At 42.8% G+C, this 72089-nt stretch overlaps 2 protein-coding genes across 3 annotated transcripts in view; one reads left to right on the forward strand and one right to left on the reverse strand.

Moving 5' to 3' along the window:
• Positions 1–23374: 23374 nt before the first annotated feature.
• Positions 23375–58128, forward strand: OTUD4 (OTU deubiquitinase 4; the record flags this gene model as incomplete). Of its 2 annotated transcripts, none has more annotated exons than XM_084245973.1 (21): positions 23375–23533; positions 28676–28759; positions 31160–31225; positions 36294–36376; positions 37045–37117; positions 38137–38218; positions 39954–40086; positions 42071–42128; positions 42667–42784; positions 42868–42932; positions 44246–44340; positions 45623–45723; positions 45853–46039; positions 49301–49463; positions 51232–51355; positions 51640–51695; positions 52488–52568; positions 54152–54290; positions 54840–55100; positions 56020–56060; positions 56941–58128. In XM_084245973.1, 21 exons carry the CDS (start codon positions 23375–23377, stop codon positions 58126–58128), a joined length of 3357 nt encoding a protein of 1118 aa, XP_084102099.1. The 2 variants fall into 2 exon arrangements, with proteins under 2 accessions (XP_084102099.1, XP_084102100.1); XM_084245974.1 differs by having other exon boundaries at positions 31160–31210; positions 36330–36376.
• Positions 58129–65594: 7466 nt separating this feature from the next.
• ABCE1 (ATP binding cassette subfamily E member 1) overlaps positions 65595–72089 on the reverse strand; it is a gene marked incomplete at both ends in the record, with an annotated part of 14730 nt that continues 8235 nt past the window's right edge. Inside the window, 8 exons of the mRNA XM_084244761.1 lie at positions 65595–65642; positions 67149–67260; positions 67899–68021; positions 68142–68284; positions 68363–68473; positions 69218–69276; positions 69376–69435; positions 70456–70677. Coding sequence (XP_084100887.1) covers positions 65595–65642; positions 67149–67260; positions 67899–68021; positions 68142–68284; positions 68363–68473; positions 69218–69276; positions 69376–69435; positions 70456–70677 — 878 coding nt within the window. The remainder of the gene's footprint in view (positions 65643–67148; positions 67261–67898; positions 68022–68141; positions 68285–68362; positions 68474–69217; positions 69277–69375; positions 69436–70455; positions 70678–72089) is intronic.

Here is a 72089-nt window from a genome sequence, read left to right on the forward strand (position 1 = left end):
TTTTTGTATATGATGAAATACTAAGGCTGTTTTCATTCTGGACACAAGCATAAATGAGTTCTTAGCTTAATACATTTCTATATTGATTCCATAAAATACATAAATTCAATGAAACTTTTATCCCCCAATTTCACATAAACAAAATAAAATACGAATAGCTAATCAGAGGGATTGGATGTGACCAACATTACAGTAAGTCAAATATTTTAAAATTGCAAGTAGTTTAAAATCTTTTTTTTTTTTTTTAATTTTATAGAGGCATGTTTATTTATTTCTTTTTATTTTATTTGTTTGTTTGTTTTGTTTATACATGCACTGGGTACAGTCAGAAGTGCGGGAGGGTGAGAGAATTCACCAGAGCCAGAGCGGGGAGCAGAGCAGGCAGAAGGATCGAAGTACACTGCTGAGGGGAGCAGCGGGCGGCAGGAGAGGTCTGCACGCCATGTGGGACCCTCCTCCGGAGCCGGGGAGCAGCCGGGGATCGAACCGGCATCGCAGAGGCTGCGGGCAGCTTCGCAACCCAGCGCTCAACCGCTGCGCCACCGGGGAGGCCCTAGTTTAAAATCTTTTTAAAATTCAATGTTGGTTAGCCAAAAGGTGGAAGTACCCAAGTGTCCATTACCATAAATAAATGAAATATGGTATATACTTGAATGTTAATTCAGTGTTAAAAAGGAAGGAAATTCTGACACCTGCTACAACACGGGTGAACTGCATTATGCTAAGTGAAACAAGCCAGTCAAAAAAGGACACATATTGTATGTTCCACTCCTATGACATATCTAATTAAATTCACAGGGCTAGACAGTAGGCTGGAGGTAAGGAGGAGCTGGGGAGAGTGGAGAGAGGGTGTTGGAGTGTTTAATGGGTATAGATGGTCAGTTTTGCAAAAGTTCTGGAAATGGATGGTGGAAATGGCTGCACAACAATGTGAATAGACTTAGATACACTGAGCCATATGCTTAAAAATGCTTATAGTGATCAATTTTATGTTATACCTGTTATGTAATGTTATGTTGTTTTACCACAATAAAAAAAAATCAGTGCTGGCGTCAGAGGGATGAGATGTGTTCATACACTGCTGATAGAAGAAAAAAAAATGCAGTATTTCTGGAAAATAATGTATAACTCTGGAGCAAGAATATCTTAAATGTTTACCTCTCAGAAAGGATAGGCCTCGAGGTGATTATGTTAAGTGAAATAATTCAAAAAATGAAAGACAGATGTTGGATGATTTTGTTCATCTGTGGGATATAAACAGCCAAAACATATTCTGCAAAACACAGCAAAAAAAAAATCTTGGACCTAGTGAAAAATATGCTGGTTATCAGAAGGATCATCCAGGAGGAAGGAGGAAGTGGGAGGGGCATGGGAGGGAAGAGTTGGTGGAGGGTGAGTGGAACATGTGCACATATGAAGAAGAGAAATGTAACCCCCAAATTAAAAGAATAAAGAAGATATTTCAAGATAATTAAACTAAAAAATTCCAATCAAAAAATTAATCACCATAAGGAAGCGTCTATCTTTTGATTTATAAATTCTATATGCAGTACTCTATCCAAAATATATGTAACAGCAGTGCATTCAAAGAATTATGTACAAGGATAATCATCAAAGACTTATTTAAACAGAGAAAAATAAAAAACAACTCACAAATCCTGTAACAGGGAAATAGATAAATTATAAAGGATCCACATAGGTTGGTGTGTTGCAATTATAACCATGCTTAAGGAGAATGCCTAAGGACATGCAGAAATAAATGGAGAAAATCATAGTAATGTTTTGAAATATCGGTTGCTTTCTTCAATTCAACAAGTTTTTATTAAGTACTGTCTAGATATTACAAATATAGTCATGAAGAAAAAAAGACAAAAATCCCTACCCTCATAGAATTTCCCATCTAGTAAGGAAGGGAAAAAACTAAGGAAAATATACAATAAGTTAAATTATGATAGGCGCTATGGAAAAAAATAAAACAGAAAAAAATTATAGAAAGCATTGGAGTGGAGTTAACAGAGTGATAAAGGAAGGTGATCCTGGAAGAGATAAAAAAAGAATTGGGAATGAGCCAGCTATGCGGATGTCTGGGTGAAAAGTGAGGGGTATTCCTGACCAGTGCAAAGGCCCTGAGGCAAGAGATGGGCTGAGCTTCAGGAAGAACAGGAAGAAGACCAGCTGCCTGGAGCAGATGAGCAAAAGGGAAAACAGGAGATCAGAATGGTGGAGGGGGCAGGGCCTTCCTGTAAATCATGGAAAGTATTTTGGCTTTTGTTTTACAAAAATGCCCATCAACCCTGGAAACAAATAATAAATTTGTATTATTTTACTTCTTACAGATTAAAGATGTGCTTGGTAACTTTATATATTAGCCTACGTTTTCAGATTCTGTGAACACTCTGAAAATATCCACGAGATCATTTGGAGGGACAACTGGATGACACCTCCCACATGTCTCATCCTTCCACAATCAGCCAAGAAGTTCCAGGTGAAGGCAAAGGAATTAGACAGTAAGGAGAAATTGCACGCACTTTTGCAAGTCTCTGCGTGAAAAGCCCTCAATGAAATCATCCCATTGGTCAAGTCAAGCCACATACCTGAGACCAGTATAAAGTCCTGAGACCAATTATAAGGGTACAGCTATATGAGGGGGTGAAGAGAGGGAGCCAATAAAGAGCGCAACTTCTCCTCAGGGGAGAGCCACTGTGCCTTCCGGACCCCATGCTGGAGAGCCAGTCCCCTAGAAAACATACTTTTTTTTTTGAAGATTTATTTATTTATGCATACAGGAGCTGGGGTACAGGCCTGAGATGCAGGGGGTGAGAGGAGGCCAGATCCTGAGAAAATAAGAAAAAGTTTTCAGCCAGAAAAAAATGTTTACTTAGAAGCAGAGAAAAATAGCCATCACATACACATGAGAGTAGATAACTATAAATGTGTACTATCAGAATCTAGAAATTAGTAAACAGGTTATTATAGGTTATTATAAAATGTTCTGAAACTCTAGAACATCTTTACATAGGTGTTTTTTTTAATTGTCTAACTGGGAATGAAGGTTGTAATCAGAGGTTCAGAGAATACATCAACCCTGACCTGAATTCAATATAAGAAAAATACTCCAGACCAAATCGAACAATACATACATCACCACAGAGGCCTCTGGAGGGGTGTCACATAAAATGCCCACACAGAACACACAGAGTTGCATTCAGAAGATTGATGGAAACAGAAGTCTCTAGAATACAGATCCTCCCATTGTCCAGACATTCTGGAGCGACTTCTGACTGAATCGGTGCGCGAGAGAGAGACCCCATCCCTTGGGCTATGAGACTTTTTATTGCATTTTTAGGGAAGCATCAGCCCCTCTGCCCCACCTCTGGGTACCAGAGACCACCCCACTGCTGGGTATGTTCAGGGTGTGGGCTGCAACCGCAATATTACAGGACAGAAACTTGACTCTAGTCTATCCTCTGGGCTCAGCCTTGTCCCTCATGTCCTGACAGGAAACAGGGAGTGAAGTCCAGGCCTTGAATGATATGATGGCGGGGGGTGGGGTGAGTTAGTTATAGGAATTAGCACCTTAACATTCACAGTTGAGGGGGTGCCAACCCATTCCCTGATGTGAAGGGGGGTCTGTCCAACATTTGACATTGGCCAGTGCCTATATGCCCTTGGCTGTATTCGGTTTCCATGGAATGGTGCAGAAAGTCAACTCTTTTTCTCAAAGACCATCCTGAAAGAGTCAGTCTTGGACAGGTGGACCCTAGTCTTTTAGTGCCTAGCCCAAAATTCTGATCTCCCAGTTTGGCCTCTAGACTTCATGCTTCACTTTGTCAACAATCTGTTTCAATCCTTGCCTTTGTAGGGGACACCAGAGGTGATTAGGAATGACCTAACGTGAACCCCAGAGTGCACGTAAGGTGGACTCAAAATAGACAGAAGAGACCATTTGTGAGAACAGCCAAGAGTACACATTATCCAGCCTGGATCTGAAGCAAGGTAAGCGTCTATGACTGCAGTTCAGCGCCTGGAGAAAAGGCTAAATAAGACCTGGCCCTCAAGTCCTTTCCGGTGACAAGGTAGCATGCATTTGCTAGAGAGAGGAAGAGCCGTCCTGCAGGGCTCAGTTACTAATCTAGCTTTCCTGTCTCTCATCTGTCATTGCCTGCTGGCTCATAGCTAGAGTGAAACTCCATTATGCCCCAGGGAGAGAACTGCAGTCTCCTCCTGAGCCGGGAGGAGATAGTTACATGCTCTATGCGAAGACAGAGTCCATAGTCTCAAGTTCTCCACAATAAATGTTGTCATCATCTAATCAAGCAAAGCATAAGAATCTTGACCAATCAGGAATAATTGGTTGAGGAAAAGAGAATTGTGGAATGAGTGGTGAAGAAGTATATATAAAAAAGGTATATAAATATTTCAGTTGTGTACATATATATATATATACACAGCAGATTTCTTTTTCTTTCAAGTTTTTTTTTTCCTTTCTCTTTCCCACTATGTTGAAAGAGAGTTGGTATGCTCAATCGTACAGCTGAGTTCACAAGTCACCAGAATTGTGTGTCACCTGGAGAAGCTGGAGATGGATACATGGGCAAATAGGACTCTGGGTGTCCCCTTGCTGAGATGTTTGGCATCTTTGTGTGCAGTATGAGTAGTTGCTTCAGGTAGGCAGAATCACGGAGGGCTTTCACGATGGTCTGAAGGTCAGAATTAGCAAGAAGGCTAGACTCTTGATTTTAGGCCTTTGGGTGTTATTATCAACACAATAAGAAGATTTATGAAAACAGAAGTTTCTAGAATACAGATCCTCCCATTGTCCAGGCATTCTGGAGCAACTTCTGACTGAATCGGTGCGTGAGAGAGGGACCCCATCCCTTGGGCTATGAGACTTTTTATTGCATTTTTAGGGAAGCATCAGCCCCTCTGCCCCACCTCTGGATACCAGCAGACCACCCCACCATTGGGTATGATCAGGATGTGGACCCTAGCTATGTTTCATCAAGGTCTGCTCTGTAACAAAAGGAAGAATAATAGCTATCTCATGGAGTTGTGAAAATTAAATGAGACAATATATGTGAAGAGCTGAGTATACTGCCTGGTACATAGCACATGTTAGCCTGTGACCTGTACCCCAGTGACCCAGTTCCATGCTTGGTAAGGCACCCACTATTAGCACCTTCCAGGGAGCCCATCCAAAGCTATGTCAGACATATACAAACAAGAAAGTGTGAATAGGGTCACTTCCTTTTACACAGATCGGAGTGCTAGTGTACTAAATGCACTGCTTTTTGCTGCATTTGCTACTTTGGCTTCACAGTGTATATGATTCCATACCAATATGGCATCACTTCCTGCACTTGAAGCTTTGTCTCCAGGCTTTTGAGAAAGACACCATAATTTGTTTTCTCTAATGGCAAAGCATGGCAGGGGGTGGGGTAAGGAAAGGCACAGCACTTACATTTTATTTTAACCAGTGCCCTGTTCAGTGAAACTTAGGTAGTTTCCAGGTTTCTGCTACTACAAATAACACATTACAATAAATAACCTCGTGTGTGCATTATTTAGCATATATGCATAAGCTATATGTATCTGTAGGATAAATTCTGTGTATCTGTAGGATAAATTTCCAGAAGAAGACTTGCTGGGTCAAAGAGTAGGTGTAATTATAATTAAGGTGATTATTTGCAAATTGCTCCCCATAGAGGTTATGCCACTTTACATACCAATTAACAGGGTGTCTGGACATTTAAAACTCCATTTTCAGAGCTAGTAACAGACCAAAGGTTCAGCTGGCTCCACAGTCCCTGAGTCCATCTTCACATACTTTGAACTTCTTGTCCTTCTTTTAGCGATACGCTCCAGGAAGAAACTATATCTCAGAGCGATTTCTTTTTGTCTCCATGGTGACACTTACCTACTTAGAAACCTCAAGTTATTGTTCCTAGGTTACAACAGGGAAAACTCTGCATTTAAAACATTCTGCCCACTCCATGTTTTAAATAGGGAAGAGATAAGAAAAATCCACATAGGAAAACAGCGGCACACACGCTGCTTCATAAGCCTGGGAATTGTTCAATTTGGGCATTTTCTTAGTGTGTATTTAGGGGCATCATTTCCTGCTCTCTGAAGCTTTGCCTTCGGGTTTTTGAGAAAGAAACCCCAGTTTGTTTTCTTTACTGGCAGAACATGAAGGGGGGGCAGAGTAGAGGAGGGGCAGTTATGGGCTTGCGCTTAATCCTCAGCCTGTCCAAGCAGGGACTTTTGTTATTTTCTGGCATGACGCTGGATGACTTCAATGCATTTAAATTTCTTTCTGGGTATCAAGAACAGTGTTTTCCTAGGACAAAAATGTGTCTTCTGGTCTAGTTTTCTTTTTCATTTCAACAGTCATCAGAAAAAAAGAATTCAACTGAGCTGTTGGCAAACCTCACAGGATAGAATAAATACATATCCTTAGTGTTACTAGTTGCAGGGAGGGAGATATCCCTTTTCAGATGCCCTACAAACACGCCAGAGAAGGGTATGACTGTGTTCTTGACACCAGGAATCCATGCATAAAAATCCGCCCATTTGCAGAAAAGATTTGATTAACTATGAAAACATGTGTTTGCAACACTGAGCCGTTCACTTAAAAATGGGCCTATCTGAGATTAACTGTCTTTCACACATGGGTCAAAGCACAGGAGGGTACAGGAAGGCCTCACTTAATGTCAACAATAGGTTCTTGGAAACTGAGACTAAGTGAAGCAAAATGCGTAATGAAACCAGTGTTATCTTAGGCTTAATAGATAACACGAGGGGTAAGTTCCTACAGAATGTTTTTGATCATAAAAACATCACCAAATTTATAAAGACCCAACATGCTTCTAATATTCATGTGACGTTTGTGTTCATTTATTCATTCATTCACTCATTTTCCAATCTACTTATTACAGGTCAGGATCATGGTGGCCAGAGCCTTGCCCAGCAGCCCAGGGCACAGGTGGGGCCCCACTCCGGACAGGCCACCCTTCCACCGCAGACACGGCACACCCCCGCCCACATGTGCTCATGTTGGAACCATTGAGGCATGTCAATGAGCCTCACATGCACATCTTTGGGAAGTGGGGCGAAATCAGGGTCCCCAGAGAAAACCCAGGCAGCCGTGGGGACACTAGCAAGCTCTGCACAGACAGTGGCCCCCAGGAGGAGCTGATTTTTTTTTCTCATCAACATTATAATGAAATGAATCTAAACGAAATTGGAGACTTGCTCCTGTTTAAAACAAAAAGCTTAAGCATTCCCTAGAACCTCCTATCAGAAAGTTGATTATAAATTTAAGTTCAACATTAAGTGAGGTCTGATTTAATTTGTCCATCTTTATGATGTTTTCCAGAGTGCAGATTTTTTTTTAAGATTTATCTATTTTAACATACAAGAGTGGGGTACAGGCCAGAGATGCGGGGGGTTAGAGGATTCACAGAGACAGAGCGGGGAACAGAACAGGCAGACTGACTGAAACATACTGCTGAGGGGAGCAGCGGGCAAGGCAGGAGAGGTCTGTGCACCATGTGGGTTGCTCCCTGGCCAGCCGGGGATCGAACTCATGCTGCAGAGGCTGCGGATTGCTTCACAGTGCGGTGCTTAACCCCTTGCACCACCAGGGAGGCCTCAGAGTGTAGAATTTTATCCTTGCTGCTTCTGTATGGTACAAAATAAGTCTCTGAATTCTGGATAACTTGCAATTTCAGTTATAAGACAGAAAACTATAAACAAAACAGTCTAATATGTGATGGTAACTCAGATAAGTAATTTTCCATACTTGGGGACAAAAACTATAATATGACAAATGTTTTGCTTGTCAACACTCTATTTTGACATCTTAAACAGAGCTACTGAAGCATTTTCTGACTGCAAATAGTCAATAGGGTCCCGCCAATCTTTTGAAGCTTCTCTTCAGGAACAGATGCACAGTTGAAATGTGAACTACAGCAAATGAATTGCAGTTATGTTATTTGCATCAATAATAGTCCTTTAAGAAAATGAACAATAAAAACTGCAGCAAGAACGTTTTTATGGATAATTGCTCAATGTGGCTCAGGATCAAGATAATTAGGCAGTTCAACTAATAAAAAAGTCTTTAAGAGTAAAAGTAATTTTGGCTTAAGACCTAAATTCTGATAACTCTGCTCCCAAAGATGTGACAATGATAGAGGAAATGCCGATCTGTATCTCTTAATCAGTATAGAATCTTAAGCTGATATAAAAATGGAAATGTTCTTTTCTCTATCAGATAAAATTTAAATGAAAATATCAAGACAATTTGGTCAGGGACTATTAAGACAAGACCACACTCCTGGTTTACTTGTATATCTGTTTTATAAGGTTTTTTTTGAAGATTTATTTATGTATACAAGAATTGGGGTATGGGCCAGAGGTGTGGGGGGTGAGAGGATTCACCAGAGACAGAGTGGGGAGCAGAACAGGTGGGTCTACTGAAATCCACTGCTGAGGGGAGCAGCTGGCGAGGCAGGGGAGGTCTGTGCCATGTGGGTTGCTCCCTTGCCGGGGATCGAACTCGTGGTGCAGTGGCTGCAGATAGCTTCATAGGTTGTGTCTTAACCCTTTGTACCACCAGGGAGGCCCCTTTAGGGTTTTTTTTTTAGAGAATAAAACTAGATTTAAATGGTCACTGTTTTTATTTGTAGGTAGAGTCCAGGACTTCTCTCTCAACAGCAAATCAAGCCACAACACAGGCAAATCAACTCAGGGGCCACATTCCTGACACCCCACTGTGTGCACCCCATACCACAGGCAAGTGGAATGCCTGTGGAAGGATGCCCATCTTGAGTTGTTGCAGAAGTTTTAAAGAAAAAGTAAGTGGTATTTAAGATGTCCACTCTTGCTGGGAATATAGACTGGTCCATCCCTGTGGAAAACAATACGGAGATTTCTCAAAATATTAAAAACTGATCCACCGTATGACCAGCAATCCCACCTCTAGGCATACACCTGAAGAATGCAAAACACTCCTTGGAAGAGATTAGAGAAATCTGAGGAACAGGTCGTGGGGACCTCCAACCTATGGCCAGTTGGTCAGAAGCAAGGGTTGCGGCCTGGGCTTGTGGCCAGCCTCTGAAGTGGGGGGTGGTTGGAAGACTAAGTCTTCCTGTGGGATCTGATATCTCTCCAGCAAGGTAACATCAGGATTGAGGTGAAGTCAGCTGCACCATGCTATAGTTTGAGGTGGCTCGTTGGGGAAGGGAAGGCTCAGCAGCCACACACCCATTGGGCATTAGCTCACAGGACATTAGGTATTTTAATAGGAGAGATTTTATACAGAGAATTGTTTGCTCCAGTGTGGCAGGTCTGAACTAACCCAAAGGAAACAGCAGAAGCCACAGATACAACTAGGTCTGGAGAAACCAGAGGGAAGATATGGGGACCATCATATACCTCTGTGGAGAAAGGACCCCTCCGGAGCAGGGGATCGGGCTTGGGAGAAATGCATGTTAACTAGCTCTCTCTGAGGAGGCCATGAATTTAGGGGTGCTGAAAGAGATTGGGCCAACATAAGAACAGCAAAAAATCAACAAAGAAATTTCTTCCTCCTCCTGACTTCGAATATTGCTCCAGTGCCTCCTAGTGGCAGAATCTAACAACAGCTGACAGGAGTCTGAGAAATGTAATTTGCAAAGTCCAAGTTCCAGCGCGAAGTAGAGACATAATAAAAGGGAAGATTTGGGACTGACGGTCCATAGGTGCATATTCAGCTCAATAAGCTAGCTAAAAGGCACACTTTTCCAATTGTTTCCTTCTTTTTGGTGTTGTCTTTTCGTATTTTCATAAGAGAAAAAGTGGGCATGTTGCAGAGAGAAGGAAATACGGCTTTTTCTTAGTTTAGCATCCTTCCTATATGCTAGTTGCCTGGGGCGCTTCTTAGCAAGAGTTACGTCATTGAGTGAAATCTTTGAACCCAGCCAGTCGTCAGCTGAGAGGCTGGGTACCTGCCAGCGCCCTAGCCACGGCAGCCAGACTGCAAAGGGCCTGGAGCCTCCTTTTGTGGCGGGCTGGCCAGTAGGCCCTCACTGTCAGGCTCAGTGACTCCACTTCTCTGCATAAGTTCCCACTTTTATGACTTTCCCCCGTGTTTATATCACAGACCCAGTCTCCGTCAAACCTCTCCCCCATGCCTTCTGCCCTATACCATTTTTAGATAGTTACACAGATTCTTCCATCTTTTTCTTTTATTCAAAGATTTATTTATTTATGCATACAAGAACTGGGGTACAGGCCAGAGATGCAGGGGGGTGAGAGGATTTACCAGAGACAGAGTGGGGAGCAAAACATGCGAATTGACTAAAATACACTGCTGAGGGGAGCAGTGGGCGAGACAGGAGAGGGCTGCTGTGCCATGTGGGTTGCTCCCTGGCCAGGGATCGAACTCATGCTGCAGTGGCTGGGGATAGCTTCATAGTGTGGCGACTTAATCCCTTGCGCAGATCTTGATGGCCCATTACAGCCCAGGCTTAGGTTACTAGTGTCTGTGACACTAGTGATCAGTCTTGACACAGGTAAGGGGAAAAGCATTCTGTTCCCAGGAGTGGCAAGGAAGTGCATTCTTCTCTTGATTGTGTTTATTACCAAGGAAATGGAAAGAAAACATATTAGAACAAGTAGAAAGTTCATATCCTGCTTCATTTTTCACATTCCACTGGTATTTTTTGCCTTGTCATTCTACTCTCTATTTTCACATCTAGGATTATCTAGGAATAAATATGTTATTATTAAAGCTATGGATATTTATCTTAGAAGAATAATATCAAGTGGAATTACATTGTGAAACTAAACTGTCTAAACATTTTCCTTTTTACTAATAGAGGAAAATGCAACCAACATTAATTGAATTGTTGAAAGCATAGCAGATTTGGGTACAAGAAAAATTTACTCACTTTATAAAACTACATCTTGTGGACCTGAAGGCTAATAATAAAATGTACTCATTTTTTGCTCTTCAGTTTAATACTTATACTTCATTCTATTTTTTTTTTAATGACAGCTCTTTCAGGTGCAATTCACATAGTATAGAACTCACCATTTTAAAGTACATAAATTTGTGGGTTTTGGGAATAGAGCTATGCAACAATTATCCTCATCTAATTATAGAATATTTCATCTCCCCTCAAAATCATCACTATTAACTATCACTCCTTATTCCATCCACCCCCAAAGCCCCTAGCAACCATAAATATACTTTCTGTCACTGTGGATTTACCTGTTCAGAACATTTCATGTAAATGGAATCCGACCTGTGGACTTTAGTGACATGCTTTTAGGCTCTCTTCATTGCGAATAAATGCTTTCAAGGTTCATTCACTTGGCAGCGTGTAGCAGAACCTCTCTCATTTTTAATCCTGAATGATAACACATTAAGAGGATGATACCCTATCCCATATGGTAGCTACCTATTCACCAGTTGATAGACATTTGGATTGTTTCTACTTCTATGACTACCATGAATAATGTTGTTGTGGACAAGTTGTTGCGTGGACATATGTTTTTTAAATTTTCTTAAATATGTAGCTTAGGGTAGAATGGCTGAATCATATGGCAACTCTGTTTAATGTTTTGAGAATCTGACATATTGTTTTTCTAAAGTGGCTTCATCATCTTACAATCTCTTCACAAAGTGAGGATTCCTATTTCCCCACATCCTCACCAAATCTTGCTATTGTCTGTCCTTTTGACCTTAACCATCCCAGAGGATAGGAAGTGGTATCTCTGGCTTTGATTTACATGTCCAGGATGAAGAATGAGCATCTTTTCTTGTACTAGTTGACCATTTGTTTATCTTTTTGGAGAAACTAGAGATTGTGTTGAATCTGTTGATCAACTTGTGGAATATTTTACCATTTAAAATCTTGACAGTATTAAGTCTTCTGATCCATAAACATATGATGTCTTTCCACATATTTACATCTTTAATTTCTCAACATTTTGTAGTTTTCAGTACACAAGTCTTAAACTTCTTTTGCTGATTTATTCCAAAGATTGCACTCTTTTTTGATGCCATTGTAAACAGAATTGTTTTCTTAATGTCATTTTTAGATTGTTCACTGCTAGTGTGTAAAAATATAATTGATTTTTGCACTGTTTTTATATCCTGCAACCTTGCTGCACTTGTTAATTCTTCTTGATTCTAATCGATCCCATTTTATTTTGTTGGTGTGTATGTATTCTGGCATGTATCTCCTACATGTATTTCCTTCATGTTTAGAAAAGCTGCAGCCGTATTGTCAACTTTTGTTTAAAGTTCTGCTCCTCTTATAGTACTGCTATATTGCATTACCTGTGAATTAGGTCACTGCAAAGATTTGCTGAAAAAAAAAAACCATCAAATATAAGTATACTCACACATGTAGATTAACAAACAAATCGATGAGATTAACAAAAGTATTGAGGCAGTTTTCAAAATTATCATGTTTATGAAGAAGGATTTTTGTGTGCATCAGTTTGTGGGTGTCCATTGCCACATGGTGAAAAAGAGGCACAGGGCATAATCTCAGACTGGAGATGACAGGAAGACATGATAGATAATTATGCAGAGGTGGAGATTAGACAATCTCCACTGCAGCAGTGGCATCAAAATCAGGGAAATCTAGACTTATTTGGTGGCTCAAACTGGAAAAAAAATCTATAAAAATTAAAATTTTGGGTTGTTCTGTATTTATTTATTTTAAAGATTTATTTATTGATTTATTGATTTATATAAGCACTGGGTACAGTCTGAAGCGTGGGAGGGTGAGAGAATTCACTAGAGCTAGAGGGGAGAGCAGAACAGACAAACTGACAAAGTACTCTGCTGAGGGGACCAGCGGGTGGCATGAGAGGTCTGCGCGCCATGTGGGACCCTCATAAGGCAGCCAGGGATCGAACAGGCGCTGCAGAAGCTGCAGGCAGCTTCGCAGCCTAGTGCTCAACCGCTGCGCCACCGGGGAGGCCCTCTGTATTATTTTTTAACTAAGACTTTAGATTTCTCTTACTGAGATGACCTTTGAGGCTAAGCTGCTGGCTGTTTTTATCCCTCCTTAGTATCATTGGTGCCAATAGAATGAAACCGAGTGGCACAGCAGATGGAGACTATTTTTTGATCAAAGCCTGGAGAAGGGTGAACTCTTGCTCGAAAGACACCTATCCCCCCAGCAAGGGGATGCAGAGTCCCTGACAGGGAAGAGCTACATGCCCTGGGGCAGGGGCCAAGTGGTCACGCACAAGTGACTTTTTCTTGCACTAGCACCTTTGCTCAGGTCTCTTTTTGCACATGACACCCCGTGTGAGTCATCTTGGCGTGGCTGTTCTGTCCGGTCCTGAGGTTACTAGCATTCCGCAATGGCTCCTGTAAGTACCTTAGTGTACAGGGCATGATCACTGTAGCCTTCTCCTTGCCTGCTGACAAATCAACCAAAATCCAGACACAATATTTGAAGCAATGGTTTCAGGACACTGCACGTTAGACAACAAGGGATAATGATCAATGGGAGATGGGAAGGAGATGATATGACTGCTGTGACCACCCTGGGTTAATGTCTTGGGAGAGGTTTCAGCCCATGACACCGGGGAGGAGGACCCAGGCAGTCCAGGGAATCTGTGAGTTAAGGAGACGGGGCAGAGAGACTGGGGCGCCCAAGGCTGCTACAATTCACTGGACAACGACAAGAGGCTTGCACAGAGAAGGAACCCCGGTAGAACTGCAGCGTTCCGTCTTACTGAGCAAGTATGGGAGGAAACTACCAAAGCTCAAGGAAAAGACTATCTGGAAAGATCATCAAGAATAATGACTGGTGTAGACCCGGGCCAAGAATAGTGCAGCTTCCCATCAGCCAAACTGGAAAAGCTCATAATTCAGGAGGCATTGGGCAGGATACTCAGAAAGGTCTTTTATTATTATTTTTTTTAATACTCCGGGGTCTTTCATTGTTTACTTTTCACACCTATCATGCTATGAACGCATAGAGGATGGGATCCAGCAGCTTCTCTCCGTGGGTTCTCCCACACTGAGCTGCTCTGGGGTACTGGGGGGTGGGGGACAGGCTGGCACTTGAGTGGAACCCCAGACCTTTCTCTTTGGCTTTCTTTGTTTCCTGATCATTCCTTTCACACGTTTCAGAAAGCGATCTTGGCTCTTGGAGTGCTAAATATGCTCAATAAGAACTTTAATTCTCTGGGCAAGAATCCTGCCCTTGTTTGTTTACAACAATGTCAAGTGCATGCCGGGTGACAGTATGGATTCTTCCAGCGTTGCCGTGGAAACATGTCTGGGGTGTTCCTCTTTGTACAGTGCTCATGCCCTTGACATGGATACCACCACCATTGGTGTAGATTCACATGTCCGTGGCCCCAGGAGCACCTCCATGTTTTCTAAAAGGCCCGAAGAACGCACGGCGGAGCCTCTCCTCCCTCCCTTTCTGTTGGTGGTTTTGGCCACTTACTGGAAGATGGAGGTTCCAACCAGAAGGCCTCAGGAAGGTGTGCCTGGTAGTGGAGATAAATTATTACTAGGCTAAATGCTACTCTGGTCCCACCCAACAAAAGCAAAACTTTGAAAAGTTGAATAAATATTTAACCAAAGAGATATAAATAATATAAAATAATGCTCAAGGATGCTCAGCATCATTTGTCATTGCAAATGAATAAGCATAATGAGATGCCGCTTGCATCCCTATTGGAATGGTGTGAACATGTTGTAACTTATTCTGGAGACCCTCACCCCAGGATGCAAAAGAGCAAAGTCATCTTTACAGACTTAATGTCTGACAGGCGCCATCCTGTGGCCGATGCAGGAATCTGCTTCCTGAGGGTAAAGCCAGTCTTCTCAACCCCACTGAGGACCAAGCAGCAGATAAAGATTTAACAGTGGGTACTCAGCCTTTGATCTCCGCAGGGCGCTTTTCAGAAAGGAAATGACTGCACTCCTCTTGCATCAGCATATCTTTCGGTCCAGACAGTTTAGAACTACAACCCCCACCCACCCATCAAAAATAATTGCATTCTTAAAAAAAAAAAAAGACATATCTAAAACTAAAAAAATTTAATTAAATTAAAAAGAATAATTGCATTCTTAATGCCAACGAGTCACTGTTTCTAAATATATAAACACAATCCAAACCTGGGTTTATTGGAACAGCAATCACAGAGTAAAATCTGTCAGACTGTTTCCCCGGTTCCTATCATCACTTTGATTATCGAATAAGCTCTTTGTGTAACTATCATTGAGGTTTTTTATTAATTTTTTTATTTTTTTACATCATTGTTCATTTTTAAACCATATTTGCTTCCCCCCCACCCCCTCAGGTGTAGTCCCCATAGAGTTTCCTTCCCCAATGCACCTGTGCACCATCACCTCAGTCCCCTGTGCGCCTCCCTCTCCCGCCTCCTCCCCTGCAGGATGTCCCTGATTTATAATTGTCCATTTTTGCTTTGTTGTGTTTTGTTCTGTTATTACTTTTTTACACTAATGTCTTATTGGGTTCCCCTATATTCCTGCTATAAGTGAAACCATCCGATATTTTTCTTTTTCCTTCTGGCTTATTTCACTGAGCATAATTCCTTCTAGCTCCATCCACGATGCTGTGAATGGCATGAGTTTATCTTTTCTGAGTAATATTCCAGTGTGTACATGTACCACATCTTCTTGATCCAGTCATCTATTTTTGGGCATTTGGGTTGTTTCCAGGTTTTACCTATTGTAAATAGTGCTGCAATACTATCACTGAGATTTTAACAATGTCAGAGATTTTAGTCAGAGAGTTAGCCAGTCAACAATAGCTAAAACAATATTTGATCACACCCAGTGTTGATGAGGACGCTGGAGGAACCATAACTTCCATGCGCTGCTGATGGCAGTGAAAATGATAGAACCCACTTAGAAACGGTTTGGCTGTCTGATGCAGAGAGCAATTCTCAAGTGTTTCCCCCCCCCCCCCCCACATCAAGAAGCAGCTAGCTCCCTACAATTCGATTCTGACATGATCTACCTGGAGGTTAAGGGTTTGTTGCTACGAGACTCTTCCCCACTAACCTTCTCCCTTGAGACACAATTACAAGACCAGTTGTCACCTGTGCTTCTAACTGACCAACTACAAATTGCAGGTTCCCATGAACCCCTCTCCGGGTTCTGTTAGTTTGCTAGAGGGGCTCATGGAACTTAGAGAAACATTTTCCTCACTAGATTATGCTCATTATAAAAGGATTTAACTCATGGGCCTCCCCTGGTGGTGCAGGCGGTTGAGCACAGTGCTCTGAGGCTATCACAGCCTCTGCAGCACGGGTTCAATCCTGGCCGGCCAGAGAGCTACCCACATGGCATAGCAGACCTCTCCTGTCTCACCCACTGCTCTCCTCAGCAGTGCATTTCAGTCAGTCTGTCTGTTCTGTTCCCCGCTCACCTTCCCACACATCTGGCCTGTACCCCATCTCTTGTATGCATGAATAAATAAATCTTTAAAAAAAAAAAAAAGGATTTAACTCAGGAGCAGGCAGAGAGCTGAGATACTTAGGGAAGACACAGGAAAAGGGCAGAGCTTCCAGGCTCCCGAGCATAACGCTCCTGAAATGCTCACCAGCACTGCAGGGGAGGGGGGTGGGGGCAGTGTCTCCCCGGTGGCGCAGCGGGTTGAGCTCCGCACTGCAGAAGCTGTCCACAGCTTCTGCAGCGCAGGTTCAATCCCAGCCAGCCGGCGAGAATCCCAGATGGTGAGGCAGACCTCTCCTGTTGTGCCCACTGCTCCCCTCAGCAGTGTATTTCATTCAGTCTGACTGTTCTGTTCCCTGCTCTGTCTATGGTGAGAGTCCTCTCACCCCCTGCACGTCTGGCCTGTACCCCAGCTCTTGTGTGCATAAATAAATAAATCTTAAAAAAAAGAACCACAAATATTGTGAAGAGTTTGCACATGAGACACATCAGCTATTATTCTTATATATTTTATTCTTTCACCCCCCATTTCACTTTATACTAAATTATAAATAAGGTTCTTTTTCTGAATGACATTTCCTAAAATATAAGATGGGATCATGCCAATCTTTTCCTACTTTGCCTGAGCATCTAAACAATCTCATTCTCAAAAAGTTGATTTTTATCAAATTATTTTGACTACACTCTCATAAGCAGATGAATCTCTCTCTCTCTCTCTCTCTCTCTCTCACACACACACACACACGCTAATCTTTGCACAGTATCAATTTATTTGCAGTTCATCAAAATAATAAGTGGGTGATGACCATTGACAGGTTCAAATCAGCCAAACTGATCATCACAGCGCGTGGGCTGGGAGCACAGGAATCCACACAATAAGCAATCTGTCTGTAACAAAAAACCTCAATGCATCTGTTAGCCCAACATCTCAAATATCAACAGGCAGAGCTAATTATTACTGAACTAAAGTCCAAGCAGATGAGGATGCTAGTCTGGCCAGGACTGAGGTATTTTTTTGGCTCAAACCTCTAATGTTCAGGTGAACACAGGTGGAGGCCTATTATGCTCAAGCCCCGTGGACTGCGTCTGGCATCAGAGGAGCAGAGTGCTAAGTAGCTAACGCCTGGATAGGGTGGCAGCGTCCAGCGAACTTAATCCTGTAGAGACACGTCCACAGTTTGCTTGGTGTCCAGCTTTCATTTTTATTATTTTTTGGTTTAAGAGTTTCCCTGCCCGGGATCAGTGTGTCTGGTTCAGATAAAGTTGGAGAGGCTCACCTGGGGGCACTACCCTTGTCACTGTGTCCATGAATCTACGTGGGTGCTGTCTAATTTACTCCCCAAGGTGGGTCTGTGATTTGATATTGGTGGTTCTATTGTATATTTGATGTAAATTACTTCACTCACAGCATATTAAATGCATAATTATTTGTACAATAGGATGCTTTCATCATGTACTTCCCTAATTGTTTTTACCTACTCCACAGAGAACGGATGGCGATGATCAAACAAAAATAAGAGCACTCTCCCAGGTAGATTTACCATTGTCATCTAATGAGAGTTTATCATTTTTTTTTTGAGGTATTATTTTTATTTTTTTTTAAGATTTATTTATTTTTATACAACAGGTAGGGTATAGGCCAGAGGAGTGCAAGGGTGAGAGGATTCACCAGAGACAGAGCGGGGAGCAGAATGGGCAGAGCTACTGAAATACACCGCTGAGGGGAGCAGCCGGTGAGACAGGAGAGGTCTCCTGAGCCATGTGGGTTTCTCTCTGGCAGGCTGGGGATGGAACTCATGCTGCAGAGGCTGCGGATTGTTTCATAGCGCGGTGCTTAGCCCCTTGCGCCACCAGAGAGTCCCACACATTTTTAATTTTAGAAACACTTAGTTTTAGGTTGAAACACCCAGTATGGAGTTGGAGATAGGAGGTTAAACTTTGGAGACGCTTTAAGGTTGAAGGTCAAGCCTTGGGAAACCCTTACATTTAGAAGGTCAGGGTTGTAGGGAGGGGGTGGGCAGAGAAAGGAGTCACTAAAGGAGAAATAACCAAAATATTGAGATGTTTCTTCTTCTTTTTTTTTTTTTTAAAAGATTTATTTATTTATTTATTTATTTATTTATTGATTTATAATACATACATACAAGCACTGGGTACAGTCAGAAGCGCGGGAGGGTGAGAGAATTCACCAGAGCCAGAGCGGGGAGCAGAGCAGGCAGAAGGACTGAAGTACACTGCTGAGGGGAGCAGCGGGTGGCAGGAGAGGTCTGCGCACCATGTGGGACCCTCCTCCGGTGGCCGGGGAGCAGCCGGGGATCGAACTGGCCCTGCAGAGGCTGCGGGCAGCTTCACAACCCAGCGCTCAACCGCTGCGCCACCAGGGAGGCCCGAGATGTTTCTTCTTATGCAGGTACAGAGAATTTCAAAAGGAGGATGTGTCAGAGTTAAAGGAGAGTGTGGATTGGTGAAGAAGAAAGTCATTGCTTAAAACAACAGAAGGAAACCTTGGAGGATGTCCTCTGACATTTGGGACTCCCGAATTTTCAGGAAAATACTTTCCGAAACAATCATGTTCTGCTCAACTCAGGAAGTAGTTCTTATATATTTTATATCTATCTAATATTGGGGAAAATATGCTAGAATACATCGACTAAATAGTTGGTTAATTAAGATTATTTTTCTCTCCCAAAACAGCCTTGGGGATTTTGAGGCATGAAGCATTCCCAGGCCTTGTTTGCTTTACACCCTTGCTCTGTTACCTCTTAAAGTGCCATGTGTGTATGACCAGAGCCAATTTAGTTTCAACCAGGAAAGGCAGTGGAGGGCAGGCTTCCTCTGGAAGGAGATGACCTGGAGGTTAACCTCATTCATTCTGCTCATATCCTATTGGCCTAAAATAATCACATGGTCACATTTAGTTCCTAGATAGGTTGAGAAATGTGTTCCAAAGCTGGGTGGCCCTCTTCCCCTAATTAAAATGGGAAGTGGAGGACAGTAATCTCTAGCATATAGGGCCTGAAAGAAATAGGTCTTTCTGCATAAAACTGTTTTTTTTTTTTTTGGTAATATTCAACTACTTAAATTTTTATAGAACACAAACCAAAATCCTACATGGCAATAAAAGCCAGACATTCTTGGGTTACTCTATTTTTGTAAAGGATTTTATAAATTAAAAAAAAAAATCAGTTATTGGTTAGTTTACTAGAGATCTAGTGAAGTCACAAAGGCTGTTTAATTAGTATGTTCATAAATTATTGAAATACATTGTCTGCCTCATAAAGAGACACAATGGAGTATTAGATCTGCCTCACTTATCTATTGCTGTGTAACACATTATTCCAACATTTGAAGCCTAACAACAAACATCTGTTATCTCACACCTTCTAAGGTCAAGAATCTCAGAGGCCCTCAAGCTTAGAGCTGAGCAGGTGGTTCTGGGGGAGCGTTTGGAAGTTGCAAACATGGTTTCAGCCAGGGCTGCAGTCATCTGAAAGCTTGACTGGGTTGGAGGATTTGCCTCAAAGCTGACTCACGTTGCTATTGACAGGAAGGTTGGTTTCTTCTCCAGTGAGCCTATGTAGGTGTGCTCACAACATGAAACAAGAGATCTCACCACAGTGAGTTACGACGAGAGAGTTTAAGAAAGCATCTAAAATGCTGACAGCATCTCATAACCTCATCTCAGAGGACATAATGTCCCTCCTATGTGTCACTCGGACCAACCTTGCTACAAGATGGGGGTGATCATAGGAGAGTGAGAATACCTGGAGGAAGGGACCATGGGGGCCATCTTGGAGACCACAATACCTAACCTTGGATTGGAAAAAAGTCTCCAGAAAAATCTATCAAGGGGTTAAGGGGCAAGGGGTTAAGACCCAGCACTATGAAGCTATCCGCAGCCACTGCAGCATGAGTTTGATCCCCGGTGAGGGAGCTACCCACATGGCACAACAGACCTCTCCTGACTCGCCTGCTGCTCCCCTCAGCAGTGTATTTCAGTCCGTCTGCCTGTTCTGCTCCCCACTCTGCCTCTAGTGAATCTTCTCACCACCCCCCGCCATACCACTGGCCTGTACCCCAGTTCTTGTATGCATAAATAGATAAATCTTTAAAAAAAATTTCCATCCAGTATTTTGTCAGGATAAACAAAGAAGACTTGAGATATTGACTGTGGACAAGAAAAATAAAGTTGACACATTTGCATAAGATGAATTTGGTTAATTTCATTAGATTTTCAAGAACATTGACCTTTCAGATTGCATTTGATTCAAATGTCTGTTTAAAAAGTACTTCGCTTTTGCTAGTCAGAAATGGTGACCCAAAAGTGAACATTTTCAGTTAGATGTGGCTTCTCGAAAAGTTTCAGAAGTTAAGATGAACAAGTACAGATCCATTGAAAGTACCTGAGTTTCTGTAGGTTTGATCCAGTTTAAAGTCATAGGATCTTCTGACATGGCCTGAGCAGGGAGCTATATTTGGGGATTTGGCACACAGAGGGTCTGTCTTGGACTAGATCTCAAAATACCTAAAATATTTCCTTAAACAGGCCCGGGTCAGCGACAACAGGTGTTATACTTCTAATTTTGGAACAAGAAGCAGCCTGTTTAGAGCAATGCTATTTTGCACTCATTCAACAGGAGTGAGGACAATAAATAACTTTGCCAAGATATCATTGTAGAAAAGACCAGAAGTGTGTTATTCTCCTAATACTTGTGACAAGCTACATTTTTACAAGATAGCATGGGATTTTGATGAATTCTGATAAAGGCCTTTTTTTTTTTTGCATTTAATATCCATTTTAAAAATGATTGAAATTGACCTCTTATTGTCAGCTTCTCCACCAGAACATCTATTTAAATGATCCTGTCCATTCTTATTTTGATTATACTACTATCAGTGATTAAATTTTTGCAATGGAAAATAAAGATATTGTAGAACTAATGATGTATTTGTTTTCCTTTTCTTTTTAAATTTTTTTTTTAAAAGGGATTTATTTATTTATGCATTCAAGAACTGGGGTGTACGCCAGAGGTGGTGGTGGTGGAGAGAGGATTCACCAGAGTGGGGAGCAGAACAGGTGGATCTACAGAAATACACTGATGAGGGGAGCAGCAGGCGAGGCAGGAGAGATCTGCTGTGCCATGTGGGTTTAAAAGGAAACTACAATTTAAAAAAAAGGCAAGTCAAGTTGTAAGTAGTCCATATTTTTTCTTGGAGGGGTGAATGAGAAATAGACACAATGTAGAAGTATTTAAAGAAAAGCAAAAGGTTTGCCCTTTAAATAAATTTTTCAGAAGTCACTCCCGAGTGTTTATTTCCCTACATGTAAAATTTACGTGGGTCCAGATCATTCTTCCCTTTAGGTCTCAGTAACGTTTGTATTCTCTAAAAACCGCACAATTGAATATAGAATCTAGAAACATGAATCAATCTAGAACACGCAGCTAATTAACTGCTTGCACCGAAAGCGCAAGGGAAAGCCAATTTCTACAATAGACTTTTCAGTCCTTTTACGCTGGACTCACCCTCTACCTAGCCTGCCCGGGTCCCCTTCCAGTTAGACGAGTCGTCTACACCCGCAATAACCCACTTTCCCCTTCTTCCCTCTCCCCACCCCTGGTCTCCAGGCCGCAGGACACTCGGTGGCCAGCCGTGTGTTCACCAACCAGGACACCAGGGGCGACCGCCTTCCCGCCGGGCATCAGTCCGCCGGCTCCGTCCCCGCTTCTCGGGCCCCCCGCCGCCAGCCCGGGAGGGTGGGGAGCCGACGGGGCGCCTCAGGCCAGGCCAGCAGGTTACCTGGCAACCAAGGTGGCCTTTTTAAGGGGGAAAAAACCCCAACAAACCGAACACCAGAACCCCCTCCGCGCGGGGCCCTCTCTGCGGGCGCGCGGGCGCCGGGGGCGCGGCGCCGAGCGGGCCCAGCCCGGTCCACACCGGCGGGCCGGTCCGCGGCTGAGGTACCGCCGGCTCCAGAAGCTTCGCCAATTAGCTGTTTGCGGCTCAAGCCGTTAAAGCCTCCGCCCTGGAAACGCCAGCGGGGCGGCGGGGGGAGGGGGCGACAGGTGCGCCCTCTGTTAGGAAATACACAAAGGGCCGCCCCAGCGCCGCCGTGTCCCTGGCAACTCCGCGCTCCCCGGGCGCGCGCGCCTCCCGCGGGCAGGGCAGGGCAGGGGCGGCGCGCGTCGGCTGAGGGGGCGCCCCGGCCTGCTCCGGCCGCGGGCCCGGGGAGCGCGGAGCCGGCGGCGCCCGCGCCCGCGCCCGCGCAGTAGGGACTTGTAGTCCGCGGCCCGCGGCGCCTCCCCCGGGTAGGCCGGGCCGCGCGCGCCCGCCCGCCGCCGCCGGCCCACTTCCTGCCGCGGCGCGGACTACACCTCCCGCCGTCCTCTCCGCGCTCGGCCGCGAGGAAAGCCCAGTGCGGGCGGCGGGGTGCTGCCCTCCGCCGGCTCCCGGCCTCTCCCCGCCCCTCGGCGCCCTCCGGCGAGGCGGGGAAGCGAGCGGCCGCGGCGGTCTCGGGCGGCCTGGGCGCGGCGCGGGGGGCGCGGGGGCCGCAGGCCGCGCTTCACCTCAGCCGGCCTCGGCCCGGGCGGGGACCCGGAAACTCGTGGGGGCGGCGACTCGGGGCCCAGCTCCTGCGGGGCCGCGGCGGGGGCTGCCGCGCGCCGGCCTTTCGTTTCCGCCCCGCGGCCCCGGCGCGTGGCCCCGGGCGGCGGCCGCGTGCGCGCAGCCATGCACTAGGCCGGGCCCCCTATGCGCGCGGGGAGCGCGGGCCGCCGCTTCGGGCCGCCGCCGCCGCCGCCTGCCGCCCGCCCGGCCCACGCCCGGGCCGCCGCCCGCCCCGGGCCGGGGCGCCGAGGAGCCGGCGGCGCCGCCATGTGGGGCTAGCCCGCGCCGCGCCGGCCGTGCAGCGGGACCGGCAACATGGAGGCGGCCGTCGGCGCCCCCGACGGCGGGGACCAGGGCGGCGCGGGGCCCCGCGAGGACGCGACGCCCATGGACGCCTATCTGCGGAAGCTGGGCTTGTATCGGAAGCTGGTGGCCAAGGACGGGTCGTGCCTGTTCCGGGCCGTGGCCGAGCAGGTGAGGGGCGGGGGCCGGGGCCGGCGGGCGGCGTCGACGCGGCCCGCGGGGCGGGCGCCGGGCGCGAAACTTCGGGCCCCGGGCAGGGGCGTTCGCCGGGCGCGCCGCGGGGCCTGCGCGGGCCGGGCGGGCGCGGGCCGGGCCGGGCGAGGTGAGGCGCCGCGTCCGGGTCCGCGCTCCCGCCGCTCGGCGCCGGGGCCCGCTGTTGGCTCGCGGAGGCGGCGCCCGCGCGGCTCCAACATTCTTTCCGCCGCTTCCTGGACTTTGGCAGATCGGGGGTCACGCCCGCCCGGGCCGCCGCCGCGCGAGGGCCGAAGGGGCGGCCCGGGGGCGCCGGGCTCGGGAAACGGGCCGTTTCGGGGGCTCCGCGGGGCCGGTTGTGGACCAGAAATAACTTCTCGTAAACGCCCGATTCGGTGTTCGTGGTCGGGAGGCAGTAACGGGGCCCCCGCCTCTGGCCTCATTTTCCCCGGTTAGTGGCCAAAACCACTTTCAGAGGCGCAGCTGCTTAGGAAGGGGTCGGGTTTTCTTTACCTGTGTGTGGTGTTTTTTTTTTTGTTTTGTTTTGTTTTGTTTTGTTTTTTTGGTTCGAGCTGATTTCGTGTTCTGTGAAGTCGTAGGTGTGCGGGCTCCAACACCATCCTGTCTTGAAAGGTAGCCGTGGAAATGGGTAAAAGTTCCACCTGCCTTTTGCACTTTGCTTCCCTTTAGCCCAAAACCCCTCGCCCCGGCGCGCCGGGCCGTGTCTGTGGGTGATTTTCTCACCTTTTCCGAGTGCTCGTCCGCCTTCCACACCTGTGTTTGTGAGTAGATGTTTTACTTACGTCTGTAGTTCAGTCCATTTCCATTCCCCCCCCCCCCTCCAGGTCCATTTCCCCCCCAGGTCCAGCCGGTTATTTCCCGAAAGCCCTGGTTTTCACGTCGGTGCCTTAACACCTTATTATGAAAACAAATTGGCCTAAGTGGGGCAGAGCTGTGCGTGATGTTGCCGGCTTTGTCATTCAAACTGCTGGTAAAGCTCCCCCGGTCCAGGTCTGTTTCAGGTCTTTAGATGGCTTGTTTTTAGAAGCTTAGGAGATTGCGGTGTTGCTTTGGGGATGTGTTCACACTCACTCACCTCAGTTTACTATTCGTGGGTAAACAGTTTGTCTTTTTTGTGAATTTTGTGGTTCTCCTCTCTTGCTTCCTCTGCCTCTCCGCTCCTCAGCACCTCCAGAAGGCAGAGCGGAGAGGTGGAGCTGGATTCCGCCCATTTGTCTGATATACTGTTAGCTTGAGCAAGTGTTGGGTATTTGGTAAGGAAGGAGGCAGAATAAAGGAGATCTGGAGCTGACTTGGAGTTGGATTATGCAGATCCTAATTTATAGGGAAGCGCAAAGGTGGCGTTGGATTTCAGCATTGCAGGTGGTAGATGATCCCACCTCTGGCGTGGTGGGATTCCTCTTTTCAGTGGAAACAGTGCAAGAGCTAGTTACAGTAAGAACTCATTGTTTGACAGCAGAGAACTCATTTTGCTGGGTCTTAAGAAAATACTTCCTCCAATTTTGTGACTCCGATTTTTAGTGTACAGGACTTAGAAAACTTAATAGCTTGAAGCGCGGGGGTGGGGGGGTGGTACTTCTTCAGTAGATACGGACTGCATGAGTAGCCATGTGTAGCCTTCATGGCCAAAGGCAAAGTGTGTTTGGGGAGGAAGACAAATAATTCCAACCCCAGGCTGCCCTTTAAAAGTGTGTACAGAGGTTTTCTTTTCTTTTTTTTTCGCCAGCAATTTCTCCAGTAGTATCAAAATAAATATCATTTCTAAGAAGGAGAGTACTTGGTGCCCCTCTTTGAGGGGTAGGGAGAGACTTAGGTAGTCTTTCCCTCCAGATTACCTGGTATAGACAGGCCCTTCCCTTTTACACTCTGGACTTGGGCCTGCAGGAGGCTTGACCTGAATCAGCTCCATGGCCATGGAACTAAAAATAGGGCGCTCTTAGAGGACTTGCTAAAGCAGTGTGTCAACCTTCCCCAGCATTTATCACTTTCTTATCCCAAGTAAAGATTGGAAAATGTCTATTTCTAGTTTGTTTTCATCGATACAATAATTTGCAAAGATAGGAGTTTGAATTCTTCCTGAGTGTTCCTGAATATGTATGGTGAGATATTTTAAAAAAGGTGTCCTTCACCTTTTCTTGCAGCGCTTGACTCTGTAAGGAATCACTACCCCACACTTTATGGAAGTTGCTGGGAGTTTTGCCTCTGAGTAATAGGTTCAGGTTTTCTGTGCTAAAATCTTTGTTGAAAGGAGAAAAAGACGAGAGAAATACTTGTGATTGTTTTTGATGGAAAATAAGCTTCATTCATATCTGCCACCTGTTGCTAGGTAAATGGCTTAAGATTAGCTTCACTTTGCTAACGGCAGGAAAGCCCTATGGGATGACATTGTGGGTTACTCAAACTAAGAATACCTTGATCCTCCATAATAGTGTCTAATGTAGCTTCTGCGTGAGAAGTGCTGTACTGCAAAATGCATTTGTTGAATTGGCAAAAAAACGTGTGATGGTTATTTCTATATATGGCCATTCTCTCCAGCGCTGGAGGTTGGAATGTATAAGGGTGCTTCCTAATAATAGTGTCCTGAGACAGCAGTGTTTCCTGGGTGCCATGTCTTCGTTTAAACTGAAATAAGCGAGTACACTGAACACTGCACATTGACCGCAGCCAGCTTGGCTTGGCATGTTCAGATGCACTTGCTGGCCTGATGGCTGTGTCTGGTTCTGTGGGAATAAGTGAGCCCTGGCTGTTAGCCAGAGAACCTGTAAAATGGGCAGCTGGAGCCTCCCTTTTCCTGAGTTCACACTGAACAAAGGGAGACGCACTCAATTGGAGCTCTGACTTATATTTTCTCAGATTTTTTTATTGGGGTATATTTGGTATATGACATAGTAATAGTAGTGTCAGGTGTTGAAGATAATGATTCAGTATTTGTATGTGTTCCAAAATGGTCCCCAATCTGGTTAACATCCACTGCCATAAATAGTGATGGCAACGGTATGAGAACTTTCAAGATTTATTCTCTTAAGAGCTGTAGTTTTTAAAGTTGCATTAGTATAAACTCTCAAGGGCCTTGATCGTAGTTTGAGATGTGGTTATTTCAAATGTGTCAGGTATTCCACGCTTCCCCTTTTCAGGATACCAGGACCAAACTTCATTTGAGACACCTCATCTAGTAAATACTCTTAATCTCTTTTAAACAGGTAGTTTGAGTTTTGGAGGCTAGCCAACGGGCATTTGATAATACTGTTACAGGGCAGGGAGAGGGGCAGCCCAAACCCCACAAACCTGCCTATTCTATATAGGGTTCTGCCATCCGCCACATCAACACAAAACATATGAGACTTTAATGGGAAGGAACTTTAATACAACTAGGAAACAAGACAGGAAAGGCAAAGAATCTAGTTTCTAAATCAAGCACCCAAAGTCACCCGTCCCCTCGTGTGTAAAACTCCATTCAAATGGGATTGGCCCAGAGCAAGGCCCCAAAGCCTGCCACAAGTCTAAAGCATCTTCCAGGGGGGACCCACAGAAAGGGGTCAGAAAAAACCAGACAAGCAAAATCAAAATCAAGATAAAAGCTGCCATTGTCACCTCCCCTCCGGTCTCACCCACATCTGTGTCACCCTGTTACGACCAAAAGACAAGTGCAGTTTCTTCATGTGTCTCTCGGCTCCATGCGCCTCCTCCAGGTCTCCCTCTGGCTCCATCTTGCTTCCTTCCTTCCTCAGTCTCCTTTGCAGCCTCTTCTCTTCCTGCTCAGCTCCACCCTCCCTTGGGTGGGGCAGGGAACCTGGAACCTCCCCCTTTCCTGGGGACCACCCTGTTACAATACTAGTTTTTTTTTTTGCAAGCCAAAGCTTTAGAATCTTAGAGGCAAATGCCAGTAGGTTATCTTTTTGTTTAAATAGTTGTTTAACAGGAGTTGAGAGGGACTGAACTGCTTTTGGTAGGGTAGTATCATTCAGGTGTTGCTTTTAGATTTTTTTTTTAGAGATTTATTTTTACTTATTTATGCGTACAAGATCTGGGGTGTAGGCGCCCCATGTGGGTTAGCTCCCTGGCCTGGGGTCGAATTCATGCCACCGTGGCTGGCAATAGCCTGAACATGACCAGAGTGCTTGATAGTCCCTGCGCCATCAGGGAGGCCCTGTTGCATTTAGAATTAGGGCAGAAGAGCAATTTCCAAGGCTGTTGGAGAAGGCCACATGGCCGCAGGTCTGAGTCTGCTGTGCTCCCCTCCTGGGTGCTTTTTCAAGGGTCCTGTAAACCTGATAGCTGGAGGTTTCAGCTGGAGGAGTGCCTTACATTTTCTGAAACATACAGAAGGCAAGTAGTTCACAATTCACTGGGAAAAAGGAATCTTTTACAGGCTTATAGCCTCAAAGGTGACTCCATTTGTTCTCTTTACCAGCAAGCATAGGATATGAAGCGAAGTTAACAGGGTTTGGGCCTCCCCAGTGGCGCAGCGGGCTGAGCGCAGTGCTGTGAAGCTGTCTGCAGCCTCTGCAGTGCTGGTTCCATTCCTAGCCAGCCAGGGAGATTCTAACATGGTGAGGCAGACCTCTCTTGTCTCGCCCACTGCTCCCCTCAGCAGTGCCTTCGGTCCTCCCGTCTGCCTGTTCTGCTCCCTGCTCTGTCTCTGGTGAATCCTCTCACCCTTCCGCGAGTCTGGCCTGTACCCCAGCTCTTGCATAAATAAAATCTTCAAAAAAAAAAAAAAGTTAACGGGGTTCTATTAGCCAAGCTTTGTGAAGAGCAAGTTACAGCAGAAGACTGACTGGCCATGAGGGAAAAGTGTCCTCCATTTATAAAGATGACCTCAGATTTGTGATTTCAGTCACCTAAAGGGGAAATGTAAATTCTTTATTGAGCTTCAGCGTTGGGTTGAGGAAATGCTAGTGTGTTTGTATGTGTCATGCCACTCCTGTGGTTAGAGGAAGAGGTGGGGATGCCGAACACTCTAGAAATGATAGAAAAGGAAGTGGAGGGAGACAGATGTCTATTAGCTGGAAGGTTATCTTGTGGGTGAAAGAAGGTAGTAGGTCGTAATTCAGATCCTCTTAACGACTGCCTCATAACATGTTGCTTTTTCTGTTGTAGGTGCTGCACTCTCAGTCCCGCCATGTCGAAGTTAGGATGGCCTGCATTCACTATCTTCGAGAGAACAGAGAGAAATTTGAAGCGGTAATTTATAATTTCAAACATGTAGTGCTGTCTTGACTTGATTTTAGCCTTTAAAAGTGGCCTAATGGGAGTTTCACAGACTGGATCCTAATGCAGGTTATGGGGCGGGGGTTGTGGGGGGACTTTTATGAAAAACTGCTTTATTGAATTTAAATCTAATTATATTCAGTGGTGATATTTTTTTAGGCTACTTTGGTGTGTGGTATTCCTTTATTCAGACATTGGGGAGACTTTTGTGATGGACGGGAAGACTGACTGGGGCGGGCTCCTTGTGTGTTGAGAATGAGCTTTGTCTGGCAAGGTCAGGGGATTGGGTGTTGTGGTTGGCAGAGTTTGCTGTGATGGGTAACTGCCTATGAGTTTTTAAACATTTCAGGCTTGGATATAAAAAATATGCTGAGCATGGCTAATACTGAGCCTTTAATTTTATCAGAAGGAATTTATAGATTTTTAATGGTCAGGGGTATTGTGAACCATGTTTCAGAACACTGTAATTATGTAATACTGATTAATAGTTGCTAGAGTGTTGTAAAGCAGCTCAGTTCAGTTTTCTCAGTAATAGCTAGTAGCCTGTGAAATAAGATGCTACAGTGACCTATTTTCCTTTTACGTTGTCAGCCTTGTATCATTCACTAGTATTGGTTTTATGACCTAGAATTATGTGATATGACCACTCTCAGTGGTTTTCCTTATAAATTGGTGAGAGAACATTGCAACTTTGCAAATATCTCAATTCTAATAGGTAGAGTTCTTAGTTTGGACGTGCTCTTGGTTTGTTGGTCCTACATTCAAGTGAACTGTTACTGTAATAATGTGACATTCTCCTGGGTGCTTGTTTCAGACTGGCAGTAATCTGTTCCAGGAAGGAGTTACCTGCTTCATCAGGAGTTTCAAAACCTTTTCTTATTTAAATAAAAAAGGTTATTGGGAAACTAGATAAGAGTTTGAGGGTGTGGTGGAGAAAGGGAAGGGGGTGGTCTTTAAATATTGAAGAAATAAGTGAATGAATCATTATTACTGGCCCCTGAGGGTAAATCACTGTTGACAGTAATGGAAATTGCTAACCTTGGTTGAGAGCTAACTATGTGCCAGACACTGTTTTAGATGCTTTACATACATTTATTTCTCCCTTATAATCTTAAGAGGTAAGATCAGGGCTCCAAAGTCCTGAGGGGGAAGGCTCACTTTCCTTATCACAAGTACCTTCAAACAGTCTCCTGGCCAGAATTGAAAGGGCCTGCTGGGAACAGGGTTTGCCTTGCTTCTGAGAGTGCTTAGTCAGCGCCTAGACCTAAGCTCTGGATGAGCAGGACAATCCCTTATGGGATGCAGGCTGTGTCAGAATACTCCTTAGGTCTCTGCCAACTTCAGTTGGTTCTGTGGGCTGTCTTGAGTCTATAAATAATCACTTAATACAGAACAGTGGCCTCTGATTGGAGGGATATTTAGAATATGTGACTAATTTATTATGTGTATATTGAAGCTTAAGATACTTTTGGAAAATTTTATAATCTACAGTCTATAAAAGAACCTCAACCCTGCAAAATCCGTGGACATGTAAAAAAGTTTTATAGATGGGGCATGTACTTCCGAATGTTTTTAACTACCACTTCGCTAAATTAACTGGTACTAATTTAAATGAAATTGAGTGTGGTGCTTCAGATGAACGCCTTTTAGAACTTTCTAAACTACATTAGTGTAATCTGGATGAGAAGAAGATGAGTATATAGCTTGAATTAACTCAATTTTTTTCATGTTAAAGCTACAACGAAGCGGGCTGTTTTGGCAAAATCTTGATTCTTCCAAATATTGTCAGCATTAACTCTCATCTGTTTTTAGTATAACTGACTTGAGACATTGAATTCACATAAACTAATTTCCCTTAGCTAGGGTATCTCTCTTTAATTCTGTTACCAAATTGATCTTCAGGTGCTGCCTTTATCATGTGATTTTTTTTTTTTTGGTCATGGTGTCACCTGCCATGACCTTGAACTGCCTTCTCCTTCAGACTGAAAGTCCTGCCTGGGCTCCAGGCCCTCTCTAAACAGGTGCCGCTAGAGCTCTCGCTCCGCTCCGCTATTCCACCAACTTGCCCAGCTGCTCCTGGCGGCCGGCGCCTCTCCCCTCCACACCCTTCCGCACGCCGCCTTGTCCCGCTGCCCACCCACATCCTGACTGGGAAACCTTCCGTGACCATATTTCTTCTTGAGGCTCTTTCGTATGTTTGCGGTCTTAATGATTTGTTTGTATTTTCATGATCATATTTTACATAAGCATTTCTTCCTATTACTGATATATCCAGGGTTTGTGTAAGGACTTAGTTCAGAGTGAATGTGATTTATAGTAAAGGGTTAACTTACTTGGATGTGTTCCTTACAGTCTTGTCTTCTTTTTTTGCAGTTTATAGAAGGGTCTTTTGAAGAGTACTTAAAACGTTTGGAAAATCCACAGGTATGTAGTTATCTTGTAATATATTTCTTTTAATATAGTCATACTGGTTTCACAGTTTGTTAAAATGTGAGCTTAATAGAACAGTGTATGGAGGGGTGTGTAGAGTGTGCCCTGTTGCCTTACAGATATGTCTCGTGTTAGGTGCACATTCTCGGGCTGGGACCTGTGTTCTGCGCTCCGGATGTTGCCTCACGAAGGACAGGGTTGTGTTCTCTTTATTTTCTTGATGGTCATGGCATGCAAATATAGCATCAAAGGCCTGAAGTAATAGTGGTGATGACTTTGAGGCTCGTTGTTGAGGGTGTTCTGCAGGCAGCTGAGAAGACCGGCTCTTTGGTGAGGCCCCATGTCTGCGATCACCTCGAGGAGAGGGAAGATCATGAGAGAGGATATTTCCCCACCAGCTCCGCAGCACAGGCTCTCAGTCATGTTGAAGTTGAAAGAGCTTTCTTTTTTTTTTGTTGTTGTTCTGTTTACAAAACGAATATTGTCAAAATTCCCTTTGTGGAATGTTAAGGTGTCCCATCTTCCCAGGAGAGTCAGCATTATGGCTAAGGTGACAGCGGCAGCAGCAGCAGCTGAGAAGAGGGGTGGTGTGCAAATGAAGTGGAAGGCAGGAACCTTGGGTTTGAGCAGCTAATGTTGTCTTCATTTGACTCCCTAATCAAATGAATGCTTGGTGTGGCCCGGGATTGCCAGGCACCCAAGGGTGCAGAGAACGCTGGGATTTGGATGCTATTCTCAGGAGTTTCCTTTTAGTAGAGAAGAGCATGTACTGTAAGTGAGAAAATAACTCATGTCATAGAAGTATTGATCTGATGATAGAGGCATTCAAAGTTTTATTTCTAGCTGGGTAGGCAGAGCAAGGGTTGGAGAGTGAGTTGGGTTTTGAAGTCTGAGTAGATTCTGCATAAGAAATGCCTGGAGGGAGGGCATTCCAGGCAGTGAAAATGAATGAGCTAGGCAGATACAGAAGGTAATTCAGTGTGAGTGGAGGACAGAGCTCGTGGAGCTGGAAACAGAGAAATCAGTAAGGACAGGCTGCGGCCTGGTCTTGGGCGCGTCTGTCCTCCAAGAGTGAGCTGCAGACTGCGTCAGAGTGGGAATGCAGATTTCCTGGCTCTCACTGCAGACCTGAATCTGTGTCTCTGGGCCTGGGATCCCACAATATAGCATTGGGTAACATTACAAATCTTTTGAGGCAGGTCGTGAGTTTGTTTTCAACTGCTGTGAACTGAGACTCGTACCTTGTATTTTTGTTACCGGTCTGGAAGAATGAAGGAATATTGTCTAAGGATGGCGTGGAGAGGACCTGTGTAATCTCTGTTAAGTGTGAAAAAGAAGAGTAGGCTTCTCCAATTTCAGAGTCAAATGCTCCTGGAGAGCCTTTTCTCTATAAATTCCTTCTGATCATGGTTTTGAGTGATGGAGGCCTTAAATACTATGGTCATGTTCATCTTCCTAAGTTTACATTGTTCCTTTAATTTCCAAGTCTCTTTGAAGGATTGTGTATTTACTGCTTTTGGAATTCCATAGTTATCTTTCAGTTTTGGTGCTTAATTGATGATCATTTTGTGTAAGAATGTTAAGTCCCCCCTGCTCTGTCTGTAACAGAAAGAAGGGGTGAACACCAGAGTGTTGGGAGTTGTTATCTTCTCTAGGTAGAGATATTACTGGTGCCTTTGGCTTCCTTTATAGAAAATATAGGAATGTCAAAGACCATTAATTTTTTTTTTAAATCAGAAAAGCCTCCACGATTTTATTTTATAATAATTTTTGTGCAGTGGTTCAGGCTATAGAACTGGGAGATGGGATAGGGGACAAAGGGAGAAAAAAGGGCAGCACCACCTGAGTTGAGACGGGTTTGATCTGGCACCTTCTTGAGCAGAAGACGGTGTGAGCTGGCCTGTGCCTCCTCATGGGGGTGCTGTCTGGCCAAGGTCCTGGGCTTATACTCCCAGCCTGATCATCAGACTTCCTTTTGAGATATATTCAGTACCTTCAGAATAGTTATTTCTTCTTTATTATTAGCAACAAATATTTACTTTCATTTGTTTCTCTTTCGTCTTGGGTAACTTCATTGCTTCATTTAGTTTTCAGAGAAAGCCTTGTTGTCGTTTTACTTAAAATGCTTGTGAAACATTTACAGAAACAGAAATGTTTGTATGTTTTGCAAGAATGTATTTCTGTCAACTTTACTGAGATAAAATTGACTAAAGTTTATTGTATGTCATAACATATAAAGTGCATAATTTGATGAGACTTGACAAATATAAAAAGTTGTGTAACTACCACCACAGCATCACAGAGGGCCTTTCCTTCACTCCAGAAAGTTTGTCACACCCTTTTGCATTTAATCCCCCTGACCCCCAACCACTTATTTACCTGTCATAGACTTAAACAACGGGAATGAAAGCGTGTGTTGTGAGCCCCTCGACACTTATCCAGGTCTGGGCCATAAGGTAGAACACATGTAATATGTGATCTTTTTTTTTTTTTTTAAAGATTTACTTATATGAGAACTGGGGTACAGGCCAGAGGTGTGGGAGGGTGAAAGGATTGACCAGAGACAGAGTGGGGAACAGAACAGGCAGACGGACCGAAAGCACTGCTGAGGGGAGCAGCGGGTGAGACAGAAGAGGTCTGCCGCGTCATGTGGGTATCTCCCTGGCTGGCCAGGAATCGAACCTGCGCTGCAGAGGCTGTGGACAGCTTCACAGTGCCGTGCTCAACCTGCTGCGCCACCACAGAAGCCCTGTAATACGATCTTTTTTGTTCATAGGTTTTGCCCGTTTTTATTAAGTTTTTGTTTTAATTGAATTATAAGAATTCTTTATAGTGAATAAAAATTCTGTATGAGATACATATTTTGTAAATATTTTCTGCTAATTTGTATCTTGTCTTTTTTATTAGTGTCTTTTGAAGGACAGTTTACTTTGGAATAGCTAAGAACATCTAAATTACACATTTATGATGCAGTATACTTCATTATCTATACTTCATTATTTAACACAAAATTTGTAAAAATATTTTACTCTCACTCATAATAAGGAAATACACCAAACACCATAAAAAGTGCTGAGCAGGGGGCTCCCTGCTGGTGCAAGGGGTTAAGCACCGCACTATGAAGGAATCCGAAGCCTCTGCAGCACAAGTTCGATCCCTGGCCTGCCAGGGAGCAACCCACATGGCACAGCAGACCGCTCCTGTCTCGCCGGCTGCTCCCCTCAGCAGTGAATTTCAGTTCATCTGCCTGTTCTGCTCCCCACTCTGTCTCTGGTGGGTCCTCTCAAACCTCCCCTCCATCCCCCCCCACCTCTCTGGCCTGTACTGCAGGTCTTGTATGCATTAGTAAAATCTTTTTAAAAAGAGTACTGAGTAGGTGAAAATACATATAGCCTTAAGGTGGAAGACCACGGCAGACATGTGTTTTTGTTTTTTAAATAATTTGCAACTGACCCTGGCTAAAGAAGATAACATTTTATGAAAACCTTTGTTTACTTAACCAGTCTACCACAGACTATATTTCAAAGAAAAATGGCATGTTATTCGAGGGGTAGTACTTCGTGACACTATCAGGTGATTTTCACTTTTCTAAAGTGATACAACACCTTTTGCTTGAATTTCGTTGTCTCTGTGATCCGGCCAGCTGGTTTGGGAGAAGAATTTCCCTCCATGGGATGGTGTCACGTGCGGCTGTTCATGAGAAGCCACAATTGTTAGACAGACGCCTATTTTAAGAAATCTATTTTGATATATAGCACTTCGTTCATTTTGAAAACCGGACCCAACTTTTAAGAACTATTAATATGAAAACTCCCAGGGGAACAAATTATCATTTTCTGAGATTGAGACATTTGTCCTGGGATCTGTCATCTCACATTTCTTTTAAGGGAAAAGTGACAACAATAATTTGTCCTTGTTATTTTTCGTGACTGTTGGCCTTAAGTCTTAACTAATTTCTCAAGTAGTGTGGGAATAGATGTGAAAGATTTACTGCAGAATGAAAGTAAAAATCCTTTAATTTCCCTCAATGGAAATTCCCTGTCTCCACTGTCAGTTTGGGACGCAGCCTCTGTCTGGTTCCCTTCCTGGTGCACATGCACGTGAAGCATACCTTTTGTCTGTTTATACAGACAGGATTAATTTTACTTTTTTAAGATTTATTTTATTTATGCATATGACAGCTGGGGTGTAGGCCAGAGGTGCAGCGGGGAGGAGTGATGAGAGGATTCACCAGAGACAGAGTGGGGAGCAGAACAGGCTGATGTACCGAAATCCACTGCTGAGGGGAGCAACAGGGAGACAGGAGGGTTTGCACCATGTGGGTAGCTCCCTGGCCGGGGATCGAACTCGTGCTGCAGTGGCTGCTGATAGCTTGATAGTGCTGAGACTTAACCCCTTGCGCCACCAGGGGGGCCCCTAGGAATAGTTTACTGTGACTTGACTTTCACCTTCATAGTGTGAGTGCTCCTGCGAAGTCAGTTCATGTGGGTCGTCCTCACTGCAGTGGTTGCATGGTGGTCGGTCCCAGGTGGGTTGACTGTGATCTAATTGAACCTCTTTGGCGATCTATACTTTCGTGTGCATATGAAACACTTTTTGAGGATGGAGTTACAGAAGTTAAATAGCGCTGGCCCAGAGAATACGTGAAGATGGAAAGTTTGGCACGTGCTGCCGGCCCTTTCCTTCTGAAGACTTGCGGGCGCACGCGTTCCTGCCCACCTCCTTTCAGCACGGCTGCTGGCGCCCCGCGCTCTCCCTTCCTTTGTGGAGATGCGAATTCTTTCCTCCTTTCTGTTCCCGGGTTGTGCTTGCTTGTGCACAGCATCTCGTGTCTGGGCACCTGCTGTGTGCCAGGCTCTGTTCCGGGCGCTAACTTGGAGGCCGCAGTCCTTCCCCTTCAGTGGGGTCTCGGCGTGGACTGGCATTTACTCCCTTAGGGTTTCTGCAGCGGAGACTTGGGCTGCGTTTCAGTATACGAGAGCCTGTTTGATGGAAATGTTTTTCTAGCTCATTAAGCATGATATGAAGGCATCTCTTCAGTGTTGTATAGAGGTATCTGTCCTGGAGGAGGAATTAGACATTTAATGTGCCCACTTGTTTCTTTTCAATACAGGAATGGGTTGGACAAGTGGAAATAAGTGCCCTTTCTCTCATGTACAGGTAAACACTGTAGTAACATAAGTGGATTTAAAATATGGGAATTTCTATATTAAAATGGTTAAAATAGCAAAGTAATTTTATACCTTAGCTGTAAAGCATTTTTCCTAAGGTTTTGATTTCTTTTAATTACATCAATTAAATTTTGACATTTTTAAGACTGAGAAATTTCAGTTTTCGATATTTTTGGAGAAATTTTTCCACACTTATAAACTATATTCTGAAAACCGCATGGAGAAATTTCTCAGACTGGTGGCCTTGAATGACCACTGGAACAGAGGCCAAGGTACATAGTACCTGTTCTGCTGCTTTTGCCTGATAGAGGAGCAGGCAAATGCTTTTTTAATTTGGAAATTTCTTTATAAATTCCACCTAAACAATTTTTTGTGATTTTGAGGTCTCCTTTTAGAACTAATTAAGAGTAACTCCTTTCAAGTTACTCTTAATCAAATTATTCCTATACAGTTTTTTTAAAAAGATACTTTTATGTAGGTATTTTACAACTTTGTTATTTCATTGTTATGTTTTGCTTAATGCTGTAACTCCATTGCCTACAACGTTGCCTGGCACATGAGGTTCTGGACTGTATGAGTGAATGACCAAATGAGTGATTAAATCTTAATTCATAAAACATATTCCATCAAGAGTAATTTCCAAAATGTTATTTTCAGGAAAGATTTTGTAATTTATCGGGAACCAAATGTTTCTCCTTCACAAGTAACTGAAAATAATTTTCCTGAAAAGGTAAGCATTTTTCTAAGTACTACCAAAGGATTTACGAAAAAGAGCCAGCCATTCTTTTGCCAACCTTGAGCTATGATTTTTGAGTGACTTGGAATAGTTGTCTGATAGTTATAATACCAGGTTTTTTTTTTAAGTTAGTCATAGAGTAATTATTTTATATTCGTTTTGTGTACAATTACTGTGTCAAACCTTACAACATTTCACTAGAGGGAAAATAAGACATACTATTGTATAGGAACTGGACTTCTACTGTTTTGTGTCAGTATAAACATAGTACAGTTTCCGCTATTTCATCTAGAAATACTTTGGTAATTATATTTCCCATTATAGAGATAATTTACTAAGTAAGTACATTATCTAGTCGAAAAGCAGAAACTACAAAGTTGTGATGCCTAAAAAGGAGAAAAAACTCAGCTATTTCGTTATAAGAAAACTTTGTTATAATTTGCTGTCTGAAGTGTCTTGGCCAGCTTGCTTCTGGTGGTGTGAGGCTGGGCAGGTGAGGGAGACACACTCTTCATAGTAAGGGTGTGTGGGTTTCTAGGGTGCTTGGCTTTGGATCTGGCCTTTTTGCTGCAAAGTTTGGAATATACAAAGTTTGGAATTAGTTTCTTTTTGTGTGAATAATTGACTATTTGAAGAATACGTAAATCTGTATGTCAGAAAAAAATTTACTTTTGATTATTTTGCCTTACAGAGATAAGCGTTAATAAGGTTTTGGAATATTTTCTTACAGATTTTAGCTCTAGTTCTTTCAGTCATTGTAATATTGCTTCATATACTTTGTGTTATCTGTGATCTTGTATGTATTTCCCCTAAGTCCTTGAGAATTTTCTGACTTAGTGGGTTGGTAACATTACAACATGTGTATGTACCTTAATTGGCCACGTTGGAACCTTAAGTTTCTTTTAAAATACTTCTATTGGGAAAAATTATACTAGTAATTTAGAGCTATTGGAGAGCAAGTTGCTATGTAAATGTCATATGAGGGGATGAAAAGGATTTTTTTTCCCTTTCAGGTATTACTGTGTTTTTCAAATGGAAATCATTATGATATTGTCTATCCCATAAAGTATAAAGAGAGCTCTGCTGTGTGTCAGTGTAAGTATCTGCCTGTGTCTGTCATAGGAAATTCTATTTCTAGGCTTTGCAGTCTTTTTTTTTTTTTTTTAATAGAGGCATGCTTTATTTGTTTGCTGGTTTTGTTTATACATGCACTGGGTACAGTCAGAAGTGCGGGAGGGTGAAAGAATTCACCAGAGCCAGAGCGGGGAGCAGAGTAGGCAGAAGGACCGAAGTACACTGCTGAGGGGAGCAGCGGGCGGCAGGAGAGGTCTGCGCGCCATGTGGGACCCTCCTCCGGTGGCCGGGGAGCAGCCAGGGATCGAACCAGCGCCGCAGAGGCCGCGCGCAGTTTCGCAACCCAGCGCTCAACCGCTGCGCCACCGGGGAGGCCCTAGGCTTTGCAGTCTTAATGTAAACAAGTAAGGGCAGATATATTTTATTCTGTTGCATATGAAAGAATCTCTAAGAACCTTAGATTACCAAGAATCTTGTCTCAATAATATTAATTTGTTACAGTTTAGAAAAAAAAGCAGATAGTAAGGTTGAGTTAGATTTTTAAAATACCAAGTATTTCTTTCCTCGATAATTAATTTCAGTAATAAGGGTTTGTGTTTGTTTAAAAAGCCATTGGTGTAACTTGCAATGTGACTGCTCACTGAGCATATGCCGGTCTGGCTCCAGAGCCCACTTTCTTAACCTGGTGGCTGTGGGGCTGGTGTGGGCATTGGCGAGGGCTAGTAGTGTCCCTGGCTTTCCTGCAGTTGGCACTAGTCCCTTCTCCCCACCATCGTGACAACCGGAAATGTCTGCAGGACTTGCCAAATATTTCATGGAAGGATAAAATCTCCTAGGATTATAAAGCAAATGAGTATTACTGCTCTAGTAGTTCCTTCCCATCTTTATCTCCATCATCTATTTTGACCACATACCTGCCACTCCTACAAATTATCAGTGTATATAAAAGATTTTTCCCCTATTCTTAAACTGTGGCAACCAGCCAAGAAAATGCAAATTAAAACAAAAATTGTTCTGTTTTGAGATAATGAAAATCTGGCATCACATCTCCTAGGCTGTGTCCCCCCCCACCTTTGCCAGTCAGAGTCTGAACATTTTAGCTTTGGGGGGCTCGCCCATGGAGCCTGTGTTGCCTGCGAGCTCTGTCTGTGGCCTGAACAGAATATGGGGTATGAGAGAGAGACCCTGTGAGGAGGTTGTCTCTTTGGGGACGCATTGATGGGTGGGTACCCACTGTGAATAAATTCTTAGCGGTCTTATCATTAAAAATAAAACCAAAGGAGAGTCCGAATTCCATGTGTAGTATGTTTTTGTAAGTTCTTTCTAGCCCCACAAGGAAAGCTAATATCTTTTCTGGCTATTTCAAGGTTTCTTAAAGTTTTCTGAAAGTTGGGCGCTTGTCTGACATCTCAGAGTCATGATCCCTCACCTGTGCATCCAGAGTAAGGGGCTTCGCTGTGCTGGGCTTGAACAGATGTGGGCATTGGCACAGTTGGGGCCTTTGTTCTCCGCGCGCTTGTTTCCCAGTTGGGACACCTTTGTGTGTTGTTTGTTTTCAGAAAGGCATAGCTTAGGATTTCAGAATTAGCGCATAAGTTTTAGTTACTGTCTGTAGCTTTCTGACCAAATTATTGACCATAAGATGTTTGTGGGTAGGATTTTAGAAGCCTGGGAAATAGTCCCATTTCTGTGATCTCTTCCTGTTTTAAAAGTACCTGTAGTCAGTTTTGCCTAACCTCTCTTTTGTTAATTGCAGCTCTCCTTTATGAACTGCTATATGAAAAGGTATTTAAAACTGATGTTAGTAAAATCTTGATGGGACTAGACTCGTCTGAAGTAGCTGATGAAAACAGCAGTGAAATATCAGACTCGGAAGATGACAGTTGCAAGTAAGAACTTAAGTCCTAAAATGCGTTACTAATGCCATACAAAGGAATAGTTCTATAAATATTCTGCATGGAGTTGTCTCACATACTGAGGTAATATGATATTCCTAAAATATAGCAATCTCCAGTAGCAGTTTCTTTATCTCTGTCACTGATTTTACCTAGTTTCTTCTAGAAACTGGAATTCTTGAAAATCCATGTTTTTGGTTGATGAGGAATCTGTTCCTCTGCAATGTATAGATGCGTGTCGGTAGGATAGATTTCATGAGTCAGATTTATTAATTCATCAATTGTTCATCTGTTTGATGATTGAAAAAAGTGGCCATTCTGATTGCCTTGACTATTATTTTCTTCCTTAGATAATGTCACCTGTTTTTCTTTTGAGATAATAAAAATTCCCGAGTGGGGGGCATAGTGTGTGGACAGCACCTTTTGAGTGTCTGAGGTGTGTTTTTCTTTAAACTGCTTAAGGTAGTTTGTAGGTACCATATCAGACATATATTCAGACATTCAATAGTCATGTTCATCAATATTACGGAGTTTACTTTGTTTAAGAACCAACTCCATACTTTCCCACTGAATGAAGCCAGAAGTTTATTATTCCTCATGTGAAAGTATTCTACTTGGTGTTAGATACGGTGAAACTAGGGGAAAAAATAAAGCCTTAGGATATTATCTAATTCTTTATTGACTGCTTAAAAAAACCTTCTTTAATCTATAGTTCCAGGCATCTGTTGAATTAAAATTTTCTGAGCCCATTTGAAAATTTGTTTTGCTGCCATTTCTTTCTAAGGAATTTCTAGGGAACAAATGAGTCAGGTCAGATTCATTTGCTGTCATACAGTTAGTTACTCCTAGAATACACTGACTTGGCGTGGACAGAATTTTGCTTCCCTGGTACCTGTCTGTGAAGCGAGAGTGACGAGCTGGTTAGGACTTAGCACCTGTGTTGGTGCAGAGGGACTTGGGCACCCACCGCGTGCACTTCAGTTGCTGCTGCTGTTGATGGTATCAGCAGCAGGTTGTACATCTGGAGTGGCAGTGGCAGGTGAAGTACAGAGTAGGGGTCGTGAGAGTTCCCCAGGGGAGATAGGCTGGCTGTCATGTCAGTGCTGCTTTTTCTGCTTTACTGTTGTATATGGCCCTTGTGATACGGAAATCTTTTAAACTGACTTTTCATTGCATAATTAAGATTTGTTTTCATTTGTGTTATGTCTTGGCTCAGGGAGGACAAGTCTTCAGTTAGGGGAAAATGTTGCATAGCTCCGGTAGGGTGGAAGGCATAGTGTGGTGAGGAGAAAGACTGTCATTCTTATTGGTCAATCCTGAATTGTTGGGAATTATAGGTGCTTTTTTATGTCAGGACTTTATATATTTGCTGCAATTCAAGGTATAAACTTGGAGATTGTCCTGAAGGCTGATGATCTATTTCCTAATGAGGGATTGTGGGATGGAGAACACAAGGCCGCCTCTTACCTCATGTCCCTGTTAGCACTGAATTCCAGTCTCGTGGCCACCCCGGTCTTTGCACATGATGTCTCCTCAGCCTGGAATGACAAGTAGCCGTATGGCTTGCTGTCTCATCATCGTTCATTTTTTTATTCAAAAAGACATCTCAGCAGGCTCTTTCCTCATCCAGCTTTTTATTATCTCCCCCGTTTTTCTTCCCACAACACTTACCAACAATAAACATGCTGATAACTTAGTTTGTATTTGCTCTCAGTGGTTTATACATTTGGATGTACAATCTTTCTTGACAATTGAGCCAGTAAGAATACTGTCAAGTCTTAGACTAATCATGTATGTTTACACATACACACACACAGATTTACACATGTGCACTCACACTTGCGTCATTCAATCTTGTGTGGAATGTGTCTTTGACTTTTTGGAATATAACTGACTTGAGTTTTTATGTGAGGTTAGAATAAGTTAACTGCATGCCAAACACATTTTTGTGTTCTTAATTATATTTATTCCTTTGTAGGAGTAAAATCACCACTACTAATGATGTGAATGGACTTAAAGCGTTGTCAAGTGATCAGGTAATAGTTTAAAAATGGGTTTTGCTAGCTCTTCAACATAAGAAGTTATGTGAATTTTGTGCCTCCCCGGTGGTGCTGTGGGTTGAGCGCAGCACTGTGAAGCTATCCGCAGCTTCTGCCGCACTGGTTTCGATTCCTGGCCAGCCAGGGAGAGTCCCACATGACGCGGCAGACCTCTCCTGTCTCGCCTGCTGCTCCCCTCAGCAGTGTGTTTTAGTTGCTCTGCCTGTTCTGCTCCCCGCTCTGTTTCTGGTGAATCCTCTTACCCTCCTGCACCTCTGGCCTATACCCCAGTTCTTGTATAAAAATAAATGAATCTTAAAAAAAAAAGTATGTGAATTTAAAATCTTAAGTTTTTTTTCTCTTTTTCTGGTACTTTTTTTCCCTCGATACATTTTCATTGGCATCAAGGTCATTTAGTGAATTTGTTGGTGACTTCCTAACTTTTGAAGTGTTACTCATTTTCTTTTATATGTATCTCAAGTCAACATGTTAAGACACTTTTGTGCTGATCCTGCTTCCTGGCTTTGTTTGTTAGCAATCGAACAGCAATGGGAGCACTCACGGCCTGCCTTTGCCTAGAAAGGTTCTTAAGTCACTCAGTCCAGCAGTGTATAGAAATGTGGAGTATGAAATCTGGCTGAAGTCTAAACAAGGTGAGTCATAGATCTGCATTTCCCATCAGTACTGTGTGGTACTTGAGAATGATGGAATCACCTTCTCGTTGTCCTCTTTATAGCCCAACAGAAGCGAGATCATTCCATCGCGGCCGGCTTGCAGTACGAAGTTGCAGAGAAATGCCACGTAAGTCATTTGTGCAGAGGAAAAGAGGTTTTAATTGGAGCTCTTCATTCCAGTAAGAACCAGGAAGACTCAGCTCAATTTCATTGTTGTTAATTTTAGATTTCAGAATATATTTTATCATGTGTACATTTTAGTGTTAAAAATATTTAGCTTTTTGACCCATTTGGAATACATATATCTAAAAACTAGGGCATCTCATCACATGATCTTTAAAAACAAGTCAGTCTTTGGAACTACCTGCTTCAAGGAAGTGACAATAACATTTTAGATCCGATGTTTTCATGACAATTGGCAAATGATTTACTTAAATTGATTCAAACTTGACAAGCTGGGTAAGTTTTGTTTTTGAAAGCCACCCTGGAAGTTCTTGATATATATTATTTTTTCTCACTGAGGGAGAGTGAAGAATAAAGAAGCAATTTTGTGTGTACTTTGAGTTAGCAACTGCTCTGGGCCCCAGTAGCTGCCTTAGTGCTAAAGAGGGAAGTTAGATTCCATCACTGTTTCTTAACTTGGAGTGATTTTCTACTCCCCATCCTATGCATGCCCTCATTAGCAGTGTCTGCAGAAATACTCTGTTGTCACAGCTGACCAGGTGCTTACTGCCCTTCTGTGGGTAGAGCCCAGGGATGCTGCGGGCCACCCTGCAGTGCACAGCTGCCCTCCATGCCCTGGGGGCCTCTCTGGTCTGAGGGTCAGTACCGTCACGGCTGCAGAAGCTAATGTCCCAGCTTCCTTTTTCTGTTCTCTGTTTATGAAAAAAATAATATTTCCAAAACAAAACCACTCAAGTATACAAAAATGTTGTAATTTAGAAGATAATTCATATAAAAAATGGGTTTTCATCAAAAAGTGTTACATTTTAAAAACTGCCTTAACATAGCCATTGATGGTCACTTTTCTTGACTTGTGGAGGAAACAATCATTTTATTTGTGATCAAATGGTTTGTGAAAAATGTGACTCACCAGGATGTTTTCTGGGCATCTGTGACTGACTTGATCTCTAGACCTTTGAATAGTTCTGATTCTGGGGTCTTTGAAAGGAGAGGAAGTAGGACGTGATTCATTATTCCTCTCGGCATTGTCAGAATTGGGTTCTAGTTGCAGGACAGAATTGTCAGTGATTTGGAAGACTTGTAAGAGAGCAAGAGAAAACTAAATCCAGGGTTTGCCCTGCCTCTCCCGGAGGTCAGAGAGACAGATACTATATACCCTTTTGAACTTTGGCATACATTAACAATTTAAAAAGTCATTATTAATGCAAGGGAAGCAGGTGACTGATTTTTTTTATCCCCCCTGAAATTGCTCAGCAGGTCAGATTGGATCACAATGCAAAACTTTCTAATGCAGACTTTCAAGGGGCTCACTCTGAGAATGGACCAGTGTTGGCAGAAGAACTTGGAAAGAAGTATGTGCTGCTACTCCAGCTAAGGCATTAGCCACTGCTTGGCTGTCAGCTTATGCGATCGTGAGCATTTCTAGTGGGCCTGTTTGTTTGCACATTCATTTAAAAGGGTTGCTTGTGTGTAGATAATACTTGTTTAGATCCTTTGAATAAATAGAATTCAAATACAGTGTTTCATGTTTTATTTAAAAGTACGTACTTTTTTTTTTTAAATTTATTTATTTATGCATACAAGAGCTGGGGTACAGGCCAGAGATGCAGGGGTGAGAGAGTTCACCAGAGACAGAGTGGGAAGCAGAATAGGCAGATTGACTGGAATACACTGCTGAGGGGAGCAGTGGGCGAGTCAGGAGAGGTCCGCTGTGCCATGTGGATTGCTCCCTGGCCGGCTGGAGGATCGAACTCGTGCTGCAGAGGCTTCAGCTTGCCTTATAGTGTGGTGCTTAACCCTCATCGTGCTGTGCTTAACCCCTTGCGCCATCAGGGAGGCCCTTAAAAGTACTTTCTGTCACTCTTCAACGTGTACTTTTCTTCCCAGAGATAGTTTGGGAAGTTGACACTAGTGAGGTGGGGCTTTGGAGAGCAGGGCCATAGTCACTCCCTTTGGCTAGTGCTGCCTTGCATGTAGTTGGTTCTCGTAGATGTTTGTCAATGGGGTAGTGAGATGTTAAGATTGTCGCTAAGTTTCAGTTGCCATTTCCTTTATTGGAGAAAAGGTAGTAAGTCGTCCCTAAACTCTGCTCTGGACACTTTTCAGACCTGTGCAGTGTGAGGAGAGGAGTACAGCGAGCCCCAGGGCAGCCTCCCCACTTCTGCAGTCTCTTCTAATCTTTTATCCTTAAATCACTTAAAAGACGAGGAATGGGATTGGAAAAGCTCACAGCGTATCTCACATTTGACAGCGAGTCTCCCATAGGTGCTGCTTCTGTGTGTCCCTAACGGTGGGAGTGCCCCCCTCCCCTTACATCATCAGTATCATCTCATATATGACAACAGTAGTCATTTCCTTTATCTTTTGCTTAGATTGTATCAGTAGTTAAGGCCTTTAGTTTTCTGGGTTTTTTTAGATTAGAAAATATGCTTTTTGATTTATGTCCTCTTATTTGATTTAGAATTGCATCTGGATTGCTAAATTTTCTGCTTTTGTTTTAACTATAATAACTAAAACTGGAGATTCTTAACACAAGTTGAAAATAAAATACGTATGCACAATGTTTGAGTTGATAACTCTTGCTCTTATGAGTACTTTGATTATTCCAAATCTTTTTTTTTTTTCCTTTTGAAGACATTCACCGAAGAACCTCAAAACACCCCCCACTGAAAGCTGGAACACAGTTTCAGGGAAGAAGATGAAAAAACCTTCTTCTGGACAAAATTTCCATTCTGGTAGGAGCATATCATGTTATTCTTTCTTTGGGGGAGTGCTGATGGTACCTGGGGTCTGGGGGAGTGCTGATGTACCTGGGGTCATCGATAATAGGAAAATTATAAGGTCTTTTTGGCTTCTTGTCACAGACATGGATTACAGAGGGCCAAAGAATTCAAGCAAGCCAGTAAAAGCCCCGTCAGCACTACCTCCTCGACTCCAGCATCCTTCGGGAGTGAGACAGCATGTGTTTCCCAGCCACCCGGCAGGGCCACAGGCTCAGAAACCCTCCAGTGAGCATAAAGGTCTTAGCAGGACACCCACCCAGATTGCAAGGTAACCTGCCTCAATAAATGTAGGGGACCTGGAGGTGAAGTTCGGCCATTTTTTCCATTGCGCTCTTAAGTAGATTTTTTTGTTCGTGCACTTGGCTATAGCATAGTAGTGAAGGTATTGATAAAATACCTCATGAGGATTCAGTTCTTTACAAGTCTTTTTAAAGAAATCACGGTAATCTTAGAGGTTAAGACAGCCTTAATTTAGGTACTTTACAATAGGAATTTCCTCTTGCAGTGCTGGAGGTTAAATGTCTGAAATCAGGTCCCTACTCTGAGGGCTCTCAGAGAGAAGCTTGTTCCTGCCTCTCTCCTCCCCATGTTGCCCTAAATCCCACACATCCCTTGGCTCGGCAGTACATCAGGCTGGTCTTTGCCTCCATCACCACATGGTGTTCTCCCTGTCGGTCTTATCTGGCTCTGCTAATAAGGATGCCAGCCGTATGGGGTGTAGGGCCCAACCTGCTCTGGAGTGACCTCCTCTTGATCTTTTCTGCAAAGACTGTAAGGAAAGTCACACACACTAAAGCACATCATTTTGGGAGACACCGGTCGGTCCATAACAAATTCTAAATACTCCAGATCCATTTAATGTAGTTTACAAAATTATTAAGGATAGGAAATTAATTCCATATTCAGAATCAAAACATTCAAAAGGTTGATGTACTGCTAATTCTGCTTCCTGTCCCAGGGGTCTAGCTTCCTTCTGCAGAGGTGTCCACTGCTTACAGCATCTGCTGCCTCCTTGCAGGGATGCTTTATATATGCACAGATACTCATGGTCCACTTTCCCAGAAGGTCTAATGAGAGCAAATGATGAAAAATTAGTCAAATGACAAGTATTAATTACCTTGCCCTTCAAGGTTGGTCACTGCGAGCACAACCCCAAGACTTTGGGGTTTGGTCCTGTGTTCTCAGCATACCCAGTAACATGCAGGGACATTGGGGACCGTGGTGGTTACCTGTCCAACCTATGTAGGTGTGTGTCACTAAATGATGGTTGTGACTAAAGTCTGTTGTTTTTGACCAAACTCTCATCTGGTGATATCCAGTGCAGACAAAGGAGTGGGGAGGAATCGATTCTTTTGATTATTAGCTTGGGTAACCCAAAAACTAGGAGTTAACTTTAGGAAGGTAAGAAGCAGAAATGAGATTTTTTTTTATTCTTTAATAATTTTTTAAGTAGACTAAAAATATTTTTTCCCCTCATGCTCAGCGAAATAAGCCAAAAAGAAAAAGAAAAATACCGGATGGTCTCACTCATAGCAGGAATCTAGAAAACTTAAATAAGGGACCAGGAAAATGAATAACTATAAGAAAGTGAAAATCAAAATCAACAAAAAACTATGAACCAGAGACACTTTTAGGGGGGCGGGGGCGGGAGGGGAGGGATTGGGGTCAGAATGGGGGGCTGCAATTGTATGGGGAATATAACAAAATTTATAAAAAAAAAAAAATAATGCTACAAAATATAGCATTTCAAAAAAAAAAAAATATATTTTTTCCCCTTGAATACCAGGATCCTTTTTAGTGTCTACGGGATTAAAAAATAAAACATGGGGCACTAAGCTGCTCATTTAAACATACTTTTGCTCACCATAGACTGAATTTTTATCTGATGTGTTTTTGGTTGTCTGCAGCCTTCCAGGAGTTGGTAGTTGGTAGACTGTTCCGATGAGGATCCTTTTCTTTGTTAACTCCATGTAACTCATCTGTAAAAGCACCTGGTGGCAGGGGGCAGTGGCTGATACACACACATCAAGCTCAGGATAGTTTGTGACTTTGCGACTGTTGGTGTAGGAGCCCCATGGGAGTTGGAGTTTATGTCCGTAGGCTTGAGAGTGAATAATAGAGTATGTCGTTTTAAAGAGGATATTGAAATGAATTTAAGACTACTAAAGATTGAGTATTTCAAGTAAGATTTGCTTAAATCTAGTTAGTTTAGAATTTTATAGCCAACATTGGTTCAACTCTTAGCGTTTATCTTTATTTGGATATTTAACATACGTTTTGAATTCTTCTAGTTATAGAATAAAAGAGAACTGTAGTACTGGGCAGGAAAGCTTCATAACTTCTCAACTTTTCAGTTCTTCCTCTTTGATGTCTTTGGTTTTCTCTTTGGAGAAAATAAAATGTCACAAAGCTGAGCAGGGGTTGCAGCATGCACCTTGCTGTGCAGTGCAGGTGCTGGAATGCTTGGGTGTCTTCCTGAGCACCTCTTCTCCCGCTGGGAGTAGATTGCAAGGGGGGCTGGTTCTCTCTGTGGGGTAGGTGAGGAAAAGATGGATTTTGGGGATGGTGGATGGGCTGCAGTGTTACTTAAGGGGGTGCTGTCGATCCAGAGGCGCCTGGTACCTGTGGAGTCCTCTTTGGGTTCCCCCACCCCTGGATTATGAGGACTGTGCTAAGATTGTGGGGGTTCAGGGTTGCTTCCCTGCTGTTTTCTCCAGTACTATTGGGCTTGACATCTGTCCTTTTGAAGTTAGGGTGTAATTTTAAGTGGGGCACGGTGAGGAGAAATGGCTTTTCTCAATTTTAGAGGTTAAAAAGCCCAACCAGATGGCCTCAGTGTCCTCGTGTCCTGTCATGATGATCATATCCCCTCACGGTGTGACAGCGTGTATTTCCTGTAGGTTGTGGGTCTGTTTTCCAGTGTTGTGGAAATGTTAGATAAGGGTGAAAGTTGTATTCATATTTCCTATAATAATTATAAAACATATAAAAACATTAGACTTACAGGCTACTGCAGTGCTAATGAATTTCTTGTCTTTCTCCTTCACCATAATTTTACTAAGATGACAGAAATTTTATCTGTGCTGTTGGTGACCCTGCTGCCGGCCCTTGGTCCCCAGGTCGTGTCAGGAATGAGCAGGAGCGTGTTCCACTGTCTCCTTTGCTTGTTGCCCTTTTCTTCATTACTTGGACAGACAGTGATTTTGAGACCTAAACTAGTAACTTGCCCTTTCTTTTTTGAGAGTGAATTCTTAATGATATTAGAATATGGTATGAAGAATACAGTGCTTACATTTCTGTCCTGATAAAAAGAAAAAAAAAAAACCATTATTTCTGTATCACATGAAAGTAAGTTGTATCCTGCATCACTGCCGTCGCCCTCTCAGGACCCCCAAATTATAGGTTGTCCTCTTGACTTTAATGTAGCCTAATGTACAGGAACTTCTAAATCAGTAAAAAACAGGTCATTTTAGGTACTCAATGCATTTTGTCTTTTGTTTTTTCATGACAAGAATGTTTTATTTAACAGAAAATCTGATCGTGAGAGAGCTGAGGATTTTGATCACACGAGTCGAGAATCTAACTATTTTGGCCTCTCCCCAGAGGAGCGAAGAGAGAAGCAAGCTATAGAAGAATCTCGCTTGCTCTACGAGATTCAGAACAGAGACGAACAGGCTTTCCCAGCCCTTTCCGTATGTACAGGCTGATTTGACAAGTCACTATTGGGGCAGTTTCTGCTTATTTCAGTTTCTATATTGACTATAGTTGCTAATGGTGGATACACAATTTTTATACTGAAAGGTACTTAGCAATCATGTCTGCCCCCCTCCTTTTCACATTTCCTTGAGAAAGAAGAGATCTGAAGATAAGACTAACTGGTGTCAAGGGAGGTGATTAAATTGGTTAGCTCAGTGTGAGTTTGATTCAGTATTTTCTTTCGAATCAAAACATTTATTTTTTGCTTGTCAAAGTTATGTGCAGTAGAGGTTCAGAATTCATTTACCAAGCTCTACTTGTGGAATAAGAAGACCCTTCAGAGCTCCTCGGTAATGTAGCAGAGCCTGGCAGAGCCCACGGGCAGCGTGGGTCCCGCTGTGGGAGGTGCAGTGCCTGCCAGCGTGCCCTGTGTCCTTGCTCGACATGGTCAGCTCCAGGCTATACAGATTCTTCCCTGATGAGAGAAATGTTCTCTACCTTCAGATTTCCTCATTCCTTTGGGAGAACCAGAAGGGAAACCAGTTCTCAAGTAGAGTGAAGTAAATTCTCTGACGAGGCTCATGGGCTGCATGGGGGAGGGTAATGAGTTCATTCTGGGGGCATTGGGAACTCTATGCCTACAGTCTTTAAAATATTGGTAAGTGGTCCCCAAATAACTGATCCATAATGGTGGTTGAGCACTTTTCCCAACAGTGGGAAAAAAACATAGTATAAGCGCCTGCCCACCATACCTGTATAAACCGGGCAGGCACCACACACTCAATCTCCTGGAATCCTTTGAAGGTCTGACATGCTCAGTTGGAAACAGCTGACCTGGTACCAGGTCATCATTGTCTGGTACTAGGGGTTGGGGCTCAGGAATTACTGGAAGAATATCTATTATTCCATATCCACATTTGAATTACATGTGATCTGTATGCTAAGTGCATTTGTTTGTCATGCCATGTTGTTTTTCCTTAACATCTATGTGACAAACTACATAATCACTTAGGCTTATAACTTTTGAACCTTTTTTCAGTTAGTAAGTGAATAAAATACCACTACTTCATGTGGGAACAGATTGCATTTTTTTTTTTTTTTAATTAAAATGGAAAAATGGGTCTTCATATTCATTATTTTTAGGCTGGGTAGTTTGAGCCCATCTTGGGTTTCATAGTGACTCAGACTTGCCTTCTATAAAACTTGAGCTGTGTGGAACACTTACATAGGATGTGGAAGTATCAGCTTTTTAAGCTGATTTGCTTCAGCCTCTTTGTTTCACAAGACCCTTAGGAGGAGAGTTTGAGTCATTCGCTGACAGTAGCACCTCTGGGATAACACCCTGTTGTGCACTGTTAACTGTTGATTTGGGATTTTTCCCCCACAAAAGATAAAGTTCTGCATGCCTGCCTGGAGGGTCTCTGCAAAGAATGTAAGTTACAACGTCAGGGTTTGCTCATGGGGACTCCTGAATGGGGTCATGACAAAGTCTAACTACTGCTTTAATCCATAGATTGATTGCTGAATACATTTTTAGTAAGCCTATACTGTAGAATATCATTAAATAAGAACCTTTAGGCCCCCCCCCCCCTTTTCCCCCTTTTGGTTTAATTTGGGAAGTATAAAGAATATAAGGTTATGAAATTTTGAGATTTTCTTTTCAGTCAGATGTATGAAGAATACGGTTGATTATAAGACTTTTGTTCATGTATTTTGTGGGAGTATCTTAACACACAGTGTTTTTTTTTTTCTTTTCATTTTAAGAGCTCCTCTGTCAGTCAGCCTGCCTCTCAGAGTAGCAACCCATCCATCCAGAGAAAATCATCACATGCAAGTGATAGGAAAGGAAGCAGGCGGAGAGTGGAGACTGAAGAAAGAAAAGATAAAGGTCTGTTACTTCACTGCAAAGCAGATGCTGGAGGCCTGTGTTTGATTTAAAGTCCTCCATTGGAAAGGAACCTTTCAAAAGTCTTGAAGCAGTTTAGTGACATATCTCGATGTTGCAAAGAAACACGGACGCACGCTAAAACATTAAATGTTATTTTGAAAACTGCAGTCTTCACTGACTAAACATGGCTCAGTAGCACTTTTGACCTTCTCTGTCTTCATTTATTCTTCTGTGTTCCACCCTGACTGGTGACTGATGCTGTTTTTTATCATGACTTGTTACAGACTTGCTCCATGGACATGTTCACTTGGATAGAAAACCCGAGCCAAGCACATTGGAGGTAAGAGTTTGAAGTACTTAGCATTTCCTTTCTCCTTAGCACGGGGCTAGCACAGCAGGAGGAACTGCAAGGAGCAGATGGACATGATTCCGTCATTTTTTAGTTATATGTTAGGAAGCAGAAAAGCAGAGAAAAAAATGGGGAAAAGAGATTGTGATTGTGGAGAATTTACTCACAGATTAGAACTGTGTCTTCAAGGTACGATTTGATACCTTCTCTGATTAGTGAAATAGCTTTTATTCTCCATACTCTGTAGTAGATAGAAAATTTTTTTTAAAGATTTATTTATTCATGCATACAAGAGCTGGGGTACAGGCCGGATGCGCGGGAGGGGGAGAGGATTCACCAGAGACAGAGCGGAGAACAGAAGAGGCAGACTGACCGAAATACACTGCTGAGGGGAGCAGCGGGCACAACAGGAGAGGTCTCCTGCGCCATGTGGGACCCTCGCCAGCGCAGAGGCTGGGCACAGCTTTACAGCGCTGCGCTCAACCTCCTGCACCACCAGGGGAGGCCCTAGATTGAAATGTTTTAAGGACAAGTCTGTCTTGAAACCATGTTTCCATTGTCCCCTGTAAAAAACTGCCCAAATCAAGATGTGCAAGCACAGGAGCCTAACTCTTGAGGACCAGATTGAGAAAGTAAAATAGAAATAGCAGAGAGAGGGCACAGTTGGGACCTGCTGGGGTGAACTATAAAGGCACCCACCATTGTCTTATAATGGGTGTCTTTGAAATACAAAATTACATCTTTTTTTTGTTGTTTTTTTTTTTTTTGTTGTTGTTTATGAAGAATATTAGCGATGATAAATGTGCAAGAGATTCATCACCGTCAAAGTCAAAGAAATTAGAGTGCCCGCCACCTGCGGAACAAGTGAGTTTGGTGTTGGATCTGACACTGCTCCCCCCTCAGGGTGTCTTAACTCTAGAAGGTCATTTACAAAAAGAAAACATCTGTATGGGAAATGGGAGAATATAGTCTAGAATGTTTTCAGTTTTGATGGAATGTAATTTTTATAATTGTTTTCTGGACATGGAAGCCATTCCGTATTGATTTTGAATAAGCTTTTACTTGATACCTTTGTGGTAGGTTGGTTTGAAAATTAGATTTTTGTTAGGGAATTAATGAATATGTTTAGTTTCAAACTTTAAAGAATTGTTTGCCTCTCTGTTACTTTTTGCAGAGAGAGGGAATGTTATGACTAAAGAGATTAGAAAAATATACATTTCAAAAAAGCAATACCAATTTCAGATTTAGTGATGAGGGACCCTTAGTTCTAGTGGACACTTGGCTCTTGGTCTGGACTCTCAGGAGCAGAGAATGTTCTTGTACATGCCCTGCCTTACAGTCCTTTTTGTCCAGAAGCAGTTTTTGTGTGAGGAGCTTTTCTAAATAGCTCATGAATCTCAAGGTGATTGCAGTGGTTTTGCTTCCTTACCTGAAAAGCACTGTGTTCAAGTTGCTTAGAATTTGTTTCTAAACTGCCAGTGACGTCTGTGACTTTGGGCTGGGATCAGATTTATGTGGTTTTTATTTATTATTTTTAAATATTTATGCATACAAGAACTGGGGTACAGGCAAGAGGTGTGGGGTGTGAGAGGATTCACCAGAGACAGAGTGGGGAACAGAACAGGTAGATGTACTGAAATACACTGCTGAGGGGAGCAGCGGGCGAGTCGGGAGAGGTCTGCTGTGTCATGGGGGTAGCTCCCTGGCCTGGGATTGAACTCGTTCTACAGCACCTGCAGACAGCTTCATAGGTTGCGTCTTAAACCCTTACGCCACCAGGGAGGCCCCTTAATGCGGTTTTTAAAAAGATTTATTTTGGGCCTCCCTGGTGGCACTAGGGGTTAAGACGCAACCTGTGAAGCTATCTGCAGCCACTGCAACATGAGTTCGATCGCGGACCAGGGAGCTACCCACATGACACAGCAGACCTCTCCTGATTTGCCCGCTGCTCCCCTCAGCAGTGTATTTCAGTCATTCCACCTGTTCTGATCCCCATTCTGTCTCTCTCGTGAATCCTCTGACCCCCCACCCCCGTACATCTGGCCTGTACCCCGGTTCTTGTATGCATAAATAAATCTTTTTTAAAGATTTTAAATCACCAGAGATATAGAGTGGGGAGCAGAACAGACAGACTGACTGAAATACACGGCTGAGGGGAGCAGCGCGGGTAAGGCGCAGCAGGTGTGCCATGTGGGTCAGCTCCCTGATTGGGTATCAAAGTCCTATTGCAGTGGCTGCCTATAGCTTCATAGTGCTGAGACTTAAGCCCTTGCGCCACCAGGGAGGCCCAGATTGATGTGTTTCTTCTGTGTTTTTTCTAAGGCTGTGAAAGACCATTTGTATAGAAACTTGGTGGTATGAAAGGCAGACAACTCAAGGCATTAGGTGCTTAGAATTAGTGTTAAGTGCAATGAACTCTTGTTGTTTTCTGCCCCCTTGTCTTGAAGAAGCCAGCAGAACACGTGTCTTCATCGAATCCAGCCCCCCTTCTAGTTTCTCCAGAGGTACACCTAACCCCTGCGGTGCCTTCTTTACCAGCCACTGTGCCAGCCTGGCCAAGTGAACCTACAACTTTTGGACCAACAGGTTAGAGAACAATTTTAAAAATCCTCTGAACCAACGAACGGCCTTCCAAGTCAGAGACTTGAGATTCTTAGTGAGAATTTGACTCAGCAGGGCTAGGTGTGTGGAGCCTCCTGCTTTCTTGTGATCCTCTGCTCTGCTCCGGGCAGGGTCAGGCAGAGGCCCCGTGGGTGCCATTCCTGTGCAGTATATCCTCAGAACCTCAGGACACCGTGACTGGCTCTTGCTTATCTCTCTGGTTGCTTTGGTGCTCTGCACTGGCCCCCACCTTGGTGCCTCCTCTGGGCCCCGCCCTTGGCAGACCCCATGCAGTCCTTTGTCCACCCTGCGTCCCACGTACCTCAGAAGACGCCTCCCAGCTGTTTCCTGAGCGCCGCCTCGGGGGCGCACCCTGGTTGATAGGAAGAGCACTTTAGGTTGCTTCAGTGCATGTTCTTTTGTTCCCTGTGTCAGTTGTACAACATTCTGTACTTTTTAGCTTAACGTAAACTTTCATTTGTAGAGGAGAAATATTTTCACCATTTTATGGCGTTTACTTCCTTTCTTCGGTAGGTGTCCCTGCTCAAATTCCTGTTTTGTCAGTGACACAGACCCTGACCAGTGGACCCGATTCTGCTGTTTCCCAAGCTCATCTGACACCCTCTCCAGTCCCTGTGTCGATACAGGCAGTTAACCAGCCCATGATGCCTTTGCCTCAGACACTGAGCCTTTACCAAGACCCGCTCTATCCCGGGTTTCCTTATAATGAAAAGGGGGATCGAGCCATTGCACCACCGTATTCACTGTGTCCCACCGGGGAGGACCTGCCTAAAGGTGAGTGCCTTCTCCAGGCTCAGTGTCATTATCAAGTACAGCTCTCTGAAGAGAGGAGGCTGGTCCTGTTCCTGAGGCAGCTGGAGGCCATGGCGGGGGAGGGCAGAGCAAGGCGCCTCTTTCAGACTTGGATGGATGTCGGCTTTTGTATGTTTAAACTGCCCTTCCTCTTGTGTCATTTTTTTCAGAAATAGTTTAAAACCATTTTAAATTTAAAACTTGACAGTGTCACTAACCTGCTAAGGAAACATTACTGAGTTTTCACTGGTCTGAACTCCTCATTCTTCACCTATGAAAGAAATTGGACAAAGAATGACTAATACAAAGTAGTGGTCAGTGTAGCGCCACACTCAAGTGTTTGCCTTATAAAGAATTCTCCTAAAAGTTTACCCCCCCCCCAAAGGAATTTTTACTTCTCAAAATTTCTTATCTTTAGAAAAACTGAAAGCGATGCAATTAGCTGTGTTCTTTACTGGATTTAAGTGGAGACTTGTTGGTCGGTGATTGACATTTAAGTCCGCAGGGAGCTGGACTCGTGTCTTCACTAGCCTCAGCTGTGGAGGAGTTGGGATTACATTGCTTTTATCCTTATCCCCCAACATTTTTATTTCATAATTTTTAAAACCTTACAGGGAAGTCAAAGAGGAAATATCAACACCCAAGTTTCCTTTTTGTAGATTTAATTTTAATCAGACAAAAATCTCAGTCATAAGCCACATAGGGGCTCAGATGTTACCATAGACAACACATGCTGCACCTGTCCCAGAGTAACAGAACCTGGTGTGTTTATATTACTGTGTTAATATTTTACTCTAACAAACCAGTAGCAAAACTGTCTTTAGATATTATTTGAAGATAATGGGAAAAAGCTTTATGATTTTTCTATCATTTTAGTGAGTGATGATTATGTTATTTTCAGATAAGAACATTCTTCGATTCTTCTTCAATCTTGGTGTAAAGGTATTTACATTTTATCATTTTAAAGTTAATAATGTGTTAAATTACTGATATTTAAATACCTTAACTCTTGTCCTGCCAGTAACCTATCGTTTACTTGCTATGTCTCATTATCTGAACTGGCATTTCTAGTTCTCTGGGTTTTTTTGGTGGTTGTCGAGGCTCTGGTTTTTGTTTAACCCTGTGGGTGTATTCAGAATGTAACCCCCATCCCTGGGTGGCCTCCTGGAAGTGCCCTCCCTGAGGAATTAGGTGACAGACTCGGCTCAGTGTGTGGAGCCCAGCCTTCCCCGTGGAATGGGGCTCATTCTCCTTGTAGAGGCAAGTGTTTAGAGAATCTCACTGCATCCCCCTGGCTGACCAGAGATGGCCTCTCTTTAGTCCTGGTGTTTGGGGTGTTCTGGGAACTCTTAGAACTGGAGATCATCTGCTCCTGTACAGCTTTTTTTCTGGCGGAACGGGTTCATGCTGGTTAACTAGTTGTCATGGGGTCACACAGTGAGTGAGGTCATGAACTCAGGTTAAGCCAGGCACTTGAGATAGTAGAAGCCAGAGGCTCAAGAGCCTGATGATGCTGGTGTTGAGATCTGCGCCACCCAAAATTGTTTCCATGCAGTCATATCCGAAGGACGGGAGTAATCATGGTAATCTCTGGGTGGGACCACTGTGCGGTCCCCATGTAGCTCTGTCCCCGGACCTTGGATTGGAGTCAGGATAGGAGAAAGGAATGGAGTCTTAAGGCAGTGACTTGTTAGTAATTCCCTTTCATCCTGTGCGTCGTGGTGTCTGGTGTTTGGCCTGCAGATTATACAGTGTCTGCAGGTAGGAGAGATTTGCAAGCGCCTCTAACGCCCCTTCCCCTTCCTGTTTTGGTCTCTTTTAGGCTTACAGTTGTCCTATGTGGGCCCCGCATTCTTACCTGTACCCTCTGCACCAGGCCTACCTGGCAGCCTGCAGGATGTACCCCAAGGTCCCGGTCCCTGTGTATCCTCACAATCCTTGGTTTCAGGAAGCCCCTTCCGGCCAGGGTGACAGTGACTGTGCCTGCACGGACGCGCACTTCCCCCTGCAGACCCAGGCCGGCGTCAACGGGCAGATGCCAGCCGCCGAGATGGGCCCGCCCGCGTTTTCGTCGCCGCTGGTTCTCCCCCCGTCTCAGGTGTCGGACGGCCACGGGCAGTTGCCCTACCAGGCTGACCTCGAGTCGGAAAACTCGGGGCAGCTTCTCCACTCTGAATACGAGGAGTCGCTCAGCGGCAAGAGCCTGTTTCCACCGCCGTCCTTCGGCCCCAACCCCTTCCTGGGCCCGGTCCCCATCGCGCCCCCCTTCTTCCCTCCGGTCTGGTATGGATGCCCCTTCCAGGGCTTCGTGGAAAACCCGGTCCTGAGGCAGAACCTTGTGGTGCCCGCCGACGAGAAGGGAGACCTGGACCTGCCCCTGGAGACGCTGCACCTGTCCGGGGAGTGCGGGCCCGCAGCGGCCGGCGAGTGCGCGGAGCAGCGGGGCGCCGAGGGCGCAATCCCCGAGCCCCGGGGCCCCCGCAGGCCCGAGGCCCAGGCCGAGCAGGCGTCCCAGACCCCGAAGGCCGACCCGGCCGGCGCCGCCCTCCCTGCCGGGGCGGAGGGCCAGGCCCACCCGCCCGCGCAGATCCTCAGCAGAGAGGCGGACGCGGAGCCCAGACGGACCATTCCCAGCCTGAAGGAGAAGCCGGGGAGCAGGAAGGACCCCAAGGCGGCCGCCGACGCGGGCCCCGGACCCGGCAGCGCGGAGGGCAGGGCGCAGCGACCAAAGGAGGAGAGCTCGGAGGACGAGGGCGACGTGAGCAGCATCCTGCGCGGCGGCAAGGCCAAGCAGTTCTACAGCCAGGCCTACGGCGGCAGGAAGTTCAAGGGCGACTGGGGCGCGGGGCGCGGCTTCCCGCACGCGCGCGGCGAGGAGGCCTGGAAGGGGGCGCCGGGCCGCGGCCGCGACGACGCCCCGTTCCCCCCGCGCGGCGCCCGCGCGCGCCCCTTCCGCGGGGACCGCCGGCGCTCGGGCATGGGCGACGCCCACCGCGGGCAGCACCCCTGAGCCGCCTGGAAGGCGTGACGGTGACGGTGATGGTGACATCAAACCCTCCTCCAACGGTCTCCTCCCTCCCGGCGCCCGCCCACCGCGGGCGAGAGTCGGGGTCGGGGTGCCCCGGGCGTCGCGCCTCCCTCTGTTCAGATTCTGTTCATTATTTATAGGGTGATCGCCCCCATAAAAAGTAGAGAATAAGTTTGTTAAAGTATTTTTTATAAACAGCTTAATATAAAACATAGATTTAGTGTTTGTTTTTTCCTTATATAAGTTTAATTTCAGGTGTTGGAAATGTGTGCTTTCTAGTGTTTACTAAATTAACAAGAAAATATACCATTGGACACACGATAGATTCCAAAACATAACATTGCACCAAATAGAAATGTATATTTTATTATGCAATGCCTTAGTCATAAACTGGGCTCAAACAATTCTCAGCCTAAAACACTGTCTTTTGAAATGCTTCCAACCCAAAGGCCTTTCATCTCAGTATCTGTCAGACTTGAATGATGTCTTCTCTTTAATATGACACCTAAGGCAGCCTATCAACCTGTGTCTTAGAAATGTTGTATATAGTTCTTTTAATATTCATAGGATATATTTTTGAATTTCGGTGAATATTTGTTGAACTTGAGATCGCATACAAGAACAGATGTTTAAGAAATAATAGGACATCTAGTGAAATGGCTGTTTCCACCCAGAATTCTCAGCACTGGTGTAAATATCACGGTGCCTACTTGAGAGAAATGTAGATGCTATGCATTTGGAGAATAATCTGCATCTGTTAAAACTGCAGACGTTTTTTAATGCCACTTTAACACTAATGCACTGACAGATTTAAATATTTTGTGAGAAGAAACGTTAAAACTTTTTAGCTTGACAGGTTTCTATGAGTGAGTTTCGTTTTTCTTCTTGCACCATGGGTTGTGTCTCACTTTACATTTGCATGTTCAGTGTGTCACGGCTGGAACTGTCGGACAAGAAAAGGTGGTTGTGACTTCGAGTTCTTCTCTAGAGGATGCTGCTAGAAAATGGTTTTGCTTTGCTTTTTTTAGCTCGTTTCCCTGCGCTAACAGGCGTGTCTCGGCTTCTCCCTCCTGACTTCGCAGTATTCAGCTAGAAGTTCCCTTTGCATGTTGTACTCTGTTCCCGTGGAGACGCGACTCTCCAAATTAACACAGTATTCATGCATTCTGTGTTATTCTGTAAAATGACTAGTTATTTGTACATACCATCGTGAAAATCTCCCCCTTTTTGTTACCTTTTGATCAGGAAGTTCGAGTGCTATGCAAAGAACGTAGTGGTCCTCTGCATGCCATGTGTGATGTACCTAGCCAAAATAGTTTGTTGTTTTGTTTTGTTTTTTTTTTTAAATAAAAGCAGATTACTTTAAAAGCAAACAATTCACTTGAATTTGACAGACTGAAGTAGATGAGCTTCCCGAGTTCTCAGATCCGCTGGAGGGCTCGGGGGCTCTGCTGGACTATAATGATGGTTACTTACTTACCTCTGTGCTGTTTTAATTACCTAACGTCTGTGTGACTGCTGATTTGAGTAGTGATTAGTGTTTAGATGTTTTGTAACATAGGATTTTAGAGAGCACTTTGGAAGATAACATTTTATTATGATGGTGCTAGGCTAAAATTTGTAAAGACTGGGATGGTTGTGTGGAAAAGAGAAAAATTCTTGACCTGTTGAAAGGAATTTCTGTTGTCACCTTCTAAGCTGGAACAGTGGGGAAGGTACTGCTCAAGCCATTTTTTCCTTAATTACCATCAGGAGGTAAGGAGCGAGAAGGTAAAGGGTCCTCCACTTTCAGCTCGTGCTTTTTTAAATGCAGAATTAGCTCGCCTGATAATGCTTACGAAAAATCACATTTAGATGTAATTTACCAGATGTAAAAGTTCCATAGAAGTTTGATCTCAGGAGTCCAAAAGAAATTGCTTTTTCCAGGGTCCTTCATTTTATTGACTGGGGTTTGATCCGTTTCTTCTGGAAATGTTTAAAAAGTTGGATAGGAAAAAACACTGTTCTTCATTTCTTCACTGTCTCTGTCTTACCTCAATGAAGTAGCGGAATACTCGTGTTCCTGAAGGAAATACTGATTTGCCTCCTGTTTCCCATCTCTTACCTCCGAGACACGGTGTAGAGAAACAGTGCTGAGAGAGAACTTGAGCAGATGGTACTTGACTCAGTGACCTCTGGGATGAAAGATCTGACTTTTGATAATTAGTTTAAAAATGATCAGACTTAGCATGAAGGTCAGTTTCTTTTTTTTCCTCCCTTTGTGTTTGTTTTAGATGTTTTAGTTTCAAGGGATTTTTTTTTTTTTTTTTTGCCTTACGCTGTGGTCACACTTAGGCCAGGCAAGCTTTTGTCCTCTTTCATTTTAACAGACTCATGAAGTTGAGATGAAATACAAAGCTTCTGAGAGGAAAACAAGCTTGTGAGAAGCGTATGCATTTTGAGTTGGGAATTAACAAAACTTCACTGTACTATGATCACACATTTGGAAGAACAAACGTTTAGAATGACCAAAGCTCACCTTTTCATTCAGTTGCTTTTGCTAAATGTGATTCCTGCACCTTTCCCTTAAGTGTTGTGTATGTTTCTGTCTTCGGGTTCGATTCCTCAGATCAGCCTTCCTTCAGCTCTTGCCCCAAGTGCTAGTTGGCTGCGGGGTGCTGGCATCTGTGTAGGCCTCCTCTTTCCAGGAACCCACACATTCGTTTTCACAGCCGACCTGTGCTCACACCCTGCCTTGACGACCTGGCAGGAGTCGGCATTCCCAAACCACGATGCCGATAAGCTGATTTGAGGCAAACTTTGTATCTTGCAGTGTGTTGTTTTCTTTGTGACTCAAGGTTGAATTTGAAATGCCTGTGAACTGCAAACTTGCTTATGATTGACTTGGTGCAATAAAGTTCCTTTCTAACCATTTCTGGTTTAGAAAACATTCAGCCATCCTAGAAACTAGCAATATTTATTTATGCCTCACTTATTTTATCTTTTTAGTTTCAGATGAGGTAAACTTACTAGTCTTTCACATGGGTACTAAGCAAGGTCCATTTTAGTGTAGCTAAAGAGAATGTATTTGGCTACACTATTTCTGTTTACTGTATTTTGTTCCCTATTTTATGTCTAAATAGCATTTAAAATGTTTTTGTTGAAAATCTTAATGGCTCAGTTCTATATGTTAGTTTCAAAGAACTAAGGCTTTGCTACTAGTGTCAGCCATTTAATCTCCCACTAATTGGATTTCCCACTAATTGGGAATTTTTTCCCCCTGAAATATAAGTTTTAGAGAATCCTAGAAGAGGGGTGGGTGCATGTCTTAATGCTGGGAAACAGCAACTTTGGGGTTGAATTTACTTGAATGGATTAAAAACTGCATTGTTACGAGCTAGAAAAAAATTTATGTATGAGAAAATGATAATAGCCTTACACTGAGTACAAATAATACTTAAAAAAGCATGTGAAGATGTGATCATTTGTGATGTTACTTGTAAAAAAAAGTATATTATACATATCTTTTGAAGTGTTGAAAGGAAAATAGTACTTTATATTCTTTATCATATCACTTTTTGTAAGTGTTGAATATAATCCTGTTTATTTTTCTATGTTCTGTTTTGTAGCCTTAAGAAGTGTTTCAAACATATCTGAATGTATAAAATAAGAGTAAATGCCCTACATGGTGTGATGCTGCATTATATATAAAACTGTGTGCATATATTAAATTTTGTCTCTTTTTTTCAAGATTTATTTATACATACAACTGGGGTACAGGCCAGAGGTGTGGGGGGGGGGTGAGAGGATTCACCGGAGACAGTGGGGAGCAGAACAGGCAGATCTACTGAAATACACTGCTGAGGGGAACAGCGGGTGAGTCAGGAGAGGTCTGCTGCGCCATGTGGGTGGCTCCTGGCCGGGAATCGAATTCGTGCTGCAGAGGCTGCGGATAGCTTCATAGGTTGCGTCTCAACCCCTTGTGTCACCAGGGAGGTCCCTAAATTTTGTCTCTTGATTCTGCTTGTGACTTTTTGGTTCTAGGTTTAACCATGTAGATTGATTAATTTGATTAATCTTGAAGAATTTTTAAATTTAAAAAAAGATGGTTTCCATGTTTTTTGTCCCAATCACCCAGAAAATAGTTCCAATATGTATAGCTAAAAACCAAGTGGTATTTATAATCTGTGGTGTAGGTACTGTCCTTGGCCTGCTTTGTACATTTAATAGAACCTGAGCTAGGTCAAGCAGTTTGGCTGATGCAACCTTTGTTAGGGAAAGAACTTGCAGAAGGTACGCCCCTCTTCCCATTCTTCTTTCAACTTACTGGCCAGGAGTGGGTCACATGACCACATCCAGCTGCACAGAGAGAATAGGAAGACATGGAAGAGGATGGGCATGATGGTCTTTAGCCCAGTCATGACCCACCAGCAGGCTGGACACGCTGCCTGTCCTATGATTGGTAAGGGGTTGCTCGATGGCGTATGAGGAGGCAAAGGCCTGTTTGATATACCACAAAATCCTAATTTTCAAGGTAAGTCTCAGTGAGTGAACAAAGCTCACAAACTACCCATGTATCAAAGGCCCCAAGAGCCAGAGTTAGCAATACAGGAGTTAAGTGGATAGGACAGGATCTGACAAGATCAAGGATTTGACTAAGTGCAAATTTTGATAATTCTAGCTGCTGCTTTAAATGGCTTTGCTCGTCTCTTCTATCCCTACTTTGAACATGGGAAAAAAACCTCTAAATCATGAAGGCAGTGGAAGTTCATTCCAATCTGCCCATGTTTATCCTGCCCTGGTCCTCACCTTAACTCCATAACCTGAGGGCCAATCTGCTTCACATGGGTTGTCCCGTTGATGCCTCTCGTTATAGGTGCTGCCTTTTCCTGGGAGCTGCCTTCTCAGCCCTTTCTGCCCCTCCAACCCAGAACTGTTTCTCCTCTGAGGCATGGAGTGCTCACGCATTGGGTGTGGGGGTAAGGGCTCCACATACACGAAGTTACAGCCAACAGCAGTTATCCAGTTACACGTTCTCTGTGGCAAGTGAATTCCTTCCTCCAATATGGTAGGCAAGCTACATGCCAGACACCAAACAATGCTCTGAATGACAGATAAGGGACTGGACTTTAAAGCTGGTCCAAATTTATGTTAACCTAATGAACAGTTTTATAAAGACTGCTCTATCCTAGTAAAACACAATCATCTCTATTGAAAACAAATGATTTTCAAGTAGTTGCCAAATAAGAGATAATGTGTATCTAAGCCTCCTTTTGTTCCTTGTCCTTTAAACAGTCTTCCCAGAAGCCAGAGAATCCTTTTGTGTATTTTTTTTTAAAGATGTATTTATTTTATACAAGAACTGGGGTACAGGCCAGATGTGTAGGACGGTGAGAGGATTCACCAGAGACAGAGTGGGGAACAGAACAGGCAGACTGACGAAATACAGTGTCGAGGGGAGCAGCAGGCGAGACAGGAGAGGTCTGCCAAGCCATGTGGGTTTCTCCCTGGCCGGCAGGGAATCGAACATGCGCTGCAGAGGCTGCGGCCACTTCACAGTGCGCTGCTCACCTGCTGTGCCACTGGGGAGGCCCTCCTTTTGTGTATTTTAATATTTTCCTATAGAGTGGTATATTATAAACTACCTTGCACCATATTTTGCTTGGAGGTTTTTTCCTCGTCAGGATGTATGGAGCAGTTAGTCTTATTCTTTCTAATATTTAACAGCTTGCATTCATGGTGTATTTGAGTTGGTAACAATGACTTTATAGAAAACCTTCTTTTGTATGCAACTCAAGTCCTTTCTATTGCTACATAAACATTTCATTTACCTATCAGCAGTAAGTAGAACTGTGTTCTTAACATAAGTATTTTAACTCTAGGACAAAATACGGAATCAGTAAATAAAAATAGCTTTTGTCTTATTTTATTCAATATATTTGAAATAATAATTCACAAATTTAACCTATCTTAAAAATAGGCACTACTTATTTTAGTATAACCCCATTTATATACAAAACAAACCCTTTACATTTTCACTTAGGTTAAGTGCACAGAAAAAAGCATGAATGGGTATAATTAAACGCAAACACGGGGACGCTTTGGCAGGGTATGTGAACGAAATTTGTAGCTTTATTCCATATGTTTCTGTATTATCTGAATTTTTAAAAACACATTTACGATTTACATCAATTATTTTTTTCAAGGCCTAATGGGGCCCAGTTAGACCTCTGTCCACTGTTTGCATATTAATCAAAGGTTTGCTTGAAGGTCTAAAAGTCTGTTCATAAATTTCTAATTTTCCTCCCTATTTTGTCTGCCCCATTAGCTTATTCTCCAACCCTCCTCCTCACTTGTACTTAGTTCCACTTTAGTGCATTAGTCAAAACTATAAATAAGTGTTTTCACACTATACGTATCTCACTGTTTGAACTCATTTTAGAACTCGTTATACTATCCAAAACTCAAAAAAAAAAAAAAAAAGTCAAATATATTGAAAAAATGTCCTCTACATCCAAACTTAGAAATGTATATATTTGGTACCACAGGATACATCATATTGCTATCTGAGGACTGTTTTTGCATTACTGGTGCTTTTAGGTAAGTGGCTCACAGTCTTTGGCGGCCCATCAGAAATCTGGGAAAGTGTAAAAATACATAGATGCTTAGGCACCAACTCTGGTGCTGAGCCTGTACTTTTAAGGGAAGCAAATATGCTTTAGAAATGCTTTTCTCTTAATTTTATAAGTGATTATATAAAATGTATGTTGAAAGAATGACACTATACTTTGAGAATAATTACAGAACACAGAACCTTGTGGAATATGCTAAAACTGGAAAATTCAGAGTAAAGGTTAGAGTTTTTTTCTGGGGGTGTGGTGTTGAAATGATTTTTGATATTCAAAAGCACCAAAAACATTGTAAACAATGTTTAAGTTGGAAACAACCATCTCCAACACTTTCCTTTGAAAGTCTAAATATACAGAATATAGTGCAAAGACTGAAAACAAATAACAAATATAATCCTGAAGTTTATTTATCAAATTTCATCTATGGAGTCTTTGACTGGTTTTTAAAATAAGGGCAGTTTCTTTATCTTGGATACTTGGCAAATCATCGAAGTACAGAAACTTTCAAGATTTTTTAAAACGGGGCAACACTGGTCAGCAGTTGGTACATGAATATAATACATCTACTGAAAATCTTCCGTATCACATGAAAACTTGGAGGTAATCTGTAAAGCCTGAAATGTCTTCATTTTAGAATGTTATGCACAAAGGGCCTTATCAAGAACGGAAAAATGGCATTTTCTGTGTTCAAATTACCATAAACACCATAACTGGCTTTTGATGTTACATTAATTATTCTTCAAGCTCCAGCGTATGAGGCATAAAACCTGATTAAAGTTTTATACGACAAAAATCCCAATAAATGTTTCTCTTAATAAATGGCTTATAAGTATTCTCAGTTTAATCATCCAAGAAAAAGTAGTTTCCACTCTTCTTTTGTTCTACATCCTAAAAGATAAAATAGAGAAGGAAAAATCAGAACTCCTTCCCTGGATGTAGAGGGGAACTGCCACGCGTCACTGAGGAGAAAGTCCACAGTCTCCCTGCACTCAGTGTCTGGATATTACTGGATCCAAGTTAAGGGCAAAATTTCTACCAAAATACCTTGCCTGATCCACCTCAAGCAAAAGCCCCTTTACATAAAATGCTGTACTTAAGACACATGAAATTTTTCTACGTAAGATACCGTTTCCAGGAAGCTAATTAACTTCGTTTCATCATTTCAAATAAGCGTCTGGTCCAAAGGGTAACATGTTTAATTTCAGAACTGCCTATTACACAAAATGTATATAAAACTAACTTTCCCCAGTACTGTTTACAGATTGGTAAGGGCCCATCTACCTACTTGTATAGCTGCTCCCTTATTAGGACTGAAGCAGAGGAACAGCTGGCGACTGAACCATGATTCTCTACACAAGAAAATGACCTCACAAAGTGGAATGCTTCAGAAGTTCTTGGGATAAAAAGGTGTGTGTACTTGGTCTTTTGAGTTCAGCATGTTTTTCAGAACTGAGAAAGAGCTTCAATTTAATTCTGAATGTGTCATTTTTTTTTTAATCTTGGCCAAAGAGTAACATAAATCATTTACCAAAAAAAATCTACAGGGAAAGCAAAAGGCATCCAGACATTGTGCTGGGAATGTATAAATGCTTGCTGTGCATAATGACCTGATCTCTACCTTCTAACCTCTGTTTAGAAGCAAAGCTAGAGGCGCATAAATGCGAATGGAACAAAATCTAAGTGCTAGGGTAGAGCTATGTATAAAGTACTTTTAACACTTCTAAGTGGTAAGGATGATGGATAGTCATGAAATGTAAACAGTGTCTTCAGTTGGCACCACAGGAGATACTTAAAACATAGAAATGCTTTTAGAGTATCATTTTTTTCAAGCAACCTGAGAGAGAACTCCTTTCTTAAAAAATTCCTATTTCAAACTTTATCAAGTACAGGGCACACAATTATTTCATGTACACAATTATTTCATGTACACATGTACATCCGTAATAGACACTGCCTATTACGCTGCTTTTCTGTTACTTAGAAATTTGAGGTGAGTGAAATGCTTGTTTTTAGACAAGGTATTTTAATTATGTATTCCTCTTTTATATGCACAAGAAAAATGTATGAGAGAAGCTGGTTAAAGTATTTGTAATGAGTTCCTTATTTAATGATAAATTAACACCTTTCTGAAAACATTTTAAATTACAACTAAATGCAAGTAGTAAGTAAAACAGCGGGCACAATTTAGAGACAATGTGAACAAATCTGCCCGAGTTGATGCAGCCACGGCAGCTGCGTCACAACTGCTGCCAGGTGTGTGCCACCAGACATTAAAATGGAAAAACACATAAATCCTAGAATGAAATCTGATCTACAGTGTCAACAAAACAGCCTTCAATGTGAAACATGCCTTTTGAGAAGCTGTCCATGATTTAAGGGAATTTTGTTACATACCTTAATTGAATTGAGCTTGTTTATTCTTGGTCTGTAGTTATTTGGATCTCTTCTGAATGTAATTTCAAGCTGAGACAAAAATTTATTCATGCCAGCCAAAAGGGTCTGAGGACTAGAGGAAAAATAAGATCATTGTGATTAAGTTTTACCTCCCAGTGGCTGGGGATCGAACTGGCGCTGCAGAGGATGAGGGCAGCCTCGCAACCCAGCGCTCAACCGCTGCGCCACCAGGGGAGGCCCTGGATGAACTATTCTAATAGCAACTCTATTTCCCCATTCTGATACCAAGAAAACAGTATGTGGAGGTCATATGAAATTGCTGTGTGTATAGTCAAAAAGGGCTGAACATTGGTAACTTCAAATGGTCCAACCCAATTACAAGAAATTTCTTATCAACTGATTTAAATGTTAGGCATCTCTATAATGGAGGTGCTCTCAATCAGTTCTATTAGGAAAAATGAGAGAACAGGGAAGAAGTAAAATCATCTTAACTGTGCTATAAACAGGTATTTGGGGTCTAGTGTGAATTTTACCATTAGCAGTACATGTTGGGCAACTCATGAAGCCTACATGGGTTTATTTTATTTTATATATGACATCAATGGTTTTTTTTAATGATTTGCAGAACCAAAATTCTAGTAATTCTGCTTTGGAAATCCAAATGATGAAGCAGACAAAAGGTAAGTTGAAATAATTTGCTAGTTGTTAGAATTCAAAATTAGGTCTGAATATTTTAGGAAGTAGCCTTACCTGTTGGCAACTGTGTTTTTAGATGGAATACCGTCAAATACGATGACCCGGTCTGCTAGATAGGTGGCCATGATGAAGTCATGTTCCACAACAAAGGCTGTCTTTTTAGCATGGAGGATGAAGCTGAAAGACATAATTTCAAATTTTTTATGGTTTTTAAATCATTAAATATTTAAATGTTATATAAAATAGAGCTGAATTTAAGTACACAGAAAGCTAATACTCCTAGGAGCAGGGCATTACCGTTTGACAACTCGAGCTGCCATCAATCTCTGCTCAGAATCCAAATATGCAGATGGTTCGTCAATTAAATAGACATCAGCAGGTTTTCCCAAACAGAGAGCTAAAGCTACTCGCTGCAGCTCACCACCAGACAATGTCTGCACCTGTTTGGAGAAGTTTAGAAAAGCATGTAGAAACATCCAAAGTTTAAAATAAGAAAATACATAAGGTAACTAGAGTACCTCTTGATCAATGATGTTTTCAATTTGCAGAGGCTTCATTACATCAGTCACAAACTGTGGATGAGTGTAAGCATCTCGTATCTTCTCATGTAGTAACTGTCGAACACTACCCTGTTTTTAATGGGAAAACGTACTTAAATAATAAAATTATAGTTTAGAAGTTGTTTAGGAATCTTAAGCTCTAGGGCAAAAGCGTAACAATTTGTCACCAGTAGATATTGAAAGTATTTTTATGCTTATCCATTCCATGTGGCATATTTTGAGATTTTTAAAGATTCAACCCTATCTGTATGGGTTGAAAACAGGAATAACTTGAAGGCCAGCACAGCAGCAGGCAATCAGTGAGACAGCACAGATGCACGGTAATGTGTCATGATGCCTTTCGCTTGCTATTTCAGGAGGGCCGAATTTGACAACTTAAAAATTAATCTTACAGAAAGTACAACCATTAATTTTTTTACTGTAAGCTAGGCCATCTCAAATAAGCATAACACAAAGTGTGTGTTGAGTTACTGGGTGTAGCTGCTGTAGTTAAGTTCTCTACAAAATGTGCACAGATCAACAGAGATTAACTTCATGTTTTTAAAGTTCATCCATATTGCAACATGAATCAGTTTACCTTTTTTTAATGGAGAAATAACATTAAATTTTACAGGTGTACCAGATTGTGTTTATCTCTTCATCAGTTAATGGCTGATTGGGTGATTTTCTACTTAGTGGCAATTATAAATAACAGCTGGGTGCAAAGTTCTGCGTTTAGCTGTCTTTTTTGCTCATATACCCATGAGTAGAAATGCTGGCTCTCGCATGTGCGTGAGTATGTGTTTAATTAACAATGAAGAGAAAATAACTTACAGTTGATTTGGGGCTGATTTTCTGTGGTTTGTAACTGACATTTAAGACTGGTACTTCTCCTGTAAAACAATGCAAATAAATGAGACAATGACAACCACCCAGGTCTTTAAAGTTTACTATGTGAAACAGAGTATAAAGATTCAACATTACAACAGTACCTCCTTCATCAGGTTTAAGTCTTCCAGCAAGCATTCTGATAAACGTCGTTTTACCAGTACCTGGCAACACAACATGACAAAATGACCTGAAACAAGCTTCACATTTAGAGTACATCACTATATACTACTGGGTTTTAACTGAGAAATTTGTTTTAGAGATATATGCTGACATTGTAATTCTAAAGGTTATATGAGAAAATAACGTTCAAACTTTCAGAGTTCACCTCTGAAGTATCATTCTAAATGAATCAGGAATATAAACTGGCTAAAAGCTTAAAACGACAATTTTAATAAATGGTAGTAGATCTATAAAATGAGTGTTGGTTAGTTTTAAAAAGACTTAGTTAAAACATCAATGCATACAATTTGTTGAGTACAGAATGTCTTCTACATTATGAAGTCCATTTACATAATTTAGTTAATTGCAACCAGTTCAAAATTCCATGAACTGAAGACAAGACATTGCAACAAGTCTCATAAAAATGTTACCTTCTGTAGTCAGTTTTGTGACTTGTAAACAAATGATTTAATTTTTTAAATCATGAAAACAGTATTAGACATTTATCATATCTATATTTATTATGGAAATCCAGTATTTAAAAATACTGGTTATACAACTATTTATAAAGGTAAAGTGGCCTGAATTTAACACAAGAAAAGCCCCAAATGGAGGAATGAGTACAAGGAGAAAATTTTAAACTTGATTACTTCTGAATTACCAACTTATCCTTTCCTTTCTAGTCAGTTTTCAGGATGAATAAATGGGCTTCAATTTATATATAAAATCGTCAGATTAGAAAAAACATCTTTTCAAAAAAAACACAAAAAAGCCAAAAAACCCCCCAAAACAAAAAGAAAAAACATCTTTTCAATGAAGGTTACAAAATATGAACTTGACTGAATGACAGGTGAGATTAAATTATGCCATCACAAAACCTGCTGAGTCACACTGAGAAATACAAGGATTTAATCTGCCCCCAGACCATTAACTGAGTCAAAGTTCTTAGGCAGTAGTTAAAACTAAGTTAATTGTTTAAACACAATAGACAATTCAAGTAACACAAAATAAGGAAAACTTACCATTTTCCCCCAACATCACCATGATTTCAGAATCTGTAAACTCTCCAGCTACAATTGCTAGCTCAAACTCTCCCATCTTTTTTTTCATTCCTGGATATTTATACATACACATCTTTTTAACTTCTTCTTCATTTGCTGTTTCAGCCACTTTAAAAACAAGTGATGCATCTCTGAATCTTAAGTTTTCTGTTGGAACATAGCCATCTAAAAAAATGTTTATGCCTGAAAGAAAGTCATTATCAACAGATTAGTAAAGATCAAAGATATTTTTCTCTATAAGAAATTATCATATGAAAGTCAAAAACCTTAGGCTCTCTTGGGAGTAATCCACACATAGATTTATGATACTATGCTTTGACAATATGGTGTTTTATGTATCTAATTTATTTTAAAATATTCGTGTAAAAATACCCATGTCTGTGTACACACACACATATATAAGGAGCACATTTTCCATTTTGTGACTTTCTAAGAATTTTCCCATCAGGTTTTATGCAAAAGTATATGAGGCCATTGCTACTGTGTTTTTAAATTTTAAATTGCAATTTCTCTCTAAAAATGACACGTAGGGTAAAAATGGAATACTTTCGTGTATTAACATAAAAGTCTGGGAAATAATTTTTTAAATAAACAAGTTAGGAGTATTTATTTTTATATGGAATATAACCATATACTGATATTACAATTTATTGCATTTTTTTTAAGGTTAATTTTGCAGCTTCTTAAACTTATAATACCAAACTAACTGTAGCATTTATTACTGGCTTCCCTGTATAAATACGGTTATCTAAACAAAAAACTGCAAGCAAATTACTATATTCTTCACGAGAATCCCTCCCTATTAGAAGTGTTAAGATCTACCATGCAGACACACAGAAGTGAAACAGTGGATTATTGAGCTAATGAAAAAGACAGTAGCTCAAAGTTCGGAAGGTATTGAGGGAGAATCTAGGAACCTTACATTTCATCAGGGACTGAAACTCACATCAGGGCCTGTATCCTTACTAACGAACATACTGCTCAGTAGATACTTGCTGACAGAACAAATGAGCAGGTATATTTATTCTGTGATAATCAGCATTTTTTTGAGTTTAAGCTACTTAAAAATTATTAATGTGAGGCTAAAAAAATTTAAGACCAAAAATTAAAAACTAACTAGAAGGAATCTTAGTGGCCATTTAATACAAGTACCTAATTAGCAGGAGAGGAAATGAAGACTCAGATAAGTGACATTGCTCAAAAAATGTTAATAAGTCATTCCTACTGCATATTTATCTTGTCAATTTAATGAATTTACACTATAATTGCTTTTACAGTTCATGATTAGTTTTTACACATACTGTATTAATTTCTTTTAGTATACTAAAAGAAAACAAATATTAAGTTCAGTCATTTTAATTGTTTTTAAAAGATGATACACACTAAAAACCTCATCAGAAACCATTTTTTGAATGGCACAGCCTTTAGCCAAGGCAGTTATAGTTGGAATTTTGAAGCATGATTGATTGCCCCACACCAGTACTGTGACACCAACACAATTCTGGAACTACTACAGGGCACAGAGTAGGTCCACTCCATAAATATTTGCTGACTGAGGAGAGTCAAGCATTAATAATTGGTTCTGATATCATCTC

The sequence above is a fragment of the Talpa europaea genome, assembly GCF_964194135.1.
Source record: "Talpa europaea genome assembly, chromosome: 10".
Lineage (NCBI taxonomy): Eukaryota > Metazoa > Chordata > Mammalia > Eulipotyphla > Talpidae > Talpa > Talpa europaea.